Source organism: Elaeis guineensis, chromosome 5 (assembly GCF_000442705.2).
Source record: "Elaeis guineensis isolate ETL-2024a chromosome 5, EG11, whole genome shotgun sequence".
Lineage (NCBI taxonomy): Eukaryota > Viridiplantae > Streptophyta > Magnoliopsida > Arecales > Arecaceae > Elaeis > Elaeis guineensis.
In genome coordinates, this window is record NC_025997.2 from 115,154,337 (window position 1) to 115,226,425 (window position 72,089).

Consider the following 72,089-nt stretch of genomic DNA (forward strand, 5'->3'; position numbering starts at 1 on the left):
GTCCACTCATATTCAAAGGAGCAGAGTAGATTCATTGAGTTCATAAATCACATAGGGAGAATATCAAAGGAAAAAAAAATTAACAAGGTGGAACATGTTCAATTAGACAATATTGGCTGACATCTCGATTGATTCAATCAAGATGATTTTAACTAAATCATGATTGAACTAGTGTATAGATGATTCAATAAAAATCATGAATGATCAAATCTGATGATATATAGTCTGATCAAGATGAGTGCTTGACATGCTACCTGGCGACTGCGGATCAGGACTCATTCATTAAGCTCATTCTAACTCATTAATAGTCTTCTCAAAGTTCTAGATAACCTTAAGAAAAAGAAATAATCTAAAGAGAGATACTTTTAGAGAGAGAAAGTAAAATTTTATAGACAGATAAATTAGAGAAAGAAATTATAGAGAAAGTGAAGAGAGACAATTTTAGAGAGAGAAAAAGAGAGATAAGAGGAGAGAGAGAAACTCTCTCTTCCTATTTTTTTTTCTTTTTTCTTTTTTTCATCTTTTCTTCTTTTTCTCTCGATGGAATAGGGGACTTCCTGTTCCCCTTGTTTCTCAAAATAGGGGAGCTTCTCCCTAGTGATGATGATGGCTGGAGATGCAAGCAACAGTAGTGCAGGTGGGGGACTACAAGTTGGCGGTCGACAGCGACGACTGCCATAGACAAAAAATCAACTAAAAAAGGCAAAATAATAAAAAAATTAAAAAATTTATGGTTCAGTCTTTTCCAACAAACATCCGATGATAGCCAGCCGAAATCCAAGTTCCAACAACTAAGGAAGACAGAGAGGAGGGTCAATCAAAAATTATCGGCTGTTACCTAACTTTTTCGACGATTGTTTAGGTTGAAATCCGATGGGCATAGTGATGACTTCTACAAGGAAAACTCCAACAAATCAATAGCGAACTTTGTGAACTCTGACTTAGGATTGGAAAGAGGGTGGAGGGGCTCTTAAATAGAGCTGGAGGGTGTTGTAATCCAACTCAAATTCATCTTCTTCCATCAAGGAAGTAGACGAATCCTATTCGGACTCATGTTGCACATGCCGGCTATTCTTTTTTTATGCTTTAAGATTCATGCAATAGAAATTTTGCTGGATTAGGGGGTATTACACTATATGAATTATAAATAAAGAGGATATAGGTGTTCTAAGATCTCTTTGAGCCCCTACCGACCATCAAAAAAGCTAACTGCCAAACTCTCACTCTTACTAAGTTTTTATTTTTATCTTTTTTCTTCTGTTGTGAAGATTAAATTTAATTATTCATATCATTATGCAGCATCATGACATCGTAAAGCTACAAGTTATTCTATTTTATTATTCTTATTTCCTAGTACTAGGCCATCGATGATCTTTCGTACGATCATTCTATTTTACTATACTTATTATGCTTCAAGATATTCTAATTTTATCATCGACAACTTTACTAAATTCTATAAATTTTATTGTCTATACCTAAAGTTGAGCATAATCTCCATCATTTATTAAAGATCATTTAATTATCAATAAAATCATTTATTCTATTATGCAACTTTATATTTCAGTAAAATATATCATGAGCTCCCCTAAAATGTGATACCCAACTCTAAATCCTCCTTGCACAAATCTTAGGGCATAAAAAAAATAAAAAATAAAACATCGAAGACTCCCATTGGGAGTCTTCTTCCACTCAGATTCATCAAAGAGGAAGCCGATTTTGAGGAGGATTCGGCCTCCCCTCTCCTCTATAAAACTCCCCTCCCCCTCCTAAGCAAGCCACATCGAGCACTAGCTTTCCTCCCTCTTTTTCTCTTTGGGTTCTTCTCATTAAAGCCGCTGATACCCTCTTCATGCCCATCAAAAATTAGGGCCGAAGATGCCATCGAAGTCGAGGTAAAATCCTCTTCCCTCTTCCTCTTTTTCTTCCCCTCCTCCCTATACCACCGTGAATGGCCGCTAGCTGTCGGATTCACTAAAAAACCCATCAAGAATGGATGCTCTATTTTTCTCTATTTGGTTGGGCCCTATTTCTCCTTTTTCTAGCCTTCGACGCTGTCGTTTGCAATGCCTCAACTATGGATCATGACCCCCACCACTCTAGCTTCCTTCTCCAGAGGTTTGACCGTCGATGATCGAAAAAATCAAAGACAAGGGGGCGATCCCCTATTTTTTTGAGTTTTTTATTTTTTTATGTTGGCTGGTCACTTACCATCAGCCATCTCTTACTCCACCACCATTAGCTACTTATGTCACTGTCGGACTCCCAGCCATAAGTCATCATCCTTTGTTCCCTTGATCAACCAAGAAAAGAAGAAAGGAAAAGAAAAGAAGAAGAAGGGAAAAAAAAAAGAGAAAATAATTTTTCTCTCTCTTATCTCTCTCTAAGATTTTTTCTCTCTACCCTCTCTCTTTCTCTCTCTATCTTATCCATGGATTCTACTATGAATCTGATATGATCTTTTCAGAGAGACTCAGATTTGCTTTAATATCCATGTAGTTTGTCGATCCAAGTCTGGCCCTTACCATATATTTATAAATCTGATCACCATTAATTTTTATGGAGTTATTATGACATGATGCCTGATGATCTTGATCATGAATTTTTCTTTTAAAGAATATAAAGATTCTCTCTCCATTTTCTCTCTCTATTTTCTCTCTCTTCACCCACTTTCTCTCTCTAAGAATATCTACAGACATCCTATCAAGTCATATCTTCTTTTTCTATAGATCCATGTTGGCTCCAACAAGATCGCCTGAAACTGCTTTGATATTCATACTATTTGTCAATCTATATCGGGCATGTATAGTATCTTTGAAACCTACTATTGATGAACTCTATTGATCGATCTTAGTCTTAATACAATTCATGCTCTATAATTCTTTGATCAAAGTTGCTTAGATCGGATCCTCAACTAGGAGGTTTTGAATTATTTCGATGTCCAAACAACCTATCAAACCGACCATCCGATCAACGACCACTTTCATTATTTAATTTTATTGAACTCATTAAAAAAAAATTGATTATGATTTAATATTTTAAATAGGATTGCTGATTCTTCTAACAAAGTCTGAAGATCTAAGACGAACGAGGTAAGTGGATCTTATGCTCCTTATATATTTTAAAATAATCATATTTTTTATATAAAAAATTATTGTTAATAAAATTATATTTTTTATAAAATAAGGATCAGCATATGTGATATAAAAAAGTATATTTTATTATGAGCATTGATTTCATGAATATATTTTATAAAAATAGCATGGTTATGAAATATGAATTTTATGATTTTTTCATCTATGTATATGTATGTTTTTAAAAAAAGATGTAAAAATTTCAAAAGCTCTCAAATAGCTATGAATAATTTTTTATGAGAAAGTCAACATCCGAAGCTAGCATTCACATGAAACATGACCCCAACAACAGGTATAAAGTTGGCACAAAAAATAAAAACTTTATCGATTAAAAAATATGACCCTATCATGGGTATAATAGTGACCTTAGCATGAATATCAGTGAGCAATATTTTAAAATATGATACGAATATTTGACAAAAATGATTTATCAATCATGTTTACGAAATATTCATGATTTATGCATGTATGATTGATTTATGACTTATTTTATTATATACTCTATAAAATATTTTAATTTTTATAATATTTGTTACTTTCTAAATATTGCATTATCATAAAAAAATTTATGCTTGATCCCATAAGGAAGCGCTGGTTCTACTTACTGAGTAGCTCATTTTTTTTTTTTTTTTACAAAAGAATAAGGTTAAGACCGATGAAGAATCCAGGCTTGAGGATTTGTACAGCGAGCTTAAAGATTTTGCATCTGAATCTTAAATTATTGGATGACTATAGATTTGTACTTAACTATTTATGAAGTATGAGATATAGGTTGGTATTTAGTTTTGGATTTAAATACTCTAAACCAATTTTGATTTATTAATTTAATGAATAATAAAATTAAATCTTTTATTATGTCTTATTTATGATAAATTTTAGCTGATTATGATTGTTTGGCTTCATGTTATCGAGAGCTGCACCCCTTAATAGCATGATCGTGTTATATCTCAGATTTTATTAAATTCTATAAATTTTATTATCTATACCTAAAGTTGAGCATAATCTCAATCATTTATTAAAGATCATTTAATTATCATTAAAATTATTTTTTTCTATTATGCAACTTTATATTTCAGTAAAATATATCATGAGCTCTCCTAAAACCCCTTCTTAAATCTTAAAAAAAAAAAAAATCTTTTTCCGCCACTACTCCAAGGGCTGCATGTTTATGTCCTAAACCTTTGAACTCTTCCATATATTTAAGATACCTGAGGTTCCTAGATACTTGCTATGCAGAATCAGATATCAAAGTTCAAGTTAATGAATTCCTTAACATACCACATTTTTCATCCATTCTTCTTGAGACTAATGAATCATTGGTTCTAAGGAGACGTGGCACCCAATTGAATGAATGGTGAGTGACTCAACTAGTTAGGACCGGATGAAAATAGATATATAAGAAAGGCAAATTTCACTATCACCACCCAATAAAGAAAATCAAGATTTCAGATCACATGTTTGGGTTTCCGAATGTTTAGAAAAATCTGAGTTTATATGAATTATTATTTTCACTATTATTTTTATTCATACTATTATTTTTATTTTTTAAATTATTTTATCATTTTTAGATAAATAAATTTTTATTTATTATTTCTAAATTAAAAAATTTATATTTTTAACTACCATCACCATCAACACTACCTTCATCATTGCCATCATTTCTATCAAGGTCACTATCATCATCTCCACCACCAGTTGCTACCACCACGTTATCTCCATTATCACCATCGCCACTTTATTTCTACCATCATCATCCACTATTACCACTACCATCATCATCTCCTCCACAACCTCCATCGCCACCACAATTACTATGATCGCTGCCCTCGCAACCCCACCATATTAACCACACCATCGTTGTTATGCTCCAAATTCAGGATATAATACGGTCATACTATCAAGAGGTATTGCGTACAATAACACGAAACCAATAGTCATAAGCTTGAATAGAATAAAACATACATTACAAATAAAATGTAATAAAGAGATTCAATTCAAATCATTAATTAAATCAAGATTGGTTCAAACTATCTAAATCCAAAATTAGATATCAAACTCATATCTCGAAATTCATAAATAGTTAATTATAATAAACTAAATATAGCTATAAAATTTTCAAGCTTACTAGTGCAGACTCTCAAGCATAGATCCTTCGTCATTCATAGTAGTCTTATGCCTTTGAAAAAAAAAAAAAAGAATATGAACTATACCAATAGAGTAAGTAAAATCTACACCTCTTTATCAAATCAAACATAAGTTTTTCTATGATAATATAATATTTAAAAAATAATAGATATTAAAAAAGTATGCTAGAGCATATAATAAAATAAGCCATAAAGACAATCATGCATACAAAAATCATTAATGCTTTATAAATATGATTTATAAAGCATTCTTGTCATATATATTTATATCATAACATTGCTCATAGATATTCATGCTATAATTATTTTATATCCATGATAAAATTGTCATCATAATTAATAAGTTTCATAATTTGTATTCGTTACCAATTTTATATCTATTAGCAGAGGGCCATTTGTCGATTGACCCTACTTCTATAAGGATGTTATACCTATCTAAGAGCTTTTCAAATATTTATATCTTTTTCTTAAAATATATATATACGTATATAGAAAAATAATAAAATTTTTGCTTCATGAATATACTATTTTCATAAAATATATTCATGAAATCATTTATCATAATCAAACATACTTTTTTATTTCACATATGCTGATCATTTATTTTGTAAAAAATATGATTCTATCAATATCAAATCATATGCATAAAAAAATAAAAATTTAAAAATAAATAAGGAGTGTAAAACCTATTTACCTCGTTCGTCTTAGATCTTCAAACTTTAGATGAATCTAGTAATCATATTTAAAATATTAAAAATATAATCAACTTCTATTCAATGAATTTGATAAAATTAAATCATAAGAAAAAAAGATTATTGATCAAGTGGTTGGTCCAACAGATCGGATGGGTCAGAACTAAGTTACTCGATCAAGAAATTGTTAGACACGAACTCAATTGAGGCCAAGATTATTCTATGGGATTCATCCATAATAAATTTTAAAGATACTCAGCATGGCTGAGGTGATTGGTTCAACAGACTATCCAGGCACCAAGATGATTCAAAGCCTTCTTATAGAGGGTTAACTCAGGTCCCTAGAATAGGAAGTCAGGACTCTATCTTGAGAGACATAAGTCTTCTTGGAGAAAAAAAAAATAGATGAAGAGAGAGAAAATAGAGGGAGAATATGTTTTCTTTTTTTTATTTTTTTTTAAGAGAGAGAAAATAGTGGACTAGGATCCAATCATCTTCTAAAGAGAGAGTAGAGAGAGACAACCCTTCTCTCTCTCTCTTTCTATTTTTTTTTTCTTCTTCTTCTTTTCTTTCCACTTTACTTCCTTTGGGTGAATAGGGGAGAGAGGAAGCACTATGAATAGGGGAGGGAGGAAGTGCTTATGGCCAATGGACCAGTAACGAACAGCAATGCTGGTTGATAGTGAGCCATGATGGACAATCGACAATGAAAATTGACCGATGAGAATCAAGGAAAAGAGACTCAGAAAATAAAAGATTCAAACCTCTTTCTTCATTTTAGCTACTGGCCGCTTGCCAGCAGCCACAGACTCCATCGTGAAGGGTCGTATGCGAGGCTATACAACCCAACTAAGGGTCCGACATCAAAGGGTGACAACTTTGGTGGTCAGAAAAGGAGAAAGAAGTGTTGGAATACAGGGGATCCAATGGTGGTCTTCTTCCTTGATCAATTTTTTGACGAAACTAATGACCAACGGTGGTGCCTAAGACCGTGGGAAGAAAGGAAGGGGAGAGAAGAGGTGAGATCCAGACTTGCCTTGGGCTTCGACAGCATCTTCAACCTCAATTTCTAACAAGCACAAGAATGGGACATGATAGAAATCAAATAAAGGAAAGGCAGAAATGAGGGCTATGCTTGGTGGTGGAGATCTTAGAAGGCATGGGGGCTCCTTTTTATTAAGAGTCCTAGGGTTCTAGTGGCCCTAGGACTCTACCTCCTTCCTGGAATCAATCAGAGAAAAAGACTCCCATCCCAGTTTGTTCTTTTTCTTTTCTAGTGGATTTTGGATCAATTAGGTGATGGTCTAGTCTAATGGACTGGGCCATCACGGCTATTGCTACCATAACCTCTACCATCACATCTACAGCACCAGCCCCACCACCATATTATCGATGCTTCCATGACCATTGTCATCACCACCACCATCCTCTTGCTATGACTACATTGCTAGCACCCTGCCACCACTATCCCAAGTCTTATTTGATATTAAGGCAATGGCATTTTTATCCCTTTGCAACCTTGTTTAACCTTAACTAGAGTTCAGTTAATAAAAACTAGTACATGGATAAATTTGTATAAATGGAGAACCTTATAGGGACTTTCACGTAAATATAAACAAGAAAAGAAATAATACATAAATATGGAAGGTACTAATATGCAGAAAAACTAATTAATATTAATTAAAAAATGATAAATAAGCTCATGTCCAATGTATGATCATTAATGACACTAGTCATTTTTCGAATGATTTCTGATTGATGGTACTAGCATAGTCGAATAATCCTACAAACTTATTATCTCTTTATTTTTTTAATATATATATCTTTTATATGTATTCCCAATTATAAGTTGTAAGATGTTATATGATACTTATGTATGTTAATGACTTTATCGTATACCAAAAAAAACCTTGACTAGTGTCATTAACTCGATATTTCCACCTTATCTCTAACAAAAATACATTTAGACAAGAAAATATCATTAAAAAAATCCAAAATCAAATTTTGCAGGTCAAAAAAGACTACCAATGGTGTTAGAGATATATCTATGCCTACCAATCGATATCCTTCCCTAGCATGATTCTTGATAACAGTTCATGCCATACTTGCCCTTGATCAACACTATATTGATTCTCAATATTTCAAAAACTTGGCATAAGTACCAATTGCTATAAAGAATATCAAAGAATTGTGTGTGTGCGCGCGCGTGTTTTGGCCCAAGTCAGCTTGCCTTCTTATAAGTTATAATAAAGAAAGTATCTTTTTCAGGATATTTTGCTTGCATACCTCTTAAATATTAGAATTTGCATGAATACCTTTCTAAAATTGATATTTGTAAATATATATCCTCATAAAATATATATTTTTGCATATGTACCCATGACATTTAATACCCTTAAAAAATTAAAGATTTAAAATTAAAATAATTGAAATATCCTTAATGGACAAATATATAGAAAGAAATATTTATGGGGGTATATATGCAAATGATAACTTTATGAGGATATTCATGCAATTTTATATATTTAGGAGGATATACATGCAAAAATAATAATTTTATTTTTATTTATTTTAACTTATTTTAATACACAGATTAGTTTAGTGCCTGGCACTCAATATTTTCTATAAAAATATTACTCTGAAAAAAGATAGATTCCATGATTAGATAACAAAGAAAGTTGTGATAGTTCTTTCATTAATCATGAGATTGTGCTTCTTATTTATAACAACTATTATATCTTATCTAATCAAAAATAAGGTTGTAATATTTGTTGCTATAGATGCATATATAAAGACATAGATTAGAATATAGAAAGGGACTAAAATGTCTTACAATGATCAAACTTCCATACTGCTAATGTGCACATGGGTGGAAGAACATAAATCATCCCTGAGCAAAGTGATTAAAGAACTTTAGAACTCTTCAAACTCAATAGCATTTTCTTGGGCCATATGGTAGAAGGCCATTCTATACATTGGGTATTTTAAGCCACTTTTTTTTGGAGTTTCGATTTTCTAGAAGAAGAAAAAACCTAATATATATATGAGACCCATCTTGTCACAACGATTTTAAATCAATCACCTGCCTCTAAAAGATAAATGTTGTAAATCTCACATACTAAAAGAAAAGTTTGCCAAATCTCTCGTAATGCTTTCCTTTAAACAATCCATAGAGCTAAAGGTAGGGCCTAACTATCTTCATGTAAAAAAAGATACAATAAAGGAAAACTCTGGTGGCAATAGAAGAGACTCAGATTCCAATGGCGAGAACTCCAATAAAGGAAAGAGAAGGAGAAGTGTTGTTGACAATGGTAAAGGAAGTCAAAGGAATAGTTTGATTCTAGATGGGGGAGTAAAAGAAAGAGATCGAGAGATCGGAAAAATTTATTAGAGGTAGAGGGAATAGGTCAATCTTAAGCAGAAGAGAGTGATCACCTGAGAAGAGAAAAGGTTCAATTGGTCAGATAAGTTTTCAGCAAGACTCATTAATCTATTATCAGCTTCAGAAATAAAAAGATAATTTTATAATTTTAAATAATTTTAATTTAAATAAATATGATTTTTGATGATGAAGTCAACTAAGCTGTTATGTCACAGTTATTCATGCAAAAATAATATTTTGTAAGAGTATGCATACAAATATCAATTTTGAAATGATGTTTATTGCAAATCTAATATTTAAGAGGATATTTACACAAAAAAATGTAAAGATTTTTTACGTGGATGTCCTCCTAAATATGTGAAATAGCATGAATCTCTCGTAAAGTTGCATATATACCCTTATTAACTTTTTTTTTGCATATCTATCCATTAAAAATATTTTGGCCTTTAATTTTAAACCGTTCAATTTCATAATAGCATTAGATGGCTTGGGTATATATACATCAAAAAAAATAAAATAAAATAAACAAGGATATATATGAAAATTAAATATTTTATGAGGGTATATTTATAAATATCCATTTTAAAAAGGTATTCACGTAAATTCTAATATTTAAGAAGCTATGTATGCAAAAGAAAAAAAGAATTACAATAATTACTACTTTTAGATAGTTTATTGCAGCATCAATAACACTTCTATTAGATGGGCTGTTATACCATTAGCTTCTTTGCTTATTGTTAGCGGCTTCATCCATGACAATTTCAGATGGCAGTTATATAAAAAACTCCAAGCTTCTTCCAATGCCTTTGTATGCTGATAGCAAATAGTGAAAGTCAATTTCCCCAAGTATCATCTAATCAAATCTTGGTTAACATTTATTATAATTCATCAATAGCCAGTTAATTTTGCATATAAACAGACTCAAGGTGAGTCCTAAAAATTAAGTATAAAAATAATTTAGATTGAAAGGGTTTAGTGCTACTAAAGGATTGATTATAGTAACATCTGAAATTACAATAAAAATCTTAAGCCAAGAAATTACAAGAAAATAATTTTATAAACAGTATATGAGTTCTATATATTCCACAATGATTCTAGATAGCTATGGATAGCTGTGCAATTCATTGATGTAACTTATTGGAATTTCCAGTAATGTTAAGATTGAACGTAGAATTTGGAATAGGCACTTTTTTGTTAGAAACATCCATGAAAAGTGAGAGCATTATGGAAGCAATAAATGATGGGAGGAAAAGGAACAGACAATATCCATCAAAGTCCATTTTCATATCCAAATTTGTCCAGATATGCACAAATTTAGTGTCCAACTTATATCCTTAGCCATTTGTATTTTTCAAAGCAATTTGTGCACCGATGTTGATCTCCATGTTCAAATATCCAAATTTGCTTCCAGCCCTATTCAATTTAATATAATCTCACAAGGTTATACATGTCGGTTTGCATGTATGCCAAACTGATTCAACTCCCCAAATAACAATGCTGTGAAAACCGAGGGGTTCAGCTAAAAGGAGAGTACAGGGGTTGGAACTTACACTGTCAACAGCTCGACCGCAAAATATGAGGAATGAGATAGAATGACACAACGGCGTAGACTTGAGAATTTACGAACAGCACCATCTCACCAAAGCACCAGCTGAATCTGTCATGACTCGCTAATAACATGATCCTTAGACAACCACTCTTTTCAGACGTCTCGCAGTATTTGATTTCTTTTGAATAAATAATAGACACTGACCATATAAATTAGTAGCAGAAAACAATTTATCAACAGCATCACACAAGAGAGAGAGAATGAAAAAAGAGGATATGCTAGAATTGCCGTAGTACAAAAACAACACTGAGATGGGGATACATTGTTTCCTTCACATTTTGGATAGCATTACGATGCCCTACTATCAGTTTTATAAATATCAACATCATGCCCTAGCATGAACTATACAGATATCAGCTCGGAAGCATAATCCTCAAGATGAAAAATATTACAAAAAACCATCCAAAAATATTGGGATGGATAGCCATGCATATGAAGAGTAGATGCAGCAACCTGGTTCGAAGGCTACTCAATGCTCAACTCAAACTCTTGCTGGCCAAAACTCATCACCACTCCCCAACATTCCCCACGGCTCCACACTGCAATAATCATCATTATAAGTTAAGACCAATAAAAACATAGGTCAGCCAAAAGGAACAGAATAAGAACTTGAATCTCCTCCGCATATTACCTTTAGCAGGTTTCTCAATCCACGGACCATTCATTATATTCAGAATGCTACAAGCATCACTGTACTCTAGATCAGGTAGCAACTTCGGTGTCAGCAAGAAACATCTGCAGGCATCAGTTTTGGCATATTGCAGTAGAAATTATTATAAGTGGGTCATGAAGAGAAATCAAAGATTAGATAGTCCAACTACCAATATGACTTTCTTACTGAGGTGTATTTGGCTGGCTTGCCGCTCTCACAAGTTGTTGGAACATTTTCCTTTCGTTGATAGGGTCCATCCCTGTGTTTTGTAAGGTCAGACAAATAAAAGTCAACAAAGGGAGGGGAAAATGTGAACATAGTGCAGTGGACGCATACCTTGATTTATCTCATCTACAACACGGAATGGGCAGCTTGTGAGATCTTGAAGAGAAACTAGATATAGAATTGTTGAAACCGAACGTTCCTAAGAAAATTAAAATTCAATGCATAAGTTTGTTGTCACAACATATCATAGCAAGAAAAGCTTAAGCTTCCACAGATACCCCTCCAGATTGGTGATGCGCACTCAGCACTTGAAGTTGTCCCGTTTGCCTGTCAAAAAGAGCACCCACTAACTGGTAGGAATAATTATCATATAAAATAACTGGCAACATAAGGTTCAGATGACACAGTGCAGGCAGACTGAACAAAACATTATAACCAAATGCAAACACAGCTGGGAGCAAAATGCATCTTGTATGGTCCCAAAAAAAGATTAATGAGCCAAAAAGCATCTTCTATGACAAAATGAAATCGTTCATGACATGTTTGGATAGCTACTTATACCAAGATATAAATGCCCCTACATATCCATTGCCTCAAGAATGCAATGCAAAGTGCAGTTACTGAAAATTGTTTTTATGATGCTTTGACCTATTGCAGATGTTCAAGATCGGCATTGAGTAAATGAAGTTTCAAGTCATTTAAACCTACAGGCTTCACTCGGCATGGATATTAGAATTTTCACTTTAGCTGCATGCATTGGCAACTGAAGTATCAAGAAAAAACAACAGTTCTAGCTGACCAACCATAGTGAAGTTTCACATGGTTTCCCTTAAGATATAACCTAGCATAAGTGAAAATCTCTCAACGCCACTGAAGCAACCTGCTAGGTCAACTAGGCATCACGGACTCAACCCAAAAGCTTAGGCTGTTAGGAGGACCAGCCTAGGCTAATAAACCTATGTGGCACTCCTTTTTTACTGAATGTGGGTCCATGACAATCTCCCCCACTCAACCTCGTGATGTCCTCATCATGGTTGGCTCCTACTCAAAAGAGAGGGGCCCACCCATGGCCAGAGTCCTCTTTGACCCCACCAGATCCTCCTCAACCCTAATATCCCTATATAACAAATAAAGGTTGTGACACATAAAGGGCCTGGCTCTAATACCAGTTATGACAAACTTAGCCCAAAAGCCTAAACTATTGGGAGGAAGACCAGCCCATGCTAATAAACCCATGTGCAATCCCTTTGATTCATCAACGTGGATCTATGGAATAGGGCTACAAACGAGCAACTCTTCTTTAAGGCCCGAACAATATGCACTATGATTGTGGATCTCTTTAGAAATGATCTTATAGCAGCCTACTCTATTTTGGGTATCCCTAACAAGAATAGTTATTATGTTAAAGACTAATTCTAACACAAAACTTACACAGACTCGGGCAAGCTAGCTTGAGACTTAACAGAGTTAAGAACATAAAGAGAGAAAAAAAAAAGAGATAAATATAATAGCTGTTACAACGAAGATTTCTTATTCAAGAAAAATATGAAAAATGCATAGAATCTTCCAAAAGACGGCACTCTGCACAAGGCTCCCACTTTTGCAGAGTCTGGGAAGAGTCACACGTACAGCCTCACCCTCACATATGGAGCTGCTGTTTCAATGTTTGAACCCATGACCTCAAAGTCGCAATGAAGCAAACTTATCGTTGCGCCAAGGCTCATCCTCACAACAAAAAGTCTTCAGAGCCCTTAGGAGATCTAGATGAAGCCGAAATAAGAACTTAAGACATCTAAGACATTATAATCCATTCTATTAGCTACTAAGACTTATTCAACATAAATGTACTTGAAACAGGACTTGAATGACAAAATTATTTTTACCCTCCTAATAAAGCCCACAAAAATTCAACTTCCTTATTTTAGGTAATTTAACTAAGACTAGGAGAGAACATCCCCAACACTTCCGACTTTAAACTAAATGTCGAAATGCATTGGAAACAATAAATAAAATAACCCGAACTCCCAGTCACATCATGCATGCATTTGATTTTTACATTATATATCCATGTGAAGCATAACAAGATAGATTTGAATAAAAACAAGAGGGAATTTTCTTCCACAGTAAATAAATCCTCCAATTTGATCAAAATGATGAGAACAAAGCTTCCAAAATTAAGAATTATAAGAAACAAAACAAATACAAATAATTTTACGGATAGGACCCCTGAGTTGTCATCTTATTGTGGATAATACCAAACACTATTTGGAATGAATTTATCATTGCTCAGCTAACAAGTTACTTCCTTATCTAATGTGAAATTTTTCTAGGATTTTCTCCCCCCACTCCCTTCTGTTTCCCCTTCTACACTACACATATCACACATCCCTGCCAACAAACAACAAATCCAGTGACATTCAACCAATTTCAGGCAATATATTCCCAAATAGTTGTTTGAATTTCTTCTAGTTTTGAGGCTAATAATCAGTTCAGACAGTCCGTACAAGTCTCTTTTTTTTTCTAAGCATACATGCAACTCACATTGATGACTGGCTGCTACATCTGCAGGCAATTGACCATTATCCTCTACCATTAACTGGCCGACCTTTCAAGCATTTTCAACCATCAGCATTCTCCGCCATTAGTAGATTTTACAAGATGATGCTGCTTTCTGTGAACAAATCTCTATGTTCTCTTTTATTTGTTTTCATATTTAAATGTTGAAGAAACCAAGCTTGGTTTTCTGGCTTAGGAATTCTCTCTTTGTTCGGTTGCTTTTAATCCTTGAATTAGTCATTAAATAGTTGGGAGACTTAACAGGTCTTTTCCTTTCTTGAGACAAAATAATTGGCCCTTTCACAGTTAGCCATTTTATGCTTAGTCCTTTGCACACAGTTCTGCCTATTTTTGAACAAAGATGTCTGTTTCTGTAGACAGCTATCTTGTTTTTCATACACATGCATAGGCAGGAAGTAAACATGAAATCACCGTCAAAACAAAGGTCCAGAAATAAAATTTACAACAGGGATTGAAAGCAAAATGACAATCAATCCAGGGATGGACCTTACTTTCTCCTATGCAAGGATTCAAGAACCGCACAAACAAAAACAAAACCGTTCAATTCGTATCAAACCAAGGGGTTCTTGGTTCCCAGAGACTTGGTTCTGGGTAATGCCAATGTGAACCACAACTCCAAACCGCCTGAACTGCTCGAACTCTTCGGTCAACTCGGCCTCAATTTCAACCCTAAACGACCTCTTAATGGAAAGGACTGAGTGTTACCACCCAGGACCCCTTATAATACCCTCTTTCTCCTTCATTTCCACTATTCTAGGCTTCCACAGGGGTGAGGGTGCGAGAGCAAGAAGTGAGACTCAGGATCTAGGTGTTTTTTACCTCAAATCGAAGATTTTGAGCTCTCTAAATTAAAGAACTCAAGGGATGCTTTTTCCCTCTTTTTCTTTTCCTTTTTTTTTTTGAAGAATACTAGAAATAATTGCAAAATTTAAAGGAAACTCCATCCAAATTTCAAAGAAACATGATGCAGTACTTTGACTCATGCTCTAGCATGAATATGAGCTCAAATCTGTGGATTCTCGAGGTTTTGTAGGTAACACAAAAACTACACCCAAAATTAATTTGATCAAAAGGTGTTTGTGCAGGTTTTGCAGGTAACACAAAATTTCTTATATAATGTAGGGTGCAAGTGATTTTACAACCATTTCCTCTATTATTTATTTCCGAAATTAATTTTTCCTGAGAAATAATTTTGAAAAATAATTATTTGCATGTTTGTACTTGTAATGTGCACATGCTATCAAGCTTTCACAAATAATGAGGTCAATTTAGGTCTGATTGGGCTCCACCCAAGTCCAGGCATGGAACTTTAATAAATTTAAAATTGGTGCAGCAAAGATGTGACTGTTAGAGTTGATTTTTTATATGATATATAAGGCTGATTTTCAAAAGCTCTGAATTCAAAAAAAAAAAAGATTGATGAAAGGATCTACAAGCTTGCAAACACCACTAGCCATGAGGTCAGGGATCGTATGAAGAATATGATTTTGCTATTGAATGTCATTACAGATATATCTTTCTTATTGTTTTGTCAAATGATTAATTTTACTTCTAGGCTTCTTTAGTGCACATTGATCCCTTAGTTGTAACTTTTCAATATGCCCCTTATATATGGTTCTATGATTTCTCGTAATATAACTACTTTTGAAATGCTAACATGAACATCTACAAATATAAATATAAATATAAATATAAATGTGTCATGCACATATATATGCACATGTATACATATATATGTATGCATACATATATGTACATGCACACATATATATGTACATGTATGCATATATATATAAAGTATATATGTATGTATGCATATATGTATGTACATGTATAAGTATACGTATATGTATACGTATAAGTATATGTATACGTATACATACGTACAAGTATACGTATACATACGTACATGTATGCGTATACGTATACATATCTATCTATATGTACATATACATACATGTATACGTATACATACACATACATACATACATATATATATGTGTGTGTGCGCGCGCGCGCTATGTATGTGTGTGTGCGCGCGCACATGTAATCCAGATATCGCATGATATATTATTTATCTTTTCTAACTTCAATTGCACAGTCATTTTTCCTAGCAATTCACTTCCTTTTGATCCAATGGTAGAAAGGTTATCCATCCCTAGATTCCCTACAGATCTAGAAACTGCTTTTGATTTCATGTGTTTTGAATCATACAGAGCTTATTACCAATAAGATAGAGGCCCATTTGGTATTGCTGTAGGTAATAGAGCTTTTGTCTGTAAAAGTTTTGGGTACTAGAGCTTTTGCTAGTAGAGATTTTAATAAAATGCTGTTTATTATTTGATAACTACATTCCTGAACTGCTAAGAAACTTTAACATTTGTTGGATAACCAAGTTAAGAAAGTGCTTTTTATACGAGGAAATGACAATAAAGGACATTGGATGGTGCTTTCAATTGTCTAATTGTTTGTACAATCAAAAACTATCAAGAAAAGAATTCTTAATTTGTGAATTGTTTATTTTGATATTTTAAACAAAATAATATAAGAAATAATATTTGTTGCATTTACTATAAAAATATAATAAAAATTCCATAATATTATTATATTATACAAATATTATTATAACAAAATAATATTATATTTTCATTGCAATACAATATTATAATGATATTTCGAATTATCATAATATGATAATGTTCTTAATTTATTTGATATATTAAACAAAATAATATAATAAACAATACTTTTTATATTTGCTATAAAAATATAATAAATATTTCACAATATTATTATATTATACCAATATTATTATAATAAAAATAATATTATATTTTAATTACAATATAATATTATAATAATATTTCAAATTATCATAATATGATAATCTTCTATTATTATAATAAGATATCATACAAATATAATCAGAAATTATAAAATTATACTATATTATATTGTAATAGTATTTATATAACAAACTTCTGATTATGATGATTAATATATTATTATACTATTTAGATTATAATGACATTATGATAATAATATTTTCACATAACATCAATGTAATCTAATATGACAATTATTATTATCTTATATCATAATATATTACAGTAATATTATCATATGATATTACAACAATAATATTACATTATATTATATTGTATAAACTCGTTATAGTGATATAATAGTATTATATTACTATAATAATATCTTAACATGACATTGTATAATGTTACACTATAATCTATTATACATAATATATAATATTATATTATAACAGATTATCATGGTATTTTCATCAGCAAAATTTTTGTTAAAATGAAAACAGCTTCCTACGTATCTAAAGTAGAGCTTTTTTTATCAAAAAGATTTAAATTTGAGCTTTTCCTTACCTCAAAATCATCCAAAAGAGATTTTGGCCATCCAAGAAGCACTCTTTGGACCTCCAAAACTAATGATAAATGGAGCCATAATAAAGAACCTAAATCTCCAATGATGTCTAGATTCTACCATTGCAACCTTTAAGTCTTCTTGAGAAAACCCATCAAGATACATACTGCCAACTTACATAGGGACAAAGGTGACAACATTGTACAGATTGTCACGTATACTGGGGAAAGATTGATTTGCTGAAAAGTGATGAAATATTGGAAATTTTAGATACGATTCATGGAAAAGTTTGATTATTTCAAAAGCACAAAAGCATACTAACAATTTTTTTTTAATAATATCAAATGAAATAGAGTGCAAGTTAAATTCCTGACTTGTAGGATGTCATCATAAAAAAGATCTGCATGAAATCTCTAAAATAAATGGACCATATTCTGGCAGACAGGTTTCCCTTCCTCTCCCAAAAAGAATATCATATTCTGGATATTCAAATTTATAGGTGTTTCATGTAGTAAGAGAAAATGCAGAAGCTTGATGCAAAACTCGCACAGATATAAACTTATGCCCAAAGTTCGCCGTCTCGGTACCGGTACCATCCACCTATCATAATGTCGATATGCAGTAAGAACAAGTACGACAAGGTCGGTGTAGTATGGTACACCCCATACCACTACGAGGCGGTATAGCAAACACTACTCATGCCTACCATACGGATCCAACATGACGAATACAACAAGCAGATGGAAATGAAGATGAGAATCTGTGCAGAACCTGATTTAGTATGCATCATTTGTAAACACTGTCACTAAACTACACAGTAAATAGTAGAGATAAGAATGTAATTTGCTCCTAAGATTTCCCATTTTAGACAAGCAGCTTAAGTCAGAATATATTTTATAAGCTTTCAGATTCCTATAGCTCAATTCCAATGTTAACCAATCCTCTTATGCTAGTCACCATACAGGATGAAGTAATTCCACTTCCAGTTTCATCTACAGTGCTACAATGACAATTTCTGTTGTCTCTACATCAATGGTAGAGATATAATTCTTGCAAGGTGAGACGTGACTAAATATTTGTTAATAAATATTCTTTCATAGAGTAGCTTTGTTAGGCAGAAAGCAAACCTGAACTTCACTTTTATAAGTATTCCATATTTATCAAACTCCATTCCATGCTCATCTATGACCAAAACAGAAAATGAATTAGATTTGATTTTCTTAAGAAACACAGTCCATTCAGAAGTAAAAAAACTAATACCAAGTGAAACTTCTCCAGCAACAGCCATCTCTTGAAAGTTACGACCGAATGTCTCATTTATCTTGGCAACAAGATTTCGCAGCATTGGAAGCCAATTCTCCTACATGATACTCTTAATTAGAACAAATTCAGAAAGAAAGCAATTTGGGCATAGTCCTTCCTACATACCAAATGAAAGCCATTGCTCATCTAAAAAAAGTTCCATACCTTTAAGGTTTCAATTTCAGATAAACATCTCTTAAGTTCTCTATCATCTTCTTCAAGTTTAGCTGCTAGTGCATCTACCTGTACAACAGAGATGGCATTGCTTAAGGTAGCAACCTCAAATTGCACATAAAATACTGTATGGATTTACCTTGCGTTGACGACTTTCATACTCTTGAAGAATGTTCTGATTAAGAAATAAAATGGAATTTGCTTCAGATATAGTATCTTGAATTGCAGCTTCTAGTTCCTCTATTGTACCAGGCATCTGAAAGTAGATGTAGGACAAGCAGGATTGAGTCACCAAAAAATGATTTCAAAGCATGGGTGAAATTAAATTCGGGTTGAAAAAAGCTTGTATTACCATTCAAAAAGGCAGAAGTATAAACCAAGCCTGTGGACTACCAATGAAGAAAAGGAAAAGCCTCAAAGCATCAGACATACACTTCATGTATTTCAGTTTTGACAGAACAAGTCTTTAAGAAAAACGTTTTCAGGCCTATGCACCATGCCAGACTCCATACAGAGGATTTACCAATTCATATTCCATGCATGCATAATTATTTAAAAGAACATGTCAAAAGATTAAGTAGTCGCTGCTGGTTCAGTCTCAGAATGTTTCGATATGTGTCCACCAAAGGTAGAAATCAGTGAGCACCTGCCAACGGAACATGGTTTAGCTGGTTGCCGCACTCTCCTCTTTTGAAGAGATCTCAGGTTCAATCACAAGTGATGGCAATTTTGCCAGTCCAGTTTCAAAAATCAAAAAAGAAAAAGGAAATCAAAGACCACCCAACAGCACCAATGTATAATGTGGAATTAACACCTCATAGCTTTATTACAATTATAATCAACATTATGCATTCTATCATAGCCGTTGAATAAGACATAAGCCTCAGAACTCGCACAAATATTTTGTTATGCATAGATTTTTTGTCATGCAAACTGACAGATGAAATGAACCTTAGAATATATACTAAGTGCCTTCCCTTAAGGCAAGAGCTGTGGCGAGCTTGGGATGAGCCTTTTAAAACATTGTTTAATAATCTCAGTTTTTGCAGACAAATGAATTGCCAGATTTAGTGAAGAAATATAAGACTTTCATAAGTGCCCAGGATAAAGACATGCAGAGGCATTGCAACAAAATCTCCTTGAAGCTGTTTTATCAAGATCTATTTATCAGAGTTTTAGCAAAGACAACCTCATCAACAGATGATCCAGCAATCAGGCACAAAAAGTGATTAAGCAAGTAACTTAACTGTCCATTTTTATTTGTTTATTACTTTATTTCTGATGATTTTGGAAGGATATAGAGAAGTCGCAGATTTTAGGCATGAATTTGAAATCCTATCAATAGAAATCGTATAACCCTTCAAAAAAAAAAAAATCAAACCTCGACAAACTCTTTGGCAAGTTCTTCAGTGATTATGGCAATTGATTCTGCATGATGTTTTGCTTCCAGAAGCTGTTGCTTACACTTCTCAGTTTCTCTTTCACCTGTCATGGTAAGTATGATGAAGCCAAAATCTTAGTTAATTTATAAAGCATAAAGCTACTTGCAGCATTAACCAATCTTCCATTAAGTCATATAATTCTTGCAAAGGCAAAAATATTAATCACATATGCATCAGAATAAGTTCATTAAGACACTAAATCAAATCAAACAATGGAAGATATAAATTTCTTAATTTGATTGCACTCTTGAGCATAGAATGGAGGTGCCATGTGAAGAATGTGATGGAACAAAGCAATCATGGCATGTCATGGAGACCAAAATGAACTCAATTTTGATGAAAAAGAATAAGTGTAAATGCAATTAGCTAGTTTATCTGGATGGTGGTATGCCTAAAAATAAGATTTAAGTCATCAAAAGCACTGCAGTTTCATAACTTCGAAATAAATAAATTAAAATATAAGTAAAGTTACTTCTTAAGGAAAAATTGCATAGCTCTTTAATGATTGGTGTTGTAGGCCCTCCTTATACAATTAAACAGAAGTAGGATGGTCTTAACTTTCAATTTTCAGCCATTCTTAGTCTTGTTGTTCACTTCTAAAAGTGGTTGAAACCAAGAATCTTCAGCTTGGAACAAAGGTTTTAAATACCAATACTGACCCCTTTACCATTTTTCCATCAAAATGGTATGGTATCAATTTGATACCGGTACCAAAGGCATGTACCAAAACCAACAACTTTTAAAGAATTAAAATAACCGTCAATACGACCTGGTACGGTCAGTACACAGCACAGCCGGTACAGACCGGCACAGAATTATATGGCTGGTATGTACTAGTATAGCTGTTTTGGCATCTTAATACCAGTGCCTGCTTCATGCCAAAAAGGTACAGTATCGATTGTACCATCCCATTTTAGGCATTTGAAATCATGCTTGGAACCTTATAAATAAGACTTGTTATTGGTGTTTCAGTAAAAAAGGACATCCTTGCACAATTGAAAATGCTCAAAATAGTTATTGTATCCTGATTCGGATCCTAACAATATGACAGATTTGCATAAATTTGGCTTTTATGTTATAAGACATAGCTCTCTTTTCTATCAATGGTAGACAGAAATTAATTCTGAGGGATTCCACATGGTCATTCTCTTGTTTGATTGTTCATCAATCAAGGGGGAAAAAGATTCATGATCAAATTTGGAAATCTTCTAGGTATTTTCGTCTCTTCTTTCAAGATGAACATAACATATCTGACACTTAGTAGGACCAAGATAAATTAATGCATCACAGGCTCACAGCTATAGCTGCCACAGCCCAGCTGACCTTAGATGATTTACCTAGCCAACAGCCTAAGTGGTTGCCTAGATGGTGGACTTAGTAGAAACTCACTTGATCTTTCTTCAATTAAACTCCTTCAAATATCAAGCTGTTTTTTTTTTTGCTATTTCAATAACATTTTAGGAAACCTTGAGACATATATGACAAACAATTAGATACACTCGAAAGATATATTCTAACTCAAGATACAAATAAAACATTGTAGAAGACATAACCTATATCACTGTTGCCTTAGCTCAAGTTGTAGAAATTAAAGTTTATTTAGTCATCCATCTTTCTATAGCGCATGGGCCAGTGCATTGGATCTAAGATTTTAAATGAAAAAACTTTTATGGTCATTTTTTATACTTAAGTTATTTCTTGTTTATTTATAAATTATGATTTTTACCTTGGGAACTCATCTAATTGATCTCACTCCATTTTAAGCATTGCTGTGTCGTTTATAAAACGAAAAATATGAAATAAATACTTTGTGTGTGGTGCATATATATGTACAATAGACATGTGTACCTACTTATAAATTTATATATACATATATATACTTGTGCACGTATATTTATATATAATAATATGCATGATATATAAGACTTTATCTGTTTATGTGTGCGCATACATATGTTTTATATTTAACACATTAGAACATCATATATACTTTTGCATTTTCATACACAGGAAGATTCAGGAAAGGCTTGCCTAGGCATCCTAAGCCCTATCTATCACCCAGGTAGATTGCCAGGTGCATGCGAGTTTGTGACCATCCTCAACAGCTATAAGTCTATAATCAAAGGTTTACTGTTAATTAGGTAATATATGAATGTCAGTCAACTTCATTTGGATCAGCACCATCTATTCAACAAACCATGCTATCTAAACTGCTTCAGACACAAATTAACAGTTAACAGGCTATAAGACCATGAAGATCTTTGAGAACAATCCTTGACAGCTTTTGGATAGTGGAAAATCAAACAGTTTGCAAAAGTATATTCCTTCTGAATGTATATCACCTATAAAAAATGAACTGATCCCTTCTTCCAAGAGTCATCAATATATGTGAACTGCCATCTATTTGGGGGCGAATTACAAGAACATCTTTGATGATTGAAATTAGATATATCATTCAACAAAAAAGTACCAAAAAAGTTATAAAAGAGAAAGGGCATTATGAGGTGTCAAAATTAACTCACAATTGGTGAAGTGTGTGGCTGCTTGGAGAGCAGACTTCTCGTGTTGCTTGACATCCACTTCCATTTCCCTCATCTAAAACATGATCAAATCAGATGCAGTAGGGAAAACTTAATCACAAATTTTTGTTGACACATAATTGACTATTCTATGAAAAATAAACAAAAATCTTTCAAAGACTTCAAAAGCATAAATTCCTTAAACTGCATCATAAGGGAGATAGCAGAAACATGTTTATTTGATCAGCCAAATGTATGTTGTAACTTTAAAGAAGCACACAAAAAGAACATGCAGGACCTATAAGGACTTTTTTCTTTCTATATGAACAAAGCTTAAAAGGTCTAGTGCAGCTTGTCTCGCCTCATGTCTCCAGAAAGAACTAGAAGAACACATCCAAAAGAACACAACTTAGACTCTCATTAAGTGGTGCATATGAAGCATATCAAAAGCCCCATGTAAGGTTATCTTTCACCTTATTCCATGTCATTCTTAGAGGGTAAAAACACTAGGCTGACTGTTTCCAAAATCAATCATAGAGAAGGTACGAGTACTGCATTGATCAATCAGTCTTCATACCCAGCAAGAAGCTAATAAAGCCAGGCAGTCAGGTAGACTGCTACTAAGGACAGACTTATCTACATGATTGTTTTTGGGGGTAAAGTTTGCATGAATATCATTTGAGTAATTGTTCTATTCTTCTTTTTATTTTCATTTAGAAATAAAAAAATAGCATTACATGTCAATGAGAAACAAGCCTCCCCCCAATTTGAGTTCAATAAAAAATCTCAAAAAATTGATTTCCTCCAGAATAAAAAGTTGATTTCCCAACAGTAGCTCAAGTTCAAGATTTTGGCATCACGTCAAAGTTCCAGCATTTAAATGCCAAGGTATGTATCAGAGCTTAAGATCTAACAAATTTTATTATATTGGAACATTATTAAAATCCAAAAATCTGGTTAAAAAAATTGATATGCATCAAGAAAGATAATAGATAATTCCCCAAGCCAATTGATTACCCATGGACAGAACAAACAGATCAATGCTACATGACTGGTTGTTCCTCTACATCTTAAAATTTAATGAGAAAACAGAAAGAATGTTTTTTGGTTAAAGGTTAAAGAAGAAGCTCATCTTACAGCATTTTTGCAAACCCTACTTCACTGTTCAACCTGGTATCAATACATACCGTTAGTGGTTACTACTGTTGCCACAAGGCACTAGCATTTCCCTGACACTTCTGGTAGCAAATAAGGGCACTGGAGTCATGACAAAAGACAGTGCCTGCCACTATCCTGCAACCCATGCATCTTTATAGACTCGGCTTCCAATGTTGAGTGCCAGCAGGTTGGAAAACCTGCTGTCTTTGAATGTTTCGAGGTCTTGCAGTAAAATGGCTATTTATTCATCTATCGGCGCATCAGCATATCCATTACATACAAGAAAGCAAAATCCAGCAAAAACAAGACATAATATTATAGATATGTACAACACTTATTGCTTTCCAAAAGTATATTAAATCAGGATTCTTTACGTCTGCAAACAGATTAGAGCAACTTAAAATATTTCTTAAATATATGACATAATATTGGTGGGCATTTGCTGCAACCATTGTAATGTGATCATTGTTTCATGTATAGGCTGAGTGATTCAGTGCACCAGGCACCAAAAGAAGTTAGCTTGATATTAATTAACCATTTTTTCCCCATGTTTTTATTTCAAAAGAGAATTTTAAATTCTTTATTTTTTATTTGGCATAGCATGAAAGCATGCCAGAGCAGCACTGCATGGTATCCTGTACCAGCAGGTAACCTGCACGACCATAGGCAACAATACTTAAAAATCTTAAAAGTGATAGCTACAAATGGCAGCATGATGGAGGCTATGCCTGCAGACATATAAAAATATTAAAGTATAGAAGATATAGAGAAAGAGATGTGCTGCCTTTTCAACCACATCTTTTGCAAGATGATTTTCTAATGTCAAGGCCAAAGTTTCTGCAAGTAGTTATATATTATGAGTTTGACTGTGCATCGATTGCACCCAAAAGGAGCAATAAGAACATCACAAATTGATCATTAGATCCACAACTTTAACCATGTTTGAGAATGTATACCTTTGCATCAAGCTCAATACACGTCATATGCTTTTCTGCAAAGCTCCATTTGAGAGCAACAGCTTCAACAAGAAACCTCTGAAAAAAAAGCACTACCACTTTGAGCAGATGACAAGTTGAAAAAAGAGATACATCTAAAATGCTGTAGATGACTAGTTATGGTTCTACATAAAGCTGCAGACATAGATTACATGCAAGTGCAGTTGCAGGTCAAAAAGAAGCAGAAATCTGCATACAGATGCAACCTGACCTTAATTTTACTTGCCATTTGGAAGCGTTGCTCATTCAATTGGACAACTTGATCAATAAGCTTTTCTGTATGTGACTCCAAGTCATCCTCATTATTCAACGAGTCAAGTTTCCTTCTCCTTTGATCTGTCCGAGAAGCAAAATATTTACATACAACCTAGAAAAAGAAGAGATATGCAGAAGCAGATAGGTATTAGCGAATCAGTCCAGCACGTACCAACACGGTTTTTCATTTCCTGACGCCTCCGCTTCTCCTGAGTTGCAGTTGCAACAATTGCATCCTGAGAAAAAATGGCAAGAAAAATTAGATCAAAAGCTTCCCTAAATTATGATTCAAAAATAATTTCGCTAGATTATTATTGATATTTAAACAACATACAAGCTGCTTACGGAAGTTAGATTCTTCATCTTCCAACTGTCTCTGTTTCCTCTGAAGCCCCTTCAGGTTTTCCTCCATTTCTGCAATGGTATCTTCCAGTTCCATCTTTCTAGACCTCAGCCTTTCTACTTCACCAGCATCCACAGCTGTAGCAATCGCAACGATCAGCAAAATGGATGTGTGAAATATGCATAGGATAGAATTCTAATACCACAGAACTTCGGAAACATACTGCACAAAAAAAGGCGGGATGGATGCACTGGGTCAACACTTGCTGACATGTGGCCACCATATCTTGAAATGGACCATCGATAATGACTTTCTGGAGTCCAGAGATCTAATATACCTAAACGTGATACCTCATCTGCCCTTTGATCAGTTTCACGGGAGCCAATGTACTAAATAATAAAATAATTAGATTAGGAAAAAGGGCATAAAACAATTAAAAAGAGAAATAGCTTAATCAGAAGGTTCGCAATAAGAAACTAAAAGACAAGATGAGAAGATGGAATAGCAGAATAAGCTTACGGAATGTTCTAAGGCAGCTTGGCTAATCAAGACATTTTTAACAGCATCTGGAGCATCAAAAACTTGATCAAGCCGGGAGTAGATACCAAGCTCACGCATCTGCCCAACAAAGAAAATATTTATATAGCAAAAATTATATTGATAACCCATAAATGTCTGTAATTGTTAACCATTAGCTAGGTCACTCAATTTTGATTACCTCATGAGAAAGTTGGAATGGCACTCTATTAGTGTGTCTGTCTCCTACATAGTTTAGAATGGGAACATCATACGACTTTAGATTTCTCACCAAGAAATCTCTGTCAGTAGAATCCTGAGTAATGAAGGACTGCAATTAAAACAAAATGTTTATCAGTCAGTAACAGATTCAAAAGTTCCAAGAAGATCGTGAAGCACCATAAACTATGTTTGGTAAGGCCATGCTTAAAAGACAGTTTGATCTTGATAACAAAATGTTTCAAAATCAAGCAAAAAGTCCAAACAAAAAATGAGAATAAACAATTAGGTATTCCTAAACAACACAACAAATCCTGGCATGAATATTACGAGAATAAATCTTTCTTTATGTATATTTTTTTACCAAGGGAGATATCAATTAACAATGCCCAGTTGTCAACTTTTAAAAACCTATCTCACAATTTTGTAGTTTCAAAATTTACTTAACGCCGTTCCTACCCTTCAACATAAACCCAAGCCACATTCATACCTGGGCTTCCTTATACCTCTGTTGCAGAGGCATATACACTTTTTTCAAGTCCTTAGGATTCATCTAGATAGGTGTAGCTCGCATTCCTAGTCTAATAGTAACACACTTCTAAACTTATATTTCCCCAATTCACCACACATTCACCTCAGCTCACTGTATGGTTTACAAGCTTCAAGCTTTCCATTAAATCTGAAAGAGATGAAGTAAATTCCTTCGTGAGCGAAAAAAGGCAACAGTATCAGAAACAAACATGAATGCAAGAAGAATTGAAAGGTGAAAGGTTTTTAGTGACTAAAGGCATGAGGTCAAATTTTGAAGGGATAGTGCAGTACAAGGAGAGAATTAAAAGAAACACAGGCAATGCAAAAACACTTAGAAAATAAAAAACAATGATATGAAAACCTGGATTACAGACTTGAATCTGAACTTTATATGGGAGCAGTTCAACCATGGCATGTAAGCATCCATTAATCTTGATGTAGCCACGGTAAAAGCAAAGCCTGTCTACAGACCTATTAGCAGCTAGGAACATGCATGCTGAGACAAGATCTCAATCAGTCTTTCCTTTTGAAGTATCTTTCTTGTTTCAGCTGAAAGCCTCTTTTATCTTAAAAAAACAAAAGAATAAATTTCAAAATCTATGTGCATACAAAGTAATTGCATTTCATATAACTAGGTAATTATCCTTCAGTTGCCAATAGTACAGCATCTGCATATGATGAGGTATGCACTTGTGGAACAAAAAATGCCAGGACATAATCATGACCTGTAAAAGAAATCAAATGCTCACTTATGAATGGAGACATTTTCAGAATTAAGAAACCATGCTTATCATGGTTCCAGAACTGCCATAATGGGTTGACATAATTGGTACTGTACCATTCTGATGCAAAACTAGCACTGGGTGCTGGGATGCTGAAACCTGCTATACCAGAACATACTGGCCGTACCGATCTGTACCAGTGTGTAATGGAGTCTGTTATGGTGCCTACTGGCAGTACTTTACCAACCATAATAATCAATATTGATGGCTTTTCATTTTTTTTGAAGCTATCAGTTACAGTACATACCATCAATACTAGTAGGATATCAATACCATACCATTCCAATCAAAATATGGTATGGGATTCTGTATTGGTATTTAAAATTTTGATACCAAGGTTTTGCATCCTGATGGGATGGAAGGCATCCCGGCCGTCCCATCATGTTCTCATGAGAAAACAGGACTAGAACGAACCCCGAAACCCATCCACACAAGGAAAGGAAAAAAAAAAAAGAGAGAAGAAAAGGAAAGATGAAGAAAAGGAAACAATGAAAGAAAAGAAGATGACAAATGAAAAAGAGAGGGATAAGAAAGAGAAAGGAAAAGGAAAGAAAAGAAAGGAAAGTAGAGGAAAAGAAAGAAAAGAAGGAAGAAAGAAAAAGAAAAAAGAAAAAAAAAAAGAAAGAATGAGAGAAAGATAGAGGATATCTACTAGGATGCATAACTGAAACTGCTGTCGGAACGAGACGGGACAGTGGGACATCCATTCCATAGAGAAACCGAGACATCTTCATCCCACAAGATTTAAAACCTTGCTTGATACTTACAATTAGTTTGTCCTATTGACATTATACCTAACCTCATAGTACGAGCTCAAAATAGTTCAAAGCAATACCCAGTACTTTTGGCTATCTCAAATTTTAGCATCATTTTTTACCGATGGAAAAGTGGAAGAAGATTTGTGTCTATCTGTTCTTGGCTAAATTTTCAATTTTCAGCAGCTGCAGCAGCCATTTGTTTATGGTCCTGGCGCAACCAAATGAACGACAATAAAGGATTTTAAATAAACTTGAAAATAGCAACTATCTTGATGGGATTTGAACCCTCAAACCTCAGAAACATGCAGACGTCTAAATAATACATGAAAGTTTAATATACAGATAAACATGAAGCTTTTTGTCCTTAGCATCAGTATTTAAAAAAATATATTGAAACTTCATGTGGATCTGACAGATAAAAAATTTTAAGAGATTATAGCCATTTTTGCTTTTAGGACTGGCATAAACAATGCATCGTAAGAATGATGCTGTACCCAGAAATATATAAACAAGAAATATTTTACCTTCCATATATAGTTCGGCACATGATTTTCCAAATAGGTTGCATGACCCTGATTTTGAATATTTACCTGTGGATATAGCCACCAAAGAAAGAAATTGTTTGCCACATCTCACAGGAAAACATGCCAAACTGGGAAGGATGAGTCAAGTACATGCCTCGAGAAGGACAGGACCATATACTTCTTTATTTAACTCACTACGATGTTCTTGTAGCCACTTATAAGCTTCAAATATTTTATCTGCACCAGAATTCCGTAATGCTTGAAGAAGTTTATTGTTCTTATTTTCCATCTCCTTCAACCTGCAGAGCGAAATCTGTCAAAAGTTACCAAAAGGCATTTGTGCAACAAAACCTCACCAAAAAACAATAGTACCTATCAACAAACTGTCTCAAGGTCAATTTCTTCTGAACTAAGAGTTGTTCCTTTTCTGTCCTCTGAGATGTCATTTCATGCACATCACATTGTAGCTCCGATATTTGAGAACGTAGTCTCTCCTAACAAAATCATGGATACTTAAAAAAGATAATAATTGATAACTGGGATAATACTCAAGAACTATACATGGAAATATCATTACAATAACTATTTTGATATAAAAGTTAGATATGCAATTTATTATGTATTATAAGTAACTCTACGGAATTATTTATACATTTTTGCTTGTTGCATCTTCTTTATCATGTAATCTTAACAATTTACTTTCCAGAATAACAAACACTGGAAGTCAAGGAGTCGAGTCCCGGCAGGCCATCCCATGGGACACTGGGACGGGGTCCCATCCTAGATGTTGAGACATGATTGTCTTGCCATTGTCTCAATGTCCCGACGAATACAGCTTGGGACATCTCTTGTCCCAAGAGTCGAGACAGGACAGGATGGTAGTGCATTCCATTCCATGGGAAAACTAGAAAAACCACATCCCATGAGATCTAAAACCTTACTATAAGTATTTTTGTATTATTTCAGATGGATCTGAGGAAGTTCTGACCTTTTATTCATATATGCAATTTAGTTAGCTAATAAATAAGATCCAGGCAAGATTGTAACAAAATCAAATCACTCTCAGCCACCTCTTTGAGCATTTGGTAACACATCAATTTAATTTTAAGAAAAGAACAAGGTTCGCTTGGTGGGGATTGAGTTTCAATTCAGCCCAATGGCTTCTAATTCTTGCCTCCCTTCTTGGCATTTCATCTGAATTGTTTCCAAGTGCAAAAGCTTTGAGGGTTCTCCCTGAACCTAATTGCATGAGTTCTAGATACATAACCAGTAAGGTAGTCTCCACACCCATCAGTTTGGCTGCTGTGTTTCATGGTAGGCCCCTCTCTAGCTTAAATTTGCCTCAGATTGGAATCCAGCTGCTAACGGAGGTCAATATATTTGAATTCACCAGACCTTGATCCCTTAACTTCATATACAGGATAAGATGGAGAAAAAAGGGATAAAGAAAAATAGTGAAAAGACTCACATTTCTAACCAAGAAACTAATTTAAGGCTGAAGGTTAACCCTTTCTTTTGCCTAAACACTTATCCAAAATAGATCATTGTCTCCAGAAAATCTATTCGACAGCAAGGTCACCAGCCATTCAAATAGCTCTCTTAATGTATTAACACATTTTTGCCGATAGTTTTTAACATTCATTTTCTTGATCCATCTCTTTCCAAAATATTGCCTATAAACAATACTGTTGAAACGTGCAGCTTTTGCTAGACAAAGTATGAGTATAATGATTACTGATTTACTGTTATTTGGATTGACAATGTGAATGCAGTTTGGCAAAGATGAAAATAACACTAGTCCCAAAAGGTTGGGTGGATAAGCAACCCTAAACTTTGGGTGCAGTATGTAAGTTTAGCTTGCACGAGCAATTTGGTATATGTCTGACATGGATGCACTTGTAGTTGTATGCAGCTGATGCATAATCATAATCATTTACTGACACCTAATATGGTATAAATGACTAAGTATCTTAACAACAAACAACCTAAATATTATACTCTCCAGCTTATGCTTCTCACGGACTATATGTAGATGTTTCAAAAGCATTTCCCATAACCAAGTCACGTGCTGAATGAAGAACATGGGTTGATGAATGCAGTTGCAATTGCATCTTTATTTAAGAAGCATGTAAAGAATCTGACCATATAATAACTAAGTCTCTTGGCGAGTAATTTTAATATGAAAATATTGGACCCTACAAATCCACATAATTGTTTAGTAATCTATATTTCAGTGTAGGTGCTATCAACAGTCCAACTTTTCTTCTTCAAAAAATCTGAAAAGCTTTCTTACAATCAAAGGAGAAGAGATAACTGCATTTTTCCAGCCCTCAACAAGAGGAAAAAAAAACTAAGAAAAGAAAGCATTGAAGAACCCAGTAAAATGAACAAAGAATGCCAAAGAGGCCCACCACACACTCTATTAGAACATGAGCCAACACCACATAATGCAGATATCCAATAATTATTTTTTCCCTTGAAATTCTTCCATCCCTCTCTTTATAAATTTCTCCCTCAAATGCATAAGGGATTTTGCATCACATTCTTAATTTCCTAGCAACAGGTTGAAGTTTACACCTTCCAATATTAACAAGCACAAAAATCATTTTATATGTTTTCATCTAGAAATATGCAGGCTAAAACCACAAATTTCTCCTAGTAGCAAAAAACTTAATCCCTTGAAACACATTTTCTGCTTCATTTATCATATTATGATATTAATATGCTATGTGTAAAAGCTAATCCTTTCTCATTTCTAAAGTTTCTAGAGTCTGATATCATACCTCTGTTGATACCACAACCAATGTTACATGGTGCAAAATAGCACTGAAAGTTTTAAAGCAATCCATTACAGTCTTTCAGGCTGCTTTCATCTAAAGGTTCAACAACAACTCAGCTTTGATTTCTATTTCAGCTGGGGCAAATGGAGTTTCAGCTTCAAGCCCTTATGGTGTTTCAGCATTTTCAATTTCAGAGTTCAAACAATATTTTTAAAGAAACTATAATTAAAAATACTAATAATAACAATTTAGAAAGTATGTCATACAAAATTTAGATATACATTTTTTTGGAAACCTTGGATGCATTATGCATAATGATTCACAACTTACTATAATCTGGTAAAAATTGGTAAAGATAATTAAACAAGAAGCTAGAATAGAAAATTAGAAAAATAATACAAATTAGAGAAAAAAGATTAGATGCCAGGTTTATAATTTATTTCATTAGATGAAAAACTTATACACCAAATAAACACATTCATATTGGAATAACATTCTAACATACACAGACATCATAATCTGTTAATTTCAGCTAATACGTAAAATCTTATAAAACATAAGCAAGGTTACAATTTTAAGACAATACCCACAGATTTTAGAAGCTTGTGTTTCTTTTAGCATATTGCACATCAACACTACATGCTTTGGAACTTATTCATAATTTGCGAAGTTAGAGATCAATAATCCTGTATAAATGCTTTGCACAATTATCACCATGAACAAGATTAGCTTTAAAAAAGGAAAAGAAAAGAAAACACCTCCAATAAAAGCTTGACATTGAAGAGAGCATGTCGACTCATCTATTCAACACATCAGCAATTACTAATATCAAATACTACATTCTTCAAGGTTAAACCGAACCTGTGCAAGGTAAGCATCTCAGAAGGCCACAAGTCCAGTTTAATTCAATTTATACATTTTATGTGTCAAAGTATGAATAATGAACAATTACATTATACAGCGAAACTCATGTTTTATCACCTGGCTAGTGATAGAACAATGGCATGCCTAGAATGTATCACTCAAACTTAGTTCATTTTCTCATAAAGAATATCTCAAGTATGTTTTCGTAACTCAGGCCATTCTCAAGTTCAACCCATGATGCATCACAATCAAACAACCATTTTGTCAGAGCTTGATAAGCAAGCATCACTGTCCTGCCTCATATTTACCAACTCAAAATTGTTCCAGATTCAGATCCACATGGATATGCAATCTAGCCTCATACAATGATCCTTCTATTGGGATGACAAATAGCTTTGACACCCTGCAATAAGAAATTTAGATTGTAATGGATCATGATGAAAATCACCAGCCAATGATCTTGACGGATTAGTCCCTTTTATTCAACCCAATTCCATATTGATCCTCTTTTTTGGGGAAGGCCAATTAGGAACAGAGTTTATTATAAATCGGACAACATAGTCCATGTTGCACAATTAATGATTAACTGCCTTGATATCTTTATGTTAAATATTAAAAATAATGTTAATATTTTCCAGTTGTAAATATACAAATGCCTCTAATAATCCATGTGTCCACTCTTCTTGTTTCAGATTATAATGGCAGAATAGGTTAAGGTTATAATTAACATTTAAATATAAACAATTAATAAAATTAGTCATTGATTAGATAATAAAGATTATTTTGTCCTATTTATAAATAAGTAAGGTCATAAATGTCTTTTTATAGAAAAAGGACTGTCTTGGGATTGGTCGGAGAAAAGAAGACTAATATGTTAAGATCCCCCACTCTTCCTATTGTCAATACAATTTTGGCATATAGGATGCTTACAGGCCCGTGGGAGTAGTTTCTGTTCAATTTCAGATCAATTCAATAAAAGCCAAAACAAGAACACTATTTGTATTTTGACAAGTTGGGAAAATGCGCATGATAGAGAGAGGAGGGGGGGAAGGAGGGAAGAAACAAAAGAAAACAAATGGAAAAAAGATTTTCATTTGATTTTGAAAGTGACCACTCACCTTTTATATTAATGTGGAAAAATGAATTGCTACTGGTTAAAATAAATCACATAAAAATATGAAAACAACTTATCTCAAGGATTAACACTTGAATCACATATTTGAGCGCACATCAAATCTATTGAACCTATGCATCTATACTTTATTTTTCAAAATTTCAGAATGTATTTTGAAGGGCCTTAGTAGAATCACATCCTTGGGCACAAATCCCTCAAAATCATGCACACAAAATCCTACTTGCATGCATGCACATCTACAAACATATGATGTATAGATCTAACTATATGGTACATCAACACATATATTCATCCATCCAAACATACATCCAGCCATCCTGATAATTAATATGTACAGATTAGTTCTCTCATAAAAAACACAAAATTCAAATACATAGCCATTATTTTAGAATATGAATTACAATTAAAGTAGCAGTAAGATCAATTATCACAAGCAATATGTCATTATTTAAAAAATATATGGCTTCAAACTGATTCATGCAACCTTTTTTGTTTATTTTGAATAGTTTTACTCATCCAATACAAAAATATCTGGTTTACAATGTACTCGCCAGATGTCCTCCAATATTACTATTACATCCTTAACAAGGTTCCAAGTGTTGGTACTTGGTACAGTGGCTCTGCCGACCATTGGCTGGCACAGCATGTGTCATGACATGGTATGCTGTGCTAGCAGATGTGCCACACCATGAAGATTTTAAAAGAAATCAAAAGGAAAATATTTAAAGCCTGTTTTAAATAATTATTGAAAAAATAATAAATTATCAGGTGCCTTGTTGACTCATGCCTGGCTTACGATAAATAAATTATCAAGTGCCTTGTTGACTCATGCCAGGGGTCCATAAGCCAGGCACCCTACACGCTAGCTCACTTAAAACCCTGATCCTTACCAGCCGCTGCCTATGCAACACCAAGTATTGTTGCATGAGCTCTTCTTAACAAAAACAAGAACTGGATAACTTAACTCTCTCTCACACACAAAAACTAGCTTACAAACAAAATTGGTGCAACTGACTATAAGAGAAGACATAAGTCTCATGCTTTGCTTCGGTCCTACTTCTTAACTAGGCCCCAAGAGAACCATGTATACGTGCAGTTTGGCATTGCAGCAGCAGGATAGCTTAGCACCATGTGAAAGCTATTTGGTTTTGAAAAAAAACTAGTGTAGCAACTAGCAAGTAATGGATATAATTTCTTGCTTACTATGATATGATCAAGACATGAAGACATAAATGAGTTAGCTGGTTTTATTATAAAAGGGATGATGTCATCAATGAAAACTGAGGAGGTACAGAAGTTACTTAGTATTTTTATAAAAGCCCTTTGGTTCTCTCTCTCACCCTCCCCAAACCGGCCATGCCCCTTCCCTCCCAAATTACTCTTTATTCTCTTGGACCAATTATCCAGTTAGACAAGAACCTCTGCACAATCAGATCTCTACATATGTATGGCTACCATCCAAAGTAAACTAGTTTAGATCAACAGTGAAACTTTTAATCCTATCTCATAATAATTAACATTAGAGCACTAAAATATATCCTCTTTAAACACTTTCCTTTTTGTTACATATTTCTTCCCAGATATCTGAACATTAAATTAGCCAATTTCAGTTATTAGATGAAACAAAAACCCTAAGACCTAGCTTTCATGGCCTCAGGAAACACATCTTTGTACACATTTTCAGAGAAATTCTATGCACTCCACTGAAAAATCATATGTTCCTATTAACCACAGCTCAATGGTAGAGCCTTTTCCTATCTGTTTCTCTGGTCCATAGTCTTCCATTTCGAATCCAATCCATCTAGAGAATTTTCTGGGATACACAAGCAGTTTCCAAATTTCCCCAATCCCTAAGCATATATCAGACCCACTCCTTTATTATAACCTTGCATGATGACATCAGAAATGTAACTTAATGCTGCAAGACATGGTTCGCTAGAAGGAATTATATCTAATACAAGTATTAAGATTGACTAGCAGCAAATGTGAATTTTTGACTGATTCAAAATGTGAGTCAATCAACTTAAAGCAACAATTAGTTTGAAGTATGAACTCCATAGCACAAAGGAGCTGACATACGATTTCATCTTTTGGAGGTTCATGGATTGGAAGATCTGCAAGCTCCCTTTCAGCAACCATAAGTTCCTCCTTAGCTTTCATGATCCTTTGTTGACGAGTGTCCTCCTGTTTTTTTAAATCTTCCATTTCAGCATATTTTCCTCGTACTTGCACCCCCTAATGTAGAAAACAAATATTAATTAGCCAGCAATGGTGGCATTAAATGTTAACAAAAATATTTGAAGTTAGAGGATAAATTACAAAGAAAGAAAAGGATGAAGTGCACACCATCCGGGTTTCCTTCTCGGTAACTTCCTTACGCTTTTCAGCATTTTGGGCTATTTGATTGCTTATTTTCTTGCAAGTTGATTCTTGCTTTAATTTTGCTTTCTTCTGCTCCCTGCAAATAATTATAATGCTCGGTTACTAAGTAATTAATTGGTGACTAAAACCACCATGAATATTATTATAGTAAAAAAAACTGATAACAGTTATCTGACCTGGGCTTTAGTAACTACATTTCTATATTTATTTCTGTTCCACCACAGCCACCATCACAGCAAGCAACCTATAGTTCTTTCTACAACTTATTAGAGACATGATCATCAAATTACAGGGCTGAGCTAAGTCTTGAGCACCACCAGTTACCAATCCCATTGCCTCTTTGTAATAGCGACAATCCCAAAATCAATCAACCTTTTCATCTACTTAGGTTCCTGCTATAATGGCCTCGTTCCCTCTCCCAGTCTCTTAACCAAGGTCTGCAGTACTGAAACTGGTACTCATGCCGGTAGGCCAGCAATACAATATGGTATGATACCATGCAGTCTCATCCTGGCGCAAACTGAAAAAGAAAAACCAGAGGGGACAAGAGGAAGAGAGAGGGAAGGGAGGGGAGAGGGAGCTTGGAAGCCCTCCTCTCCTCCTCTGGTTTCCATTGGCGGAGCCGAGCCCTATTTCGAACGAAATAGGGGCTTGACCCTTTTTCTTCTTCTTCTTCTTTCTTTCTTTCTTTTTTCTTTCTTTCTTTCTTTTTTTGCTTCTTTAAGTGAAATAGGCACATGGCTGAGCCCCTATTTCATTCAAAACAGGGCTCGACTCCGCCCAACAGACCAAAGGAGGAGAAGAGGGCTTCCGAGCCCCCTCTCCCAACATCTCCTCCCCCCCCCCCCCGTCCTCTCTTCCTTCCATCTCTTCCCCTCCACCAATTTCCAATTTTTCTTGCCAGAATCATCCCGATCCACCACTGGTACGGCTCACCACACCCTAAACCGAGCGGTTCGGGATAGTTCCACCATCCATGCTCTTAACCACTCACATCTAATAAAGATCTCTCCTCAAACTCCCAAAAATTTAGAATGCATGCTTGCTTCATAGCACGATCATATCTAGCTTTTGGTAACATATGGCCAAGCCATCTCAACTGATTACTTTCACCATATCCTATCATAAATAGTATCTAACTTGATCAGGTCAAGTCAAATTAGATAATCCAAGCAGCTCTTTATTGCAAAACACACTATAATTTTGTCATATTGGCAAGTTGACCAAACAATGGGTTTAAATTAAAAAGAATCATATATAACAAACTTCCAGATCAAATTGTAAAAGAACTGTTGGGCATTATTTTTTAGACTCTTTTTAGCACCACGCAACACTGCACAGGGACACAGTAATCTATACTTGCACAGCTCAGAATTTAACTTTAAATTACCATAATTATTATTTTAAGCTAAAACTACCAAAAAGAGATCAGTGGTGTTACTGCTCTTGTCGAGGAAAAAAATCCAAGCAAATGTCTTTCTCTCTTTTTTCAGGCAAGTGGCAACTAAATGTCCTGACGGATAACCATGTTATGCTCTAAAGCATGATACATGCTCATAATTACCTGAAATACCCCATATCCCATGAATTAAAAATGCCGAATCTACAACTACAACAAATGCAAAGAAATTCCTCTATACAAGTCGAGGTCATCTTCTACATCTTAGGTTATCTATTCCAGAACCAACCATTGGAGGAAAATGTGTTCAGACTAATCTGGAAAATCATTGTCCGATTATCCTAACTTAAATATACAATCTAAATTTTTTTGCCCCAGCCAGTAAGTCCAAACAAACTGAATATATCAAAATAAATAAGTTATATTTAAGCAGTTGTTGCTTAGTGAACATACGCGATTGGTCCTTTAAGATCATTCAAAATTTTAGCAGTTTCATCCAGCTTCCTCTTGGCTTCATTCATTTGTTTCTGTGCTTCCTTGTATTCCATTTTCTTCATATCATATTTGAGCCATGGTAGTTTCTTTTTCATAGACTCAACCTATAATGGCAGAACAAAGGCATCAGAGATTGAAATAGGATAGAAAAATCAGCAACATTGATAGATCCATAGCAGCATGCTAACCTTTGCCAACAGTTTCTCTCTCTGACGAACACGCTTTACATCCTTTTCTTGCTCAGCATTGAGAGCCTTAAGTTGATTCAAAGTATCTCCAATTTGCTCCACAGACTACAACCACAGTAATATCAAAAAAGTTTGTTGTCATGATTGTTTTCAATATCTACAACTAATACGCAACTTTGTTGCTTCATACAAGGCTTTCATCACGTACTATCTACTGAGAGGATGAGAGAGCTGGCTAATGTAATGGACAAGGAGAATACTGAAGCATCTAAAGTAGAAAAGTACAGGGATAAAAAGAATGTTGAAAATATACAGTTTTAAGTTTATTCAGCTGGCGACTTTTCTCAATGAGTGCTCGATGCTGAACTGGTAGTTCAGGATTACCGACAGATTTTTCGGTTTCTTCTAACAGTTGTACCGGAGTTAGCTTAGCAAACTCACAGACACGATCTTGTGGCAAGAACTACAAAACAACAAAACAAAAGTCAAAATAGAGCCAATTAAATTAATCACTGAAAAGATGTACCTTATCATCAACCAACAACTTACTGATAAAACCAAATCAAAAATGTAGGTATTTCTCAAAGAGGCATTTTAGGAAAAAGCTAAAAAACATTAATTTCCATCAAATAAGCAAATATAATTACAAGAAGAACAGAAAAAAGGACAAAACAAGAAAACCTAATGCTTTGAAGCTTCAAAAGTAACCAAACATGCTTGGAGAGGGGGGACCCTTTAAAGTGTAGTGCCATGTTTTGAAGCTTCAAAAGCAAGGAAACATGTTTTTTGTTTTTTGTTTTTGCATCTGTTTTTAAAAGTAGAAAATAAAAACAAAACCAATGCCAAACAGGCCCAAAGTTTCTGTGTTATTGAATCTGGTAGCTATTCGAGCTTACATGATTTAGTACTCTAAGCCATATGGTCTTTTCCAAAATTTACCTTGTAAGTCACTCCTTCATGCCTTTAGAAATCAAGATCCTAAGATTCATTCTATTTTTGAGTCTCTTAATCGCTCTCAAGTTTAATATTGATTGTAAACCTAAACCCTAAGGCTTCTCAAAAATGTCTGGCTTCCTTTGCAAGTAAATTTTTCATGTGTTTAGAACTAAGGTTCTTTATATTTTTCTCTAGAAACTTGTATTCAATATCAAGTTCATGTCAAATTGAAGTTCTAAACCTTGGGGTCATTTCTGAATTTATGTTTGTTCAAGTTTCAAAAGGATTCTATATATGGTAGCAATTGTAAAGTTGCTCTGAATTTTATAGTAATTGCCCAGTCCTGTTTTTACATAGCAATCCAGACTTGGTCAATTTTTAAATTATTTTCACCTTCTATTTGAGAATTTTAAGATCATGTGGATTTTTAAATTGCTAACTTACATCCTGCAACTTGAAATCATATTTTTATCGGAATCTTCTAAACATCAATGTTTAAATGAAGTTTGTATTTTAATTGAAGCTTTTTTGTAAATGTTCTCTTTGTTACTAGTGAATCTCAGCTAAATTTGAAAATAATGACCAAATCTTAAAATACCAAGTGACTCAGTACTAGGGTAGCAAAATTTGAACTGACTCTAAAACTTGACCCAAGCCAAACCTATTTGGGTTGGACTTGGGTAAAAAGTTTGTCTTAGACCTAGGAATGGGTCACACATATTCCAACCCAAACTTTAATGGTCAGGCATCGGTCAAAGCTTTGACCCAACTTGGATCATGAGGATACAGTTCTATAGAGTTCTATTTGGGTCGAAACAATTTAGGTTTGGTCATCATAATCTTGGATAATTTTTTTTTGAGTAATTATTCTTTTTCTTGATACGAGTTGTTTAAATCATTTTGGAAATTAACCAATAAGAATTGCAAGTATTGGATCTGATAGGTTAGCATAGATTTATTAGAAACTGAGTGTTACGAAATAGATTAGATTAGCGCAAATAGATGATCCACAATAACCCTTGAAGGGGTATGGTCAAAAGATATTGACCTAATGTTGGATCAGGTCGGGCCAGATACATGTCAAGGTTTTGTATGGTGTTGTCCTCAGTCCTCACATGACTCAACCCAAACCCAACTATTGCCACCCTTATTTGGCACATATCATCTGATGTATATTGTAATCGAGAACTCCTCAATTGTAAATTACAAGTGGAACCATAGCCAGGAGGTATATGAGTAGCCTCACTTGAATAATCATTAAGGGACCTTCAGCTAGGTGGTTTTTTGGCCTTGTTTGAATTGCTAATGATATAACAGATCCCCAGCTAGGTGGTACATGAGTCTTGCTTAAAATTCTCGATAAGGAACCTCTTAAAAGGGTATGTGTAGACCCTTGGTTAAATGGTATCGATGGACCACAAGGATATGAGTGATATCACTTGCATGAGCAACAAAGATAATAAGTGGCGTCATCAGAATTACCAATGAGGATATACATGACCTCGAATGAATTAGCAATAAGGATATGAGTGGCCTTGAGGATATAGGTGAACCTTTGTGAGAAAATGTAAAACTATGTGAGAATTAGAGCTTAATGAAAAATGTGTTGCTTATCTTACAGTGTCTTCTTGCATATTACAAGATTCCAATTTTTGATATTATGTTGATTCACAACCAGCAAAGGCTGGTATATTTAAGATCTAAAACCACGTGTTAGACCTTAGCCTTGTTACATATTCCATGACCCATGACAACCAAAAGCAAATAATCACAACATTTTTTTGGTTAAAAAAATCGACTACATTACTATTCTTTGATCTGATCTGTCATCTAAAAGTGTTTCATTAAACCTGAAAAGGGGACAATTTACACATTAAAGTAAACCAAAACAAGCTCAAATGGCTAAAATAATACAACAAAACTGGGATGAGCTTTTATGTACTTCCATCAAGCCATGCTGCTCCATTGGTCAGACACAAATGAGGACAAACAGCATAACAGCTTTTTCTATCTAGCCTACAGTCATGAAACATGACAACCCATAAACACCGATATGCAGCACCACTTAAAACAACAATTTTTATCCACCCATTTTATGTAATGATAATTAACATAATACAGATCACTTTATTGAGGATTGCTTTGGGATTTCCAAGAACCAAGAAAACCAAAAGTCTAATGAATCAGGAAAGAACACAATGAATCTAACACTTCCGGTCTAGATTGAAAAATTTTGAATCAGGCCCAATATGTATAGGCTTAAATTATGGATAAATGTGATCACTCTCAGACCTTGACTTTCGTCACTGGATTGGCATACGTAGATTGAACTCTCTATGTATAGATGGAATGTTGTCTTTGAGCTATTAGCATGCCCCTTACATATACAAAAGTCCTAAGCAGCTACATGCCAAAGATCTGACATAAACACATTCCCACCAACCAATACCTTATACAAACTAGTGATGCTCCTTATAGCTGCAAACTAATTGTATATAGAATATGTTAAAAAACTTACTTGAGTCAAATTGTTAACTTGGATATTAAACCTTTTAATGATCTCAATAACATCTCGTTTCGGCACTGCTACACCTGCAAAGAAAAATATCTCATTGATTATTCAGTTTTAAAACATGGAGTTCTCTCATCATGAGCTAATCAAAACATTGTTCAAGGTCCAACATAAAAAAAACAACCAAACACTGTGAAAACTTGAATTTAGACACTAGCAAAAATAAATCAGATGAAGTTAAATATAGTTGCTAAACAATATAAAACGTTCAAAACAAGTACAATCATAAAAATGAAAAACTAGTGAATAATCAAACCACACCCTGCCAACTAAAGGAGCAATCTTGTCAGCAATTTCTAGTTCTATGCAAAGGTTCAAACAAAATTTAATCAAATTGGCACCCAGAAATTATTCACTGCCTCCAACTCAATAACACCAAACATAGTCTACCTGCAATTTCCAGCCAACAGTGACTTATACTGCAAAATTATTAATAATCTAGAGTTATCCAAGGATAACTATCATTTATACAATGGATAAAATAAGACAGATCATCTGAGAAGTAAAATATAGTTTAAATCACCTAGTCAATTAAACAATTATGTACCTCTAAGGAAAGGATTCAGAAGAACACAGACTCGAGTAGTCAAAGAAATTTGAAAAAATCATAGTAGAAACAAGTTAGGGATTAATGAAGTTATACCTAGTAGCCATTTCTTGACAGGTTCTACATAATCCAACTGACTTGTGTAAAAAGAAATATTTTTCTTAACAAGGTTTCAAGCAAGGTTAGCTATGCTAGTATCGAAGCCTAGACCAATCAACCGGCAATACGGTTCGGTACACCTCTTTGCCATTTCATGCTAGGCCAGAACTGACACAACAAAGAGTGCAGGGGAAAGAGAGAACAAGAGAGAAGAAAAGAGAGAGAAAGGAGGGAGGAAGGAAGTGGAAGAGGGAAAAAGGGGGGAGAAAGGATAAAGGCCGGTGAAGACCAACAAAGCGCGGCCCAACATGATAGTGAGGGCAGGGGAGAGGAACAGCATGAGAGAGCAAAAGAGGGAGAGGAAGAGGGAGAGGGAGAGGGAGGAAGGGCTCCCGGCTTGTCGCGGGAGGCTTCTGGAGGGCCTAACAAGGGGCTCCGCCCTCCCGACAGAAACAAGAGCAACGCCCCCTATTGCTAACTTTCAGTGAAGTCGGCAATCCCATTTCATTTGAGACGGGGGCAGAGCCCCTCCTCCAGCCCTCCAACAGCTTCTACGGTCCTCCGATAGCCTCAGAAACCTCTAATGGCCCTCTCTCCCTCTCCCTCTCCTTCCCTTCCCCTCTCTCTCTCTTTTCTTCTTTCCTTCTTCCTCTTCCCTCCTTTGTTGGCTTCTCTTTTCGAATGCCAGAACAATCCCAATTCACCGCCAACACAGCTCAACAACTAGATAGTTCAGGATAGCTCCGCAATCCTAAGTTTTAAGTAATGATCAATGTCAACTGATACCATGCATACCATACCAACCCGATATGAAAGGTATTGTACAACCTGGTATAGTACTAATCCAGTATGGGGGTTCATATAATCATGCATTCGTATATGGTACAATTGTTATACCGACTCCAAAAGCATACCATGCATCAGGATAGGGATATTATGATACTGATCTGACCATATCAATGAGTACTTGTAGGGGTCTAGTAGTAACAAAAAGTATTGCTTTTTAAAGTTTACAGATTATGCGGATTCTAAAGATATTTACTAGAACATCATCCAAGAAGAAAGAAGGGATCTCAATTATCGAAACACTGTTACATTGTTAGATTATAAATTAAGTCAAAGGAGGACAATTTCTAGCTTAACCAAAAGTTGAAGTGTTAAACATATTAAAGTTTTCAATACATTTAAATTTTTCAGTAGTGGGAAGAATATGTGCCATAAATGTATATTTTTTTATAGCTTTCCCATGTTATTAGAATATGTGGAAAAAAAATCTGCTAAATTTAATACCAATCTACCTTGGAAAAATGAAATGTCTAAGAATCTTTACAAGAGATTGTATTTTATGAAAAAAAAATGGAATCTAGCAAAAAGGCTTGTACTTGAGATCAAGGTTCGTTGGACCAATACCGAGGCTGTACCGAGCTACCAATACAATACGATATTGATATGTACCATACCAAGCCTCCATAAGCTGGACATGACAAATCGAGAGAAGAGGGGGGAGAGGGAGAAAACACCAACCCTAGTCCTACAAGAAGAACTAAAGGTGGAGAGAAAAGATGACAGCGAGAAAAAGGGAAAGGGAAATGGAGAGGAGGAGAGGGAGGGAGAAAGTGAGTGAGGCGTACGAAGCATCGACGCTAATTGAAAGCGTCAAAGTTGACACCGATCAATGGTGGTGGCACCATCGTCGTGTTCAATGGAGCCTCCAACAATTGCATGGTGGGGCTTCAAAGCTCTAATCGGAAGAAGGGAGAGAGGGAGGGGGGGAGAGAGAGAACAAAGGGGTCCAAGGGAGAGAGCGAACCATCCCTACTAGCCGAACCATTATGGTTCTTTGCCAATTCAGCTTGGTACAGCCTGAATCACCTAGTTCAGGATGGTCCAATGAACCCTACTTGAGATACACAATCCATGCTACTTACATGGAGAACTTAATTTGTTCATGATGACAAGTGATTAAGTTGAAAAAAAAAATCCAAGCAATGCCTTTTTTGGGTAAAAACAATGCTTTTTTAATATGCAACACAATAAAGATGCTTGATAATGGTCAAGCTACCAATAAAGATGTTTGATAATAGACAATAAAGATGCAACACAATAAACAATGCTTTTTTTAAGCAATTGACAATTCACCTCAACAATAAACCCAAATAAAAGTTAACCACCACTCCATTCAAGATGAAGTCATTAGTAACAAGAATGCCCCACTAACCCCTTAGAAGGAATCTATAATCCAAAGAATAACCCATCAACACCTCTAGAAGAACCCTTGGGTGATATAAGTTCCAAACTATCTGATTCAGGTTGGGACGTGAGAGATACTTATAAGATCAACTATAGGAGTAATGTCAAATATTTCTTGCTTGTTAATGTAATAAATGCATATTTTGGCAATTTGGTCATTCAACCACCCTAAATGTCATCATGCTTTGGATGAACCATTCAATATCTTAACCTTCACTTTTTCCCACATCCATTTCCACTCTCTTCCTTCCAATACTTTGTCTCTCTTCAAGTTTCTTATTCTATCTCTTTCTTTTGTTCATTTATGTATCCTTAAAGGAATCTCTAACTATTCCAGTCAGTCTCTTGAAAGTTGAAGCTTTCAAGGCTTAGCACATCATGGACTGCATACTGTCCTTTCAAGAGACTATAAATTAAATATGGTCTCTCTACAAATGCATGATATCTATCATCTGAGCAATAATAAAATTAATATAACCCACAGTTATTGACTATTAGCATAATATATTTGCAAAAAAGATAAACATAAGGAACAAAAACATATATAAAATCATGGATATGTATATCATTCTACTATACAATAGCAATTCTCATGATGTGCTTAGTGCGAGGCATGTCTGATCATCTGTGTTTCCCTACCCCATCTATATCTCTTCCACATGTCCTCACATAGCACACCTCTTCCAAGTTTCCTCACATCGCAGTACTCCCATTCCGTGGTAACTAGTGCCTGCGGCTTTTAACTATAACCTCAAAGGTTCAAGTCCTTCCTTTAACATCCATCATCATTTTTATTTAAATATTTTTTATTAAAAAAATTTAAAATATGTTCTTACTTCATTATGGTCATATTATTTAGTGGTATTTTATTAATTTATTTCTAATAAAAAACACATGCATCACATGTGCCACATTCTAGTAAATAGAGTTTGAATAGTAAATGCAAGACAACTTAGAAATAGAAGAACCAGGGGCATTCTCTAAGTTATCATAAACTGGTAGATTGCAATACCCAAATTCATTCATATAAGTACGGTTTTGTACATTAGAAGTTAATCTCAAACATTATGTCATGCATGGGTCCATAAAATTAGTATGCCAAGGAATTTTAATGTTTCTTTAATTTACTTATTAATGTTGAACTTTTTATAGAAAGAATTGAAAGGAAATTGTTCGATGTATAATGGAAAATAAAGGTGTTCATAAGTGTAAATTGGCAGGATTTCGCATACTCTGAACCAAAACCAGCTGAGGTAGGATCAGGGTACATGCTGAACTTGGAGTCATAAATCAGACAGAGAGCCAAATATGAGTCCCATTTGTAGATTAGTAATTGAGACCGAATCTCACAAATTAGAACAACCTGAACAAACAGAATAATCCCCAAAAATGACCAAATCATTCCAACCAAACACAAGTGAAACATAGAAAACCAGCTGTTGAACCTGATAGATGCATTTCCAGTAAGATTTCAATTATACCAAAAGTCTCTTGCCTTCTTTAAAACAGATCATGCTTGACATTAGTCAGAACCATTTTAGTGATACCTTGGACCTAAGTAAAAGCAAGATTCTACCTTGAGTGGAACATCCTATGGTTAAAATGATGAGCTATTACATAAAAAATAAAAAATAAAAACTGTCTGGAATGGATTTGAGTTAGTAAAACACGGAAACACTTAAGCATGCAAAAGTTCATTTTATACTTTAGACCTTAAACATTTGATGAATGCACCCACTAGATATCTAATTTCACACAAGAGAGCTACCATAAATGGGTATCCACAAAGACAGAACAAGAACAAAAGGATGCCTCAAGAAACCAAAGATAATGAGAAATATGATAGTCTTTTACACAACAAAAATGAAAAGAAAAAGTTAAATTATTGAATGAACGATATCCAATGGGAGTGTAGCACCATCAAGGGATAAAAGCTTTGTTTTTCGATGTCCCGATCTAATTAAAGCACTTCTTCTGCTGCATTGAACTTTTTATTGCTATGCACCTTAATAGAACTAGTTTACATGGTACCGGAATCAAGGAAAAACTAATGCTAGTTAAAAGCCAGGAATAGAGTATGTGGTTACCATTGGTAGGAAGCTTAATATGAGATTAAAAAGAATATTGGCTTTTTTTCCTCATATTTATGACAAAGGATCGGTCACTTTATTAAAAAGACATCAGACCATCTCTATACTTTAACATATAGCTTCCAATTAGCAATGACTTTAGAATTATAGATAAAATCTCAGATCATCCCCAACTACAATCCAATAAGAGTAATGATCTTCCACTACAATGCAATAAAACTACTCCCTTCAGCTTGTGCATAAGGTACAGAACTAACTAGACCTCCAAACAAGAAAGTCATCAAGCCTTGATAATGCACTTTGGCCACATGCAGACCATTTGCTATCACTGAAAGCTCTCCTGAGACCTTTTTCAGCTCTATAACAAAAATATAAAAAAATTATTTAATTTTTAAAAAAAAAAAGAAAGAAACTAAGGCCCAATGGCCCTAAATATATCTTAGAAACAGCTTCACAATCTTGGTTCTCACCCAGTCAGTCCCCAACTGACACAATCTTGAGACTGACTTCACTGCACTCATTTTTCAAACCATCCCTACCAATGGTAACAAGAATTCACCTAAGCATTCACATCAAATTTATGCTAGTTCAGACACCACAAAGTTTAGATGGTGTAATAAATCCCAAATACCTTCCTCCAGATTTTTCTATACCACAATTATCAAGATTTGTTTAAATCTGTCTAAACATTTTCCAATGAAGATTAGAAGAAGGAAAACAAGAAACGATCGTTAAGCATGGATGCACATACATATGTATGTGTGTGTGTGTAAAGTCTAGGAAATGAATACAATAACATCAAAAGCCTAATTTTAACTCAATAATCCTTATTTTGGCTCACAGTCCCATGCACACTCACATGTAGGTTTGTATTTGTGTGTGTGTGCGCGTGTGTGTGTGTATTAAGTCTAGGAAATGGATACAATAACATCAAAAGCCTAATTTTAGCTCAATAGTCCTTATTTGGCTTTTGTATTCTTCTCAGTCATGAGCCTCACAGTTGAAAAAGCTAAAGTTCTATCCCCAACCAATCAGTCAGTCCACAACTGACACAATTTTGAGACTTACTTCACTCACTTTTCACATTGTCCCTACTAATGGTAACAAGGATTCACCTAAGCATTCACATCAAATTTACACTAGTTCAAACACCACAAAGTTTAAATGGTGTAATATATCCTGAATATCTTCTTCCAGATTTTGCCATACCACAATAATCAAGCCTTCTCCTAACTCTGTCGAAACATTTTCCAATGGAGACTGGTAACAAGAATTCACCTAAGCATTCCCATCAAATTTACACTAGTTCAAACACCACAAAGTTTAAATGGTGTAATAAATCCTGAATATCTTCTTCCAGATTTTCCATTAAGCCTTGTCCTAACTCTGTTGAAACATTTTGCGATGAAGACTAGAAGAAGGAAAATAAGAAGGGACCCTCAAGCATGCACGTGCACATGTGTGTGTGTTGTGTGTAAAGTCTAGGAAATGGATATATATCATCAAAAGCCTAATTTTAACTCAAAATTGTCCTTATTTGGTTTTTGTATTCTTCTCAGCCACAAGCCTCACAGCTGAAAATAGAGATTTGTCCCCAACTATCACCTGAATAAATAATTATATGGCAAACGTAACTTAGAGATTTTTCCTCTTTTGCAGAGACATATACACCAGGTCATGCGTATGTTATATATTAAATCTGTTACTTGCTTCATCAACATGGTTGGAGGTCCTTTTTTGGTGTGATAGGCGGTTTTTCAACTATCCTCTATAAAATAATATTGCAGGCACACTATCTGTATTCAGACTGAAAGGTCATAAAGGAAAGACATAGACAGATGGACGGTATTTTACTTCAAGTAGCAACAAAGGTTCATCAAGTTACCAACATTTGGTGCACTATGACAACCCATGTTGAAAGAAGATCTCTAAAGATCCTAGCTTTTCACGAGATTAGCATCCAGAGAGACATGTAGAAAGTAGGAGTAAGAAAATTTCTTCCAACTGATGCAAAATCATACCATTGAGCATCCATTCGGACCTGTTCTGAGTGTCAATCTTCCTCATAATAGTAATCTTCTCCTCCAAAACTTCGCCTCTTAGAGATATCTTTATATATCCAGACTCCTCGCCTCGCTTCACAAAGGCCCCAGCACTCGAAGCCCTTCCAAGAAGCTGTAGCACAACCCCAATCAGTGAAAAGCCTCGGCACCACACGCGCACACACACACACAAAATAAAATAAAATAAAATAAAATCGCAGCAACACCAAAAGAATATTCCAACCTGCGGTTCTCCGGCGAGACCTAGGGCAATGGCGCAGACAAGCGAGCTCTTCCCGGAGCCGTTGGGACCGATGACGAGGTTAAGGCGTGACCCGGGCTTGCATTTGAGGTGATCATAAGTCATGAAGTTGTGGATCTCGATCTCCACTATATTCCCCGGCAGATAATCATCTTCCCCTCTGAAAAAACAAGTTTTTCCTCAGATTAATCCCAAGAGAAGCACTCAACGAGAGAAGAGATACAGATAGAGAGGGAGAGAGATACAGAAAGATTGGAGGGTTTGGGAGTACCGCAGGTTGAGCTTCGGGCGTTTGGCGGCGCGAGCGGCCATTGCCGGCGCCGGAGAAGAAGCGGTAGCCTCCTCCTTCGCTCCGAGAAAAGCCCTAATGGACGGAGCTCCGGCGACAAGCACTGCAGCGATGCGGGGCAAACTAGGGTTCGAAGAGGAGAGGAAAACGGGGGTGGAGAGGAGAAAAGAGGCGCGAACGCGCTACCGAGGAGGCGCTTTGGGCGACCTTTGGGAATATCTTCCACGTTTCCCCAGACGTTGTGCGGTTCCCATTAAAGAAAACTGGTCGAAGACCGTGCGCGGGATTGGATGTACAGAAATAAATTTTCAGATATTATTTTTTATTATTATTTAAATTATTATTAATAAAAAAATAATATTTTAAAAATAATATTTTTATTATTATTTTAAAAATAATATTTTTAATAATAAAAATATTATTTTTAAAATAATATTTAAAAAATAATATTTTTATTATTATTTTAAAATTAATATTTTTTGGTTCAAATTATTATTAATAATAAAATAATAATATTTTTTTCTTTTTTCTTTTTCCTCTCTCTCACCAAATATTTTCTTTTTTTCTTTTTTCTCCTTTTCCCTTCCTAATATTATTTAAAAAATATTATTTTTATTATTATTTTAAAATTAATATTTTTTACTTCAAATTATTATTAATAATAAAATAATAATATTTTTTTCTTCCCACACCCCAAATATTTTTTTTTTCTTTTTTTTCCTTCCTCCCGCCGCCCCCACCCCCACAGCGTAAGACCCAGGTCACGACCATCTGCGCCACTCCTACCACAGCCCCGCCCAACCGCCGTCCGCAACAGATGTATGAAAATAATTTTTCTGATGTTGCTACGTTCTTGTTATTGTTCAAATTATTATTAATAATAAATTAATATTTTAAAAATAATATATTTATTATTATTTAAAAATAATATTTTTTTAAAAATAATATTTTATTATTAATTTTTTGAAATATTTTTTTTAAAATAATATGTTATTATTATTAATAGTATTCTTAAAATAATATCTTAAAAAATAATATTTTTATTATTATTTTAAAATTAATATTTTCTTCTGCTTCAAATTACTTTTAATAATATTATTATTTTTATTTTTTTCTTTTTTTCTTTTTTCTTTTCCTCTCCAAATATTTTTTTAAAATTAATATCCTAAAAAATAATATTTTAAATTATTATTAATAATAAAATAATAATATTTTTCTTTTTTTCTTTCTCTCCAAAAAAAATTTTTCTTTCGTTTTTTTTTCTTTTTTCCCCTTCCTTTCGCTTCCTCCTGCCGTCTCCCCCCACCCCCGCTGCATCCTCCGACTCCCGCGCCACCAACCCCCCTCCCCTCCTCTCTATGGTCCCTCCTTGTCGCCGTCCCATCCTATTCCCTCTCTCGGTCTCGATGAATCCGAGCTCCCATGGCTCCATACGAGCACCGATGATCACCCCTTTCCTCCCTTAACTCCGATGCCACCAATCCGACCCCACCCCACCGCTATCCGTACAGCAAATATCTTGCTTATACAGTACTTTGCGTCGCAAGCCAAGCAAGCCTCTTTTTTGTGAACCAGCTCCCTTTCAAGCAACCATCCCATCCTCACAATGACCATTCTCGGCCAAGGATGGTGTTTGGTGATAGAATCCTACCAAAAGGCCTGGATCCCCGGCCATCGTCACTCTCTCGGCCAACTTTCTTTTCTTTAATATCTTGAATTTTTGCTTCTGACGAGTCAAGCGGCCATCCTTGCCGCCGTTCGAGAGGAAGGAATCGGAGGTCGGTCGGAGGGAGAGGTTGCCATCACCGTCGGAGCTGTCACTAGCGAGAAGGTCGAAGGACACATTCCGTCCGTCGAATCTGATGGACATGGGCAAAGGAATCCGATAGAATTTGATCGAAAGGAGAAGGAGATGGGCGTCCAAAGGGCTTAAGAAGCTTCAAAGAAAAAAAATGGAAGGGAGGAAGGTGACGGTGTCTTAGGGAGATCGAAAAGGTGAGCCGACGCCCGTGACGATGGGAAGAAAGGTGATGGTGGAGAATAGCGAGAGGTGGCAGCGAGGAGAGCGGGAAGGAGATGGAGAAAAAAAATCGGGATGGGTCAGGAAACTTTGTAAGAAAAAATAAAATAAAATATTTATGAGGAAGCCAGAGCTCTACACGTAGCGCGTTGGGAGGATTTTGTCTTCCTGAGTTGGTAACATTATAATACTTTTCTATAGAGTATTGTTTTATATATATATATATATATATATGACTGTAAATAATAGGCCTCGATGATCCCATAGGGTGCGGTTAGTAGACCTGACAAACGGGATGGGAAACCCTACCACCCACGGGTCGCACGGATTGTGGGTAATGGGTCATGGGTCAAATTATTCATATTTAAATGGGTGGCAAAAAATACTATCCACAAGCGGACTAGTCGCACGGGTTGTGGGTAACGAGTCATGGGTCAAATTATCCATATTTCAATGGGTAGCAAAAATTGCTACACGCGCTCGGCTGCAGGTAAACGAGTATACCTGTGGGTCATTTGTTGTACTCATGAGTCATCCGTTAGTTTTTCTTTAATCTTTAGTCTCTTTACCTTCAAAAAAAGACAAAAAAAAAAGCCAAGATCTTGTACACAGATGCAAAAGCTCCAATCTAATCCAAGTACTACACTTCAATCAGACTAATGAAAGAAACAAAACTAAAAATAAAGATCTTGATTGTTTTCTTATCAAGGTCTTGTATCAGGAGTGAGGAGAGGGCGATTGCAATGATTAGGAGTGAGGAGAGAGTGAAGACGACAGTGATTTGCGAGAGATTGAGAAGCTAGGGTTTGAGAGAGTGGTTATCACTTGTTAGGATGAATAGCAGGGTTTGAGAGTGTGAGGAGAGGATGATTGCAACGATGGAGAGGGTAAGGATGATGGCGCTTTGCGAGAGATCGAGAACAAGCTAGGGTTTTATAAAGAAAAAGAAAAGTGAGAGGGAGAGGCTAAGAGCCAACCGTGAGATTGAGAGAAAGAAGCTAGGATTTGGTTTGAAAAAGAAATAGGCAATGGGTAAAGACTAAAGTGAATGAGTGTGAAACAAATATAATTTTTTTTATTAAATAAATGGGTGATCCGTGGGTACCCACGGGTCGACCCGACCTATCCATGGGTCAACGGGTCACGAATCAAATTATCCGCATTTAAATGGGTCTTAATTTTTTTATCTATACCCAACGCATTGTGGGTGGGCACGGGTCAACTCGTGGGTAACGGGTCATTTTGCCAGGTCTTGCTGTTAGGTGGGTTAAATGTGGGTTATTTTTTTTTATTGGATGGCTGACAAGAGGAAGGAGAAGGTTTTCACGTCCAGAGCTGAAATCAACCAATTTCAATCTCCATCGGCCTTCTCTAGTTGGGTTTTCTTTGTTGGAGGCTCATCAAAGGCCAGCTTTGGTGTCCAAATAGGTGTCTTTATCACCTCTAAGGGGTTCATTGTAACATGAAAAGTGGGCTGATTCTGACCAAGATCAGCGACTTTTTTTATCGAAGCTCCATCAGAGGCTAGATCTAGGGTCTAAGGGGGTGTCTTTTTCGTGGTCTAAGGGGTGTCTTCTTCGCCGCCAAGGGGCTCTTCACAGTATGGTGGTCCAAAGCATTCTGACCTACAAACACCGGATCTCAAATTGTGTGGGATACTCGTAATTCAAATGAGAGTATTTTAAAGCTACTAAAACTAAGATCGAAGCATTAGAGACAAGATTTAACCAAGCGGTGGTATTCTCAACTGAGAAACTTTAGCAGTCAACTAAATGGTGGAAGAATGCATTGATAGATAAAATCTTGAGCCAAGGTCTTCCACTTGAATTTGTTTTTAAGGAGATGAGAGGAAGGTGGAATGTGGAAGGCCATTTTCAAGTTTTATCACTCTCTAGTGGGTTGTTATTGTTTGAGTTTCCTTCTGAAATTATGAAGAATAAGATCCCTGATAAGGGACCTTGGTCTTTTGTCAAACAGATCTTAGCGCATGAGAGCTGGAGACACAATTTCTAGTCAGAAAGGACTTTATCCATTTTGCTTGCATTTGGGTTCGACTCCCTAATCTTCCTTTGGAATTATGAGAGACTAAAAAATTCTAAAGTTGGTGTCAGTGGCCGAGACTCCACTCTATATTAAGGATTGGATGGCTACTTTGGTTCGAATGGGCTTTGTTAGATTTTCAATGATCATTGACATCATCAAACCTCTGTTCCTAGAGGCAAAAGTCCGATTAGATGACACTATCATATGACAATAATACCTACGAGAAATTATCGGAGCCATGTTATTCATGTGGTAAACTAGCTATTCTAACGCCCTTGTGTGCATGTGCTGAAGCAACTATGATAAAGGCAAAGCCATCTATGGCCTCTAAATTTGAGAGGCAAAGATTTAGATCTCAAGTGTCTAGTCAAAATATATATCCCCTTCTAAATCTAATGCGGCTCAAGATCAACAGCAGACTAGTTGGACATTGCCCAAGAAAATCACAAAAAAACATCCCCCTCATGAGAATAAAGCACAATAGACCCTACGATGAATGCCTCAAGATCTTGTTTCAGGTCTTTAGCAAATGATTTGTGTGATGCAACCTTTGATAGCCAAAATATGAAAAAATTTATGGTGCTGACGGGTGAAACAAGCACATCCTATCACCATCAGCTAAAAAAAAAAGTAAGAGATCCCCCACCAAGTCGCAAAAGAATGCTTTTTCATCTGGCTTAGACTCTCCTCTGCAGCAAAAGGTGATCATTATAGAGTAGGAGGGGATAGCTTCGAATATCTCTTAAGGTTCAGCTATTGTAATTACTCAATCTAGACAAAGGTGGTTGTGGGTCATCAGGGCCCAAAAGAGTGTCTAGAGGCCTATCATATGTCCATAGGGACCTATGAAGGATAACCAATTGATGAAGATGGAACCGAGGCATCATTACACTTAGCTGAGTATTGACTCTAACCCCATCTTAATTATGTCACTCAATTAAGGTCTAAGCTCAATTCTGATATTAGTTGTCAAAGTTCTTCTTCGGATCCTTTGGAGGACAAAGGGCTATGTCCAACCTAAACCACCTACTAGCAAGCTGGATCCTAGTAGGGATGGGGCGAATAAATCATCTATGATGATGCAATGAATATCCTCTCATGAAATTGCTAAGGAGTGGCTAAGCCCTCGTTTGTCAATTATATGAAAAACCTTATTCATCAATGTGGTCTGTCGGTGCCGTGTTTCCTAGAAATAATGTTGTCTACCAATGCCATGATTTATATTCGAAGGATTTTGGGGCCAGAATGGGATATTTATATAATTCCTTTGGTGAGTTGTCTTAAGGCATTGTAGTAGTTTAGTTGAAGGGCAGAGGATTTGTCCCCAACAATCAAGTAGAGCCAGTTATCGGAGTGAAATATCGAAAAATGAATCTTATATTATCTACCTTGCTTCTATCCTTGAAAAGAGCACTTCTAGTATATACCAGAGGATTTCAAAAGTCCATACTTGATGGAGAGTCATTACAAGCTATTTTATAGGCTAGACTAGAGACTCTTTTAGATTTTTCTAATGTAACTTCTTTCTTCTATCAAGGAAGCACCATCGAAATTGAGTCTTTAACTTGAGTCTATCCTTATCTCAAAAGAGTTTAAATTATTCATAATTATTATCTTAATTATCTTAATATTTTTCCACTTTGCCCACATGTCACAATCAAGATACCAAATAGGTGATAATTAAAACTGTAAAATAACTAGAAACCAACTTAAGTTAAAAAAAAAAGCTTCCACTTAAATAAGAAATTTCAATACATGAATCATGACGGTAATATCTTATAAATTGAATACTCCATTCTATGTATTGCAATCCATCATATTCTTTACTTAAGCACTTTATATTTTTCTTTATGAATAACTTCTTATAAGCTCTTCAAAGTCCAACTTTATTTATAACATGGACTTTATGTGCATAAACAAAATATATCCTTCATTTCTAAGAATATTATAAATATTACACATGAAGCAAATCAAAGAAGTATTGAACTAATGATTCCCATATGATCTATATGATTTTTAAATTATTTGATTGATAATCCTTTAATCATGGGATATGCAACCATTAATTTAATAGTAATATGTTGGATATCCACTTCTTGCTTCTTGACATGATCTCTAACGATAAGATATTTTATATCGATGTGCTTACTACGACTTTCACTGTTATCATTCTTAGAAAAGAAAATAGCAGTGGAGTTGTCATAATAAATTCTTAATGGTCTTGTAATAGAATGGATAACTCTCAAATCAGAAATGAGAGTTTCCAAATATATTGTTTATGATGTAGCCTCATAGCATGCAATGAACTCTACCTCAATAGTAGATGAAGCAACTATGGTTTGCTTATTATTTCTCAAAATACAGCACCTCCAATAAGAAGAAAAATATATCTTGAAGTAGATTTTCTCATATCTATATATTCATCAAAATCTCAGTCTAAATAACCAACCACTTTTAAGTGATCAGTATATCTATGAAAATAACCCAAAGTGTGAAATTTTATACATTTATAGGAAGCAAATAGAGCAACTAATTATGCAGCTAAAAGAGAATTGGAAGAGGAATGTAATCTTTTTTCAAATAATAGTATACCTCCCCAATTCAATGCTATTTTGCAATCTGATAAAGAGGTATTGGATTATATCTATTAATTTAAAATGAAGAATGTCATGGATTTCTATTTTCTTCCATGTCGCATTATTATCTCATGGGAAGCTTTTCTTTTGGCTTCAATTTACTATCTGGTTATTTCCTTCCACTGCCTTTGCGATTTTACTTTATACTATATGCTTAGGTGTAACTGGTGCATGATAAAGATCCAATCAATTTTTTTTGTAGCCAACACTATTTGCTTATTTCAATGTAAGGCATATCAGTGGTTAAAGATGTTGTGTCTCTTTGAATGTCCTAGCAGTTGATTGCTTCTTATCTGATCACCAGCTAAACAAAAGCTTTCATATTTTCAGGTTTGTTACAATGTTGGTTTATTAATGTTTCATCAATGGTGTTCATGGGACAAATCAAGATTCTATTCCAAAAGCTGGGGCAGGGATCCAATGAGTGATGGTTGTTTTATTCTTCTTTCTAGTACTACTTTATTGTTAGGAATCTATGATAAAATCGGCATCCCACGAGAATCGATTGTGACTCAATTAAACTAACAATAAAAATTAGTCATTAAGTTAATATTAAAAATAACAAAAAACTTATAGATCGAAGGAATGCAATACATTGTCCTAAGATGATTTTCGACCCTCGCATGGGATCAAACTTGAGAACTCTATCCCAAAATATAACTGATAATCTCTCCTACGGGTACGATTGTAGAAAGGATGATAGATCTTCAACCCAATAGATGAAAGATCAAAAAATGGATCAAGAGAAACTTGGAAGAGGATTGAAAGAAGAAGGTTTAAAGGAGAATAAGAAGAGGCTAGATTACAAAAGGAGAAAGTAAGTATGTTTCTTGCATACTCAAATCCCTCCACTAGGGCCCATTTTGTAGGCCCACGAAGTAGCCGTTTGAGCTATAAATGTAGTGTTAAAATGTATTAAACATGTACTAATGGATAGAAAAAATTAAACACATAATAAACTAATTAAACTAATAAAAAAATAATAATCAGTTGAACGAGTATAAAATCAATGGGCAGAATTCTAACGGATAAAGCATCAACAGAAAAGGAGGGTATTAAATAAAGAAAACGGTAATAATCCCTAAATGGAAAACAATAAATAGAGGAGAAATAAAATGTAGGCCCCGCCATAGATGCAAGCATGACGCAACCGCATGCGTGCGAGTAAGACTGCAAATGGGTTGGGTCGACCCATGATCCAATTCATTTAGATTTGATCCAACCCATTTTAAAGGACCCACGGGACCGGATCGGATTCTAAAATTGGATCCATTCAATATTTTGGTTAGATCTAAATTTATTGAATTTAGATCCGATCCGATCCGATCCAATCCGAATTCAGTATTGAATTCAATATGTAAATTATAGAACAAATAAAGTGAGATTAGAATTCCAAATGCTCTTGTAGTATTGTCATTTTTTATACAATTTTACTCAATTTGACTATGAAATTTTGAAAAATTACTTATAAATTAATAGCTAAGCTAAAGTAATGTTTATTTTCTTTTATCATAAATTTTACACATGTTGGTTTATCATACGAACAAGGTCTGATCAGAATTTAGATCCGAGCCGAATCTAAAATTTTTAGATTGGGATCGGATTATACATGGACCCGATCCGATCCAAATTATCTAATGAAGCAGACTTTTTGATTATGGACCCAACCTAATCCGACTCAATTTTCAATTGGATTGGGTCTGGGTCCAACATTAGGACCCAATCAAGAGATTGGGTCAGATCAGGGTCATTCATGATCCGATTCGATCCGACCCATTTGCACCCCTACGTGCGAGCCGAGCCAAGTTAGGCTAGCACACGCATGTTCACAAGATGGAAGAGGAGGGTCTTCAAGATAAACCAGTTTTCATCTTTTTGTTTTTCTAATATGGGACTAAACAACACAACCTTAGGGGTTTGAAATTGGTTGAAGAGAATTTTGAGTTTTTAATTTCCTCCAAAATACCAACAATCTCCTTGAAAACTCAAAATTTTTGAAGTAATTTAAAATTTATAATTTTTTTTTGGATATATATACTGTACAATAGGTGAAGTGTCTTTCATGACTTAACTTTATTTAGTGTTAATAGTATCAATTTGAAAGAAGTGAAGTAAACCAGGTCTTGAACTACATTCTTTTTACTTAGATTCTACTATTACATACACAGTACAAAAGCTCATACTGCAAGTTTGCACATTAATGACTGTGTGCAGATATTTGATTATTTTATGAGGATTTCTAGAGATTGCCTACATCTCTAGCCGTGGTCAAATATGGATACTCACATAGGTGAGCCTCTTCAAGAATGTATGTAATGTCATATCTTGAGGAATACCTCTTGGATCTCATTCAAAGATAATTTTTTTCTACCCACTATATAGGAGTACTAATCACCATAGAGATAAGCCAGAGTCTATGACTTATATATCTGATAAACCACATATGCTCCCTGACTAACCAATCAACTTGTTATTATCACATTGAATCTCCTTTAAAAGATTTTGTATCACAGAAGTTGGGTTTCCACTGTTAGAAAATTTTTTATAAGCTAAATCCCATCCCCCTCGATGACTTTAAGACCTTAGTCTTATTTAAGCCTTTTGAAAAGCAATCAGCAAGATTAAGGTTAGTTACAACATAATTCAAAAAAATAATTTGAAGTTTCTCTTTTCTTCTTACAAACTTTTATCTTAGTTTAATATATATGTTAATTTTATTATTCATAAGCTTCATTTTACAAAAATTTACTATAGCTCTTAAATTATAATAAAACAAATATGGGAGGAATAGAAGAAGATATTAAAAGAATCTCAAATATAAATTTTTTTAACCATTTAGCTTCAAAATAGGTGGAATCGAGGGCAACAAGTTCAGCTTATATCGTACTTTTAGCTAAAATGGTTTGTTTTTAGAAGATTACCAAGAAACAACACTTTTTCTAAAAAAAAATATATAGACAGAAGTAGATTTGATATATAAAGTATTAGAAATCTAATTTGAATTACTATAACCCTCAAGTATATTTGGATAATCCATAAAATAAAATAAATAATCTAATGAACCTTTAAGATATCAACATATTCTCTCTAAAATAATTCATTGAACTATATTAGGATTACTAGTATATTTACTAAGTCTAGAAACCGCATAAACAATATCAAATATAGTTTGATTCCATAGATGCATTAAAAAACTAATAATCTGAGCATACTTGTCTTGAATCACAGATTTTTCTGTGTTCTTCAGAAGATGGATAGATGGATCATAAAGAGTAAATATAGAAGAATAATTAGAATATCTAAATTTATTAATAACCATTTGAGCATTGTAAGATTGGAATAGACAGATTGAATTAGAAGTACCAATAATCTTCATACTAAGAATTGTATCAGTTTCACCTAAATTTTTTATGTCAAAATTGTTGGGAATAGTGTCCCAAAGCCAATCGTCAGCCTGTTGACGGTTATGCTCTTTTTGTATTAGTACATGAATTATAAATAAATAAAAGTTATTTTGATATTTTTTCATCACAAATGTTTCATCTTCTAATGAACTCCTGTGTTGTGGTGAAGTCCTTAGGACTATTTAGACTCGACAAAAGAGGATTTGTCGCTTAGTCCTTAAACCTGTTCGCGATCAAATGATACGTTGTTACCAAGGACGATAACGTTTATCGAGCATAGATCGTTGTGTGCCATATGGGTTGGTTGTCCTCATAACTAAAGAGTGTGAAGACACTGGTATGGCATACAGGTGAGATGTAATGGTACATCTGCACTGAACGTGACCGACTCCAGAGCTATTTCTGCTGTCAAGATTTGCTCCGATGGGATATGGGTATAAATGTCCCTCCGACCTGAGATCGCCACGGTGACTTGCAAGCAACTCACTGCACTTAGGCACTGGACTACCTGAATTTCTAATTCACTGACGGAAGGCTGCTGGGTGTAGTCAAGTACTTGACTTGTCGGTGCGTGTGTCAAGATGGGATTGACCACTCCAGTTTAAGAGCTATGTACAATCGTGTTTCAATTTAGCAAAACCTTGGCCAGGATAGTCCTAGTGAGGAGTCATAGGACTAATTGAGTTGAGCACGATTCGGATGATCTCATCAGGGTTGACAGTTTAACCTTGAGTCGTCCTAAACACAGGGGTCAAAAGGGATGAATTATATGGTAACCATATTCACGTAGGTTCTGAATATTGCGATTGCGACTATTCGACCTATCCAGTCGTCGGGTACCATTACTAGATGGTCACTTCGATTAGTACAGAAATTGATTCCTATGCTACCGACTTAGGTTCGAACCTGCAGGGTCACACACATTAGAGGTTCCTTTCTGATCTGATGGCTGATTATGAGTCTTATGTGTCTGAAACTCTATGATTGAGAATTAGGATTCTCTGATCATGAGTTCCACACATTTTGGGTACCGGGGTCAAAATTTTGAATTTCAAATTTTGAATTTGAAATTTGAACTCTTTGATCAGGGTTTCATATCGATGGTCTCTGATGCCTAATTGCCCATCGAATTTGGACTCAATATTTATGAGAGATTTAATTAGTGATTTGATCGCTAATTAACTCAATTTGATTGAGTAATTATTTTTAGATCAAGTTCAATTAAATTGGATTCAGTTTGGATTGACCTGATTAGGTTAAGTGTTGATCTAATCGCTAAGGTGGTTTAGTCCCTGATTCGATCAGGGGTTAGGCTTAGTTAATTCCTGATTTGATTAGGATTTTATTGAGCCTAATTAAACTTAATTGTGTTGGATTTAATCTGGTCTAATTGTGCTTAACTTATTTTAATTAGGTTGACTCAATTTGAATCAAACCACCTTGTTTTAAATTCCCTGCGCCGCCCAACTTCCTTGCGCCCATTTGAATTCACGAGAAGAAATTTTCTCATGAATTTTCTCCCACTCAAAGCTCTCTCTCGCCCATGTTTCTGTGCACCAATTATTTGGATTAACTTGGTTTGTTACCCATCCAAATTCAAAGGGATTTTGAATTTGAATGGATAACCAAATAACCATGCGCCAGCTTATCCTCTTTTGTGTGCCCCATATTCCACACGAGAAATGGTTTCTCGTGAAAGTCTCCATGCACAAAAAAGAAAAAAAAAGGCTACGCCATCTCTTCTTTCTCGCATAAATGGTTGAGGATAAGATTGGTTGATACTTGAATTCAAATTTGATTTGAATTTAAGTGAGCAACCACCTCTTCTTATCCACTCACACGCTTTCAACATCTCTTGCGATGTTTTATAAAATGAGAAAGGGAGGGGGCGTGGGCAATAAAAAAAAGAAAGAAGAGATAAGGGGCGTGGGGAGGTTCTGAAAAAATTTTGAAGTGTTCAAAATTTACCGAGAGGAGAGAAAAAGGAGAGAGAAGTGGGCGCAGGATTTTTGGTGTGTATCCTAAGGTTTCTACCTAGGGTTCGAAAAGTGAGATTGGTGTGCCACGAGTATTGTGAGTCCACCAAATTTTAGAGAGAGATCCATCAGCCTCTCAACCAATCGTGTAGACGATCCGGAGCATCCGAAGAGTCGGCACATATCGATCGAAGGAGTTCGATCAACATCAGCCATCAAAAGGGTGAAATCACGAACTAGCATCCGTGAGGAGCCGATCAGATGGGAGCTTCGTGTGGACGATCCGCAGAGATCAGATACTAGTGTGGGTGCGATGTGATGATCAGAGTCCTCCGACGATGATCAGATTGCGGTGATCGACTACCCGCAAAAGGTGATGTGTTCTGAACATAGTATAGTAAAAAGTTTACTGTTTCAAATTTGAATTTTAAATTTAAATGCATGCTGTTGTATCATATTTAGATCCTAGTGTAGGGTTAATTAGTATTAATTAATGAGATTAATTAATAATTCTGCTGTAAAATAGTAATTTTGAAAAAAATTTAAAATTATCATTTTGCCCCTGCACTGAATTTTCGCTTCAAATGGTATCAGAGCATGGTTCTAGAATATGATATATATATGCATGCGTAGATTAAGGTGTAATCTATAAGTTTAAATTTAAAATTCAAAATTCAAAATTTGAAATTTAAAATTTAAAATTTAAAATTTAAAGATTGAAAATTCGAAATTTGAAATTTGGTTGAAATCTCAAATTTGAAATTTGAAATTTGAAATTCAAAATTCAAAATTTAAAATTCAAAGATTGGAAATTCAAAATTTAAAATTTGGTTGAAATCTCAAATTTAAAATTTAAAATTCAAAATTTAAATTTTGAAATTGGTATATTTAGATATACTTGATCCCAGTAGCAAGTAATCTAATTGGATTGGTTGCCATGGCCGTCCAGTCGTAGAAGAAAAGTAGGGTTTAAAGGCCCTCTCTTCCCATTCGATGAGGTCTCCTATGACGGTAGGGGTGCCGACGCAATTATATTCCATGCCGATGAAGCAGCGAAAGGACTTAATTATAAAATTGATCATGAATGTGTTAGATTAGATCTAAAAAAAAAATCATAATTTATTTTGAGTTATTTTCTGTTATGAAATGAGCAATAGGATTGCTGTCTATGAATTATGCTGACCCGTTTGTGAAATGAGTCAACACATTTGGTGAACAGAAAATAAAATCTTTCAAAATTTGAAAATTATTTTCGAAATGCCAAACCCTGACCCATCAGCCCAAGTACTTAATTAAAAGAATTAAGTGTTGTCTAGTAGGTCTAGAATTGTAAATTAAGACCTAAGACAATTGCATAAACTTGTGGGTCAATGGGTTAGATGAATTAGGTCCATAATTGGGTTAGACCTAAGGTTAGCTTAAAAAATGGACTAAATGAAGTAATTGGTCAAATCTAATCAAAAGTTGAATTAGATTAGGTCAAGGATACTTTAGAATCAACTTCAATAGTTGTAGTTGAATGGGTCCATGTCTTTAACTAGACCAAGATGGACTTAATTCATGGCTACGCGGTGGAGCCCTATTTACTAAGTTGATCAAAATTAAAACTAATGAACCGGTTGGTGTCTAAGGTAAGTTCGACAGTTTTGACCAGTGATTCTTAAGAGGGAGCTACTCGCATTGATTCGATCATTGACGAGTTAATGGCAAATCCCCACCACTGATCTCACCTACCTGGCCAATCTGGTAAGTTAGATTTTGATTAGATCACTTGGTGATTAGAGCTCACCCATGTCATTAGGTAAATCAGTGTGACTGATTTAGGTACTCCTAATGCCAGCTTTAATTAAATCTTTTTTAATCTGACTTGGTGAAGTCAGTGGGAGGATTGAAATTGGCTGGATGATTTCTTCTCTACTATCCTTTAATAAAATCCTCAAAAATTATTAGGTCCCTAAAATGATTAAGTTATAATGATAACTAAGTCAATGCCTCCCATTAAGTGAGTGATAATGAGTCCATTAGTTCAATGATCATTGGAGGCCCAAAAGCCTGGTGCTCATTGGCTAATGAAATTATCATTCATAATATGATAATTTGGTTGAATCTTTCTGATGGTGGTTAGGTTGGCCGGCCAAAGTCGAGTCTGATCATTTATTGGTCTGATTCACCAAATTAAGTTATGTTAATGGTTGGACCTAACCAGATTTTTTCAGTGGAGGCCAAAGCCTACTGATTAGGTTTTGGGGCAAAATCAATTACTAGAAGTTGTTTAAAGAAACAACTAGTTAAGAACCTACCCATAGATGCACATGGGTTGACCAACCAAAGTTGGGTTCGTGTGTAGTCTGTGTGGATTCTAGTACCCATTAAGGAATTAAAGTATTTCCTCAAATTGGAGGTTGAGGCTACCTGTTCGTAAAAATATTGAAAAAAACTTTAGACTAAAGTCCAAGTCTTTAGTATTAATTTATGTACTAATAGAGGTCTGGTTTTTCTTTATACAACTATGGCCACTACCTTGTCGCTCCGATCATTATTAGATAATGACAAGCTCATGGGACCTAATTTCGATAGCTGGTATCGAAAATTGAAAATCATCCTTGAGCATGAGCAGATCCTTTATGTAGTAACGGATCCAGCACCTGAGGAGCCAGCTCCAAACGCTAGTAAGGCGATCCGAGACACTTACCAGAAGTGGCTCAATGACCGCACTACCATCCGATGTATTATGCTGGCAGCAATGAATGACGAGTTCAGCCGCAGGTTTGAGAACGCCCAGCCACAGGAGATGCTTCAAATGTTGAACGACTCCTTTGGCACGTCTGACGACGTTGAAAGGCACAAAACTAGTTGTGCCATTTTCAATGCTCGAATGAGGGATGGGGCCTCAGTCACTGATCATGTACTATACGTGATCGAGATGATTGAGTGCCTAAGCAAATTGGGTTTTCCTCTGCACGAGCAGCTCGGTAAGGATGCGATCCTTAATTCCTTGCCCAAGTCTTTCCTCCCATTCCTTACTCATTTTCGAATGACAAAGCCTGCAGTAAACTACCACGGGTTGTTAGGGTTGCTGCAGAACTTTGAGAAGGATCACCAGCTCCATAAGGAGTCGGTGAATGTAGTAGGAGGGTCTTCTTCTCATCGTCGACCCTTTGGGAAGGGGAAGAAGAACAAGAAGAAGAAGAACAAGAAGGTGCAGCCTCATGCTGGGACGGTTGCACAGGGTCAGACCAGGAAGCGCAAGCCCGACCAGAGCCAGGCGGAGTGCTTCTTTTGCAAGAAGCAAGAGCATTGGAAGAGGAACTGTCCTCAATACATTGCCTCCCTGGACCCGCACAGGCCGAAGAAGAAGTAAGGTAATTATATGATAACTCCTTGCAACTTTTTCATTTGTGATACTACTGCCTGGGTATTGGATATCGGAAGCCCTTATCATATTTGTAATTCGATGCAAGGTCTGCAGGTCAGTAGGAGATTTGATGAAGGCGAGAGATTCCTGAACGTTGGAGATGGAAGCAAAGTTCCAGTTCTAGCTTTAGGAATCATGAGTCTTGTAATCAATTCTCGTAATGTAATTCTGAGTGAATGTCACTATTGTCCAAATTTTTTATTAAATATTATTTCTGTAGGCCTTTGGCCATGTACGGTTATGATTTTTTAATAAAAGAAAATATTTGCAATATCATTTTGAATGGTGTTATAATGTTTGTTGGACAATTAAATAATAGAATTTACTTACTATCACAGCCTGTTAATGTGGTTCAAAATTTCGGTAAACGCCCTAGAATAGATAATGTGTCAGAAGTCTACCTTTGGCACTGTAGGCTAGGTCATATCAATAAGAACAGGATAAACAGGTTGGCTCAAGAAAAAATTCTTGAACTTGGTGATTGTGAATCACTTCCAAACTGTGAGTCTTGTCTTCTTGGAAAGATGACCAAGTCACCTTTTACTGGAAAAGGTGAGCGAGCCAGTGAACTCTTGGGTCTGGTACATTCTGATGTATGTGGACCTATGAGCTCAAGTGCAAGAGGTGGATATTTCTACTTCATAACCTTCACAGACGACCTATCGAGGTATGGGTATGTCTACTTAATGAAGCATAAATCGGAGTCGTTTGAAATGTTCAAACTATTTCGAAATGAGATAGAAAAATAAATTGGGAAGTGTATTAAAATTCTTCAATCTGATTGAGGAGGTGAATACCTTTCCAATGAGTTTCTGACGTATCTAGGGGAGAATGAGATTCTCTCTCAGTGGACTCCTCCTGGAACACCACAGCATAATGGTGTGTTTGAAAGGAGGAATCGGATCTTATTGGACATGGTTCGATCCATGATGGGGTTTGTTGGTCTGCCGATCTTCCTCTGGGGATAGGCGCTCGAATCGGCTTGTTACCTTCTAAATAGAGTTTCGAGTAAGTCTGTAGCCAAAACGCCATATGAGATATGGATAGGACGTAAGTCAGTACTCTCGCACCTTAGGGTTTGGGGATGTCCGACTTATGTTAAACGTTTAATTACAGACAAGCTTGGACCTAGGTCTGACAAGTATAATTTTATAGGGTACCCAAAAGAGATCAAAGGATATTATTTCTACCTTGCTGATGAGCGAAAGGTGTTTGTCAGCCTTAAGGCAATCTTTTTAGAAAAGAAGTTCCTTAGTGAAGGAACTGTTGCCTCTAAGATCGAACTTGACGAAGTTCGACAGGTGAAAAAACCGACACATGTTACTGAACCTGAACTGGATTTGATTAGATCAGATCCGAAGCCCATTGATTATGCACCCTTAAGGCGGTCTGGTAGAGTACCACATCAACCGGACAGATACTATGGTTTCTTGATCTGGGATGGCGATCCTGTCGAACTTGATGAAAATAATGAGGATCCGATCACCTACATGGATGCAATGCAGAGACCTGACTCTGAGAAATGGCTAGAGGCCATGAAATCCGAAATGGAGTCCATGAAGGTCAACGATGTGTGGACATTGGTTGACTCACCCGAAGGAGTGAAACCCATAGGGTGTAAGTGGGTCTTCAAGAGGAAGAGGGGCGCAGACGGAAAGGTGGAGACCTATAAAGCCCGTCTGGTTGCCAAGGGATATCGTCAATGTTATGGTATAGACTATGACGAGACGTTTTCTCCTGTGGCAATGCTCAAATCTATTCGGATTATGCTTGCGATAGCTGCCCATCTAGACTATGAAATCTGACAGATAGATGTGAAGATAGCTTTCCTAAACGGAGAGCTGGACGAAGAGGTGTATATGATACAACTTGAAGGATTCACATCCACAGATGAGTCTAAGGTATGCAAGCTACAAAGGTCCATTTATGGACTTAAGCAGGCATCTCAGAGTTGGAACATACGTTTTGATAGGACGATCAAAACGTATGGCTTCGTTAAGAATGGAGAAGAGCCCTTTATTTATAAGTGGGCTAATGGTCCAATAGTAGTATTTCTTGTATTGTATGTGGATGATATTTTCTTAATCGGAAATGATGTCCCTGCATTACAGGGAATAAAGATTTGGCTATCGTCACAGTTCTCCATGAAGGATCTGGGAGAAGCTTCCTACATCCTAGGGATGAGGATCTATAGGGATAGATCCAAAAGGTTGCTTGGCTTATCCCAGTCCACGTACATTGATACTATGCTGAAAAGGTTCAGCATGGAGAATTTCAAGAAAAGGCTATCTACCGATAGGCCATGGAATTTCTCTCTCGAAAAAGGATTGTCCGACAACACCTCAAGAGAGAGAGCATATGGGTAGGATTCCATATGCTTCGGTAGTGGGATCTATCATGTACGCCATGACATGTACACGACCAGATGTGGCATACTCACTAGGGGTAGTGAGTAGATACCAATCTGATCCAGGAGAGAATCACTGGAAGATTGTTAAAACCATCCTGAAGTATTTAAGAAATACTAAGGACCAGTGGCTTGTATATGGTGAATCAAACTTAAGACTTATAGGGTTTACAGACTCTAGTTTCCAGTCTGATCGCGATGACAGCAAGAGTGTGTCAGGATTTATTTTTATCCTTAATGGTGGGGTTGTCTGCTGGAAGAGTTCCAAGCAGCACACTGTGGCTGATTCAGTATGCGAGGCGGAGTATATTGCTGCATCAGATGCTGTCAAAGAAGCGGTGTGGCTGAAAAAATTTATCACCGAGCTAGGAGTAGCACCCTCCTTTGTTGGTCCAGTTTTGCTCTACTGTGACAGCTCTGGAGCCATTGCTCAGGCGAAGAAACCGAAGGCACACCAGCGGATGAAGCATATTCTGCGCTGCTACCATCTCATCCGGGAGTCGTGGATCGAGGTGACGTCGACCTTCAGAAGATCAACGGGAAGGAGAACCTGACCGATCCATTCACTAAAGCCATTACGGTGAAGGAGTTCAACGACTACAAGTCGAAGATGGGTATTAGATACTGCACCGATTGGCTTTAGGCCAAGTGGGAGATTGTTGGGAATAGTATCCCAAAGCCAATCGTCAGCCTGTTGATGGTTGTGCTCTTTTTGTATTAGTACATGAATTATAAATAAATAAAAGTTATTTTGGTATTTTTTCATCACAAATGTTTCATCTTCTAATGAACTCCTGTGTTGTGGTGAAGTCCTTAGGACTATTTAGACTCGACAAAGGAGGATTTGTTGCTTAGTCCTTAAACCTGTTCGTGACCAAATGATACGTTGTTACCAAGGACGACAATGTTTATCGAGCATAGGTCGTTGTGTGCCATATGGGTTGATTGTCCTCATAACCAAAGAGTATGGAGACACTGGTATGGCATACAGGTGAGATGTAATGGTACATCTGCACTGAACGTGACCGACTCTGGAGCTATTTTTGCTGTCAAGATTTGCTCTGATGGGATATGGGTATAAATGTTCCTCCGATCTGAGACCACCACGGTGACTTGCAAGCAACTCACTGCACTTAGGCACTGGACTACCTGAATTTCTACTTCAGTGACGGAAGGCTGCTGGGTGTAGTCAAGTACTTGACTTGTCGGTGCGTGTGTCAAGATGGGATTGACCACTCTAGTTTAGGAGCTGTGTACAGTCGTGTTTCAATTTAGCAAAATTTTGGCCAGGATAGTCCTAGTGAGGAGTCACAGGACTAATTGAGTTGAGCACGATTCGGATGATCTCATTAGGGTTGACAGTTTAATCCTGAGTCGTCCTAAACACAGGGGTCAAAAGGGATGAATTATACGGTAACCATATTCACGTAGGTTCTGAATGTTGCGATTGTGACTATTCGACCTATCCGATCATCGGGTATCATTGCTAGATGGTCACTTCGATTAGTACAGGAATTGGTTCCTGTGCTACCGGCTTAGGTTCGAATCTGCGGGGTCACACACATTAGAGGTTTCTTTCTGATCTAATGGCTAATTATGAGTCTTATGTGTCTGGAACTCTATGATTGAGAATTAGGATTCTCTAATCATGAGTTCCACACATTTTGGATGCCGGGATCAAAATTTTGAATTTCAAATTTTGAATTTGAAATTTGAACTCTTTGATCAGGGTTTCATATCGATGGTCTCTGATGCCTAATTGCCCATCGAATTTGGACTCAATATTTATGAGAGGTTTAATTAGTGATTTGATCGTTAATTAACTCAATTTGATTGGGTAATTATTTTAGATCAAGTCCAATTGAATTTGATTCAGTTTGGATTGACCTGATTAGGTTAAGTGTTGATCTAATCGCTAAGGTGGTTTAGTTCCTGATTTGATCAGAGGTTAGGCTTAGTTAATTCCTGATTTGATTAGGATTTTATTGAGCCTAATTAAGCCTAATTGTGTTGGGTTTAATCTGGTCTAATTGTGCTTAACCTATTTTAATTAGGTTGGCTCAATTTGAATCAAATCACCTTGTTTTAAATTCCCTGCGCCACCCAACTTTTTTGCGCCCATTTGAATTCACGAGAAGAAATTTTCTCGTAAATTTTCTCCCACGCAAAGCTCTCTCACGCCCATGTTTCTGTGCACCAATTGTTTGGATTAACTTGGTTTGTTACCCATCCAAATTCAAAAGGGTTTTGAATTTGAATGGATAACCAAATAACCATGCGCCAGCTTATCCTCTTTTGTGCGCCCCATATTCCACACGAGAAATGGTTTCTCGTGAAAGTCTCCATGCACAAAAAAGAAAAAAAAAGGCCATGACATCTCTTCTTTCTCGCACAAATGGATGAGGATAAGATTGGTTGACACTTGAATTCAAATTTGATTTGAATTTAAGTGAGCAACCACCTATTCTTATCCACTCACACGCTTTCAACATCTCTTGCGATGTTTTATAAAATGAAAAAGGGAGGGGGTGTGGGTAATAAAAAAAAAAAAAGAAGAGATAAGGGGCGTGGGGAGGTTCTGAAAAATTTTTGAGTGTTCAAAATTTACCGAGAGGAGAGAAAAATGAGAGAGAAGTGAGCGCAGGATTTTTGGTGTGTACCCTAGAGTTTCTACCTAGGGTTCGGGAAGTGAGATTGGTGTGCCACGAGTGTCGTGAGTCCACCAAATTTCAGAAAAAGATCCATCAGCCTCTCAACCAACCATGCAGATGATCTGAAGCATCCGAAGAGTCGGCACACATCGATCGAAGGAGTTCGATCAACATCAGCCATCAAAAGGGTGAAATCACGAACTAGCATTCGTGAGGAGCCGATCAGACGGGAGCTTCGTGTGGACGATCCACAGAGGTCAGACACTAGTGTGGCTGTGACGTGACGATCAGAGTCCTCCGACGGTGATCAGATTGCGGTGATCGACTACCCACAAAAGGTGATGTGTTCTGAACACAGTACAGTAAAAAGTTTACTGTTTCAAATTTGAATTTTAAATTTAAATGCATGCTGTTGTATCATATTTAGATCCTAGTGTAAGGTTAATTAGTATTAATTAATGAGATTAATTAATAATTTCGCTGTAAAATAATAATTTTGAAAAAGTTTTAAAATTACCATTTTGCCCCTGCACTGAATTTTCGCTTCAAAAATGATATGATGAAAAATTCTTAATATCATTGATTAGGTAAAGATCAAAAGTAAGAATAAAAGTATCATCAACATGGAGGTAAAGCAGAATGAATTGATCATCAATTTGTTTACAATAAAGACAATTATCTGATTCATTGATTTGAAATTTATAAAAAAAGATTACTAGATCAAACTTTTTGTGCCATTACTTTGGAGCATGCTTCAGTCCATAGGGAGATCGAATAAGTCTACAGACTTTATGCTCTTGGCCTGACACAAAAAAGCCCTTAGACTGCTGCATGTAAATCTTTTCTTCAAGATCTCCATACAGGAAGGTAGTTTAGCATCCATTTGACAAATAATAAGTTTATGGAAAGAAGCTAAAGCAAATAAGACTCTAATAGTGGTAATATGAGTTACCAGTGAATAGGTATCAAAGAAGTAAATACCAACTTTTTGCCCAAAACATTAAGCAATAACCCTAGTCTTGTATTTATCGATGGTACTTTCAGTTCTCATTTTCTTTTTGAAGATCCACTTACATCCTTAAGATTTATTTTCAAAAAGTAAATCAATGAGAATCCAAATATTTTTTCAATAATGGATTCAACTTCACAGTTTATTATCTCTTTTTAGAATAGAACATCAAGAGAGTTCATGGCTTCTAAAAAAGTAGCAGGAGTATCTTCTATCAAGAAAATAAAGAAGTCATTACTAAAATATTTTTCAACCCTAGTTCTCTTGCTTCTCTTAAGCTCGGGTTGAGAAGTTACTTATACAGGAGTTGGAAGAGATGATGATGAAGGTAAATCTGAATAGGATGAGCGATCAGTGGTTGATATAGAGCTTCGACTTAAAAAAAATATATTTTCAAAAAATATCGTATCTATGGATTCAATGATGATATTATTTAATATTATAGAGATTTCAGAATTGACTACAAAAGACCTATATGTGTTACTATCTAGAGAATAACCAACAAAAATAGCATCAACAGTTTTAGATCTTAATTTTAACTCTCTTTGATTCGAAAATTCTAACTTTAGCCAAGCAACCTTAAAGTCAGAAGTAACTAAGCTTTGGTGAATGTTCATTCCAAAGTTCATCGGGTGTCTTCTCTCTATCATTAGATGGAACTCTATTTAGGATATAATAGACTGATAAAAGAGTCTCTCCTCACAAATTCTAAGGTATACTAAAACTTATTATCATTATGTTGATCATGTCCAGTAGGGTTTGATTCTTTCGCTCAGCCACACCATTTGATTGAGAAGAATAGAGAGCAATGACTTCATGAGTTATCTTATTTTATTCGCAGAATAAGGTTAATTCATTTGAAGTATATTCACCTCCTC

General features: G+C 35.4%; 1 protein-coding gene across 1 annotated transcript; it reads right to left on the reverse strand.

Moving 5' to 3' along the window:
• Window positions 1-11,159: 11,159 nt before the first annotated feature.
• LOC105045561 (structural maintenance of chromosomes protein 5) lies at window positions 11,160-49,818 on the reverse strand. Its single transcript, XM_010923893.4, has 30 exons — window positions 49,633-49,818; window positions 49,344-49,521; window positions 49,079-49,232; window positions 42,018-42,091; window positions 38,877-39,026; window positions 38,564-38,668; window positions 38,334-38,479; window positions 36,446-36,557; window positions 36,179-36,334; window positions 29,693-29,814; window positions 29,475-29,619; window positions 29,321-29,386; window positions 26,709-26,837; window positions 26,510-26,608; window positions 26,214-26,379; window positions 25,982-26,127; window positions 25,820-25,883; window positions 25,604-25,728; window positions 25,354-25,431; window positions 23,243-23,315; window positions 20,660-20,763; window positions 19,418-19,534; window positions 19,270-19,347; window positions 19,063-19,162; window positions 18,930-18,984; window positions 12,114-12,162; window positions 11,947-12,034; window positions 11,797-11,869; window positions 11,590-11,693; window positions 11,160-11,497 (listed from the first exon to the last, which is right to left on the reverse strand). The coding sequence occupies exons 1-30, from the start codon at window positions 49,671-49,673 to the stop codon at window positions 11,424-11,426; spliced, it is 3,171 nt and encodes a 1,056-aa protein (XP_010922195.1). The 5' UTR covers window positions 49,674-49,818; the 3' UTR covers window positions 11,160-11,423.
• Window positions 49,819-72,089: the final 22,271 nt, after the last annotated feature.

Excerpts from the sequence above, each read along its gene's own strand:
- LOC105045561 (XM_010923893.4), bottom strand. The coding sequence starts at position 49,673 with ATGGCCGCTCGCGCCGCCAAACGCCCGAAGCTCAACCTGCG. Across the intron at positions 42,092-49,078 it reads GTCCGAATGGATGCTCAATG|GTGTAGCAGTGCCGAAACGA; the intron begins GTATGATTTTGC and ends TTTTCTTTGCAG. Across the intron at positions 26,838-29,320 it reads TGCCGAACTATATATGGAAG|TCCTTCATTACTCAGGATTC; the intron begins GTAAAATATTTC and ends TTTTAATTGCAG.